The sequence below is a fragment of the Myodes glareolus genome, chromosome 13 (genome assembly GCF_982192425.1).
Source record: "Myodes glareolus chromosome 13, mMyoGla1.1, whole genome shotgun sequence".
NCBI classification, from domain to species: domain Eukaryota; kingdom Metazoa; phylum Chordata; class Mammalia; order Rodentia; family Cricetidae; genus Myodes; species Myodes glareolus.
Genome location: NC_142038.1, coordinates 6392785 through 6454756, shown reverse-complemented (window position 1 = coordinate 6454756; position 61972 = coordinate 6392785). Strand labels below are relative to the sequence as shown.

At 47.2% G+C, this 61972-nt stretch overlaps 1 protein-coding gene and 1 long non-coding RNA gene across 5 annotated transcripts; both read right to left on the bottom strand.

Annotated features, from left to right (window-relative positions):
* Positions 1–5007: 5007 nt before the first annotated feature.
* LOC146891858 (uncharacterized) lies at positions 5008–8982 on the bottom strand. Its single transcript, XR_014996885.2, has 3 exons — positions 8693–8982; positions 8478–8595; positions 5008–6409 (listed from the first exon to the last, which is right to left on the bottom strand). It is a non-coding gene; the product is annotated as an uncharacterized LOC146891858 (long non-coding RNA).
* A 14006-nt stretch (positions 8983–22988) lies between these two features.
* Positions 22989–33353, bottom strand: LOC125390502 (uncharacterized). 4 transcript variants are annotated; one of them, XR_014996879.2, is made up of 5 exons: positions 33109–33353; positions 28485–28666; positions 26121–26270; positions 25335–25501; positions 22989–24229 (listed from the first exon to the last, which is right to left on the bottom strand). XR_014996879.2 is itself a non-coding variant. In XM_085676356.2 (4 exons), the coding sequence occupies exons 2-4, from the start codon at positions 28537–28539 to the stop codon at positions 24038–24040; spliced, it is 414 nt and encodes a 137-aa protein (XP_085532482.1). In that variant the 5' UTR covers positions 28540–28666; positions 33109–33350; the 3' UTR covers positions 22989–24037. The 4 variants fall into 4 exon arrangements, 1 of the variants encoding a protein (XP_085532482.1); XR_014996883.2 differs by lacking the exon at positions 28485–28666; XM_085676356.2 differs by lacking the exon at positions 26121–26270 and having other exon boundaries at positions 33109–33350.
* Between the last annotated feature and the right edge of the window lie 28619 nt (positions 33354–61972).

Genomic DNA, 61972 nt, shown 5'->3' with positions numbered 1-61972 from the left:
TGTGAACTCAAGGTGTGGTAGTACACACCTTTAATACCAATGCCTGGGAGGCAGAGACAGATCTCTGTGAGTTCAAGGTGTGGTAGCACACACCTTTAATCCCAGTGCTGGGGAGGCTGAGACAGTGGGATCTCTGAGTTCAAGGAAAGTCTGGTCTACAGAGTTATTCCAGGACAAAGATATACAGAGAACCAGTCTCAAAAAGTAAAAGTAAAAATAAAAGAAATAGAGGTTAAAGTAAAGCCACACAAAGATGGAAAATACAAAGAGAATCTTGATACTGTATGTTATTATGCTCTCTTTGAATTGTTTGATTGTTGAGGAAGGAGCAACAGCTGCTGAAAGACTTTTGTTTATAAATGCTGCTGAACTAACCCAAGATAGGTATTTTGAAAATACCTTGGCTTCAAAATTGAAGTCAAAAGGTATGCTACTTTGGAGAAGAGATTTTGCTTTTGTTTCCACAGAAAATGAGAGGCTCTGGATTTATTCAGAGTTAAGAAAAATCATCTTTGACCAAGGGAGACCACCTGAGCAATCTCTGGTAGGAACAGATGGCCTGGATGTCTGAATTCTACATCCAGAACAGATCCAAGACTGCTGCCTGAGATGATCAAGACTCACAGGATACTCCAGTCAGGACTTGATTATAACTCTAAATTTTCTTTAGGTCCCCATAAGACTATCAGCGCCCCCAACCAGCAGGAAGTAGCCTGAAATACTACGCCCACATTCCCAAAAAATAGACTATGGGTATTTTCCTTTGTTTTTTTTTTTTAAAGAGAGAAATGGTGTGGGAGAATTGTCTGTATTCTGTCAATCATATTTTAATAAAACGCTAATTAGCCAGGCAGGCAGTATAGGCAGGAAAGCCAGACAGGAAGTAGGGGTGGAGCAAAGAGACTGGGAGTATTCTGGGAAAACAGGAAGCTCCCTCCGCACTCCTGCGCAGACCACCGAAGAGGCAGCATGTAACTTGCCCAGCTGAGAAAGGTACGGAGCCATGTGGCTAATGTAGATAAGGATAATGGGGTAACATAAGTTATAAGAGTTAACAAGAAGCCTGACCTAATGGGCCAATCAGCTTTATAACTTATGGAGTCGTGTGTGTGATTTCTCTTTGGGATTTGCCAGCTGTGGGGTACCAGGCAGGACGGAAACCCCAACAAGCCGGCCCCCTCATGTTACAACTGGAGGCAGGCTTTGAGAGTTTAAAGACTCAAGCCATTGCTAGTTCTGTCTCTCCATTTTTGTGCTTGGGTCAAGATCTGAGCCTTTGCTCTACCTTCACGGACTCTAACCCTCTGGAATCATAAGTCAAATAAACTATTTCTTCTGTAGGGTGCCTCGATCATGGTGTTTTATCACAGCAATAGCCCAGTAACTAACACCTCTCTACTCATTTTCTTTTTTTGTTCAGCCCATGTGATAGTACTGCCCCATATTCAGGTAGCTCTTCTTTGCTCAAGTTAAGACCTTTCTGGAAACATCTTCAAACACATCTTCTAGGTGATGAAATTCAGGTGTGCTGATAAGGAAGACTAATTACCTTAGACAAACCACACAGGTAAAATCTAGATCCTACATATGAAAGAAATTATACTTTCTCTGTCTCCCTTCCCTAACACCCTCTCCCCCATCCTTCTTTAGATATCTTCCCCTTCCCTCCACTCATGGTTCCCCTTCTATATCCTGCCATATATGTATGAATATATGTATATATCTATATTTAACAGAATAGAAAAAAACCACATATTTATCTTCTGAGTCTGGCTTATTTCACTCAACATGATTGTGCTGGATAGTTTTATGTCAAAGTGACCCAAGCTAAAGTTATCTGAAAGGAGGAAACCTAATATAAGAAAATGCTGCCAGGTGGTGGTGGTGGACGCCTTTAATCCCAGTGATTGATGTGGAAGGGCCTAGCCCATTGTGGGTTGTGCCATCCCTAGGCTGGTGGTCCTGGGTTCTATAAGAAAACAGACTGTGTGACTGGCTTTATGTTGAGGTCTTTGATCCATCTGGACTTGAGTTTTGTGCATGGTGATAGATATGGGTCTATTTTCATTCTTCTACATGTTGATATCCAGTTATGGCAGCACCACTTGTTAAATATGCTTTGTTTTTTCCATTTGATTTTTTTGCACTGAACCTTATAGAAGAGAAAGTGGGAACTATACTTAAATACATTGGCAAGGAGACCACTTCCTAAAAATAACCCCAGCCGCACAGACACTAAGAGAAATAGTTAAAAATGGGACCACCTGAAACTGAAAAGCTTCTGTAAAGAAAGGATACAGTAAACAAGACAAAACAACATTCTTATTCTTAAAGAATAAGAAAAGATCTTCACTAACCCCACATCAGACAGAGGTCTGATCTCCAAAATATACAAAGAACTCAAGAAATTGAACACCAAAAGATCACATAATCCAATAAAAAAAATGGAGTACAGACCTAAACAGAGAACTCTCAACAGAGGAATCTAAAATGGCTGAAAGACACTTAAGGAAATGTTCAATATCCTTAGTCATCAGAGAAATGCAAATCAAAACAACTCTAAGATTCTAACAACTGTAAGAATGGCCAAGATCAAAAACACTGATGACAGCTTATGCTGAAGAGTTTGTGGGGAAAAGGGAACACTTCTGCATTGCTGGTGTGGGGAAACAAGGTGGTGCAACCCCTTAGGATGTCAGTGTGGCATTTTCTCAGAAAATTAGGAGACAACCTTCCTCAAGACCCAGTAATACCACTTTTGGGTATATAGCCAAAGGATGCTCAGTTGTGCCACAAGGACATGTGCTCAACTATGTTCATAGCAGCTTTGTTTGTCATAGCCAGAACCTGGAAAAAACCTAAATGCTCCTCGGCTGAAGAATGGATAAGGAAAATGTGGTACATTTACACAATGGAGTACTACACGGCAGAAAAAAATAACAACATCTTGAATTTTGCAGAAAAATGGATGGAGCTAGAAAACATTATTTTGAGTGAGATAACCCAGACACAGAAAGACAATTATCACATGTACTCACTCATAGGTGGTTTTTTAAACATAAAGCAAAGAAAGTCAGCCTAGAAATCACAATCCCAGAGAACTTAGACAACAATAAGGATACTAAGAGAGACTTACATAGATCTAATCTACATGGGAAGTAGAAAGTAGAAAAAGACAAGATCTCCTGAGTAAATTGGGAGCATGGGGACCTTAGGGGAGAGTTGAAGGAGGGAAGGGAGAGGCAGGAAGGGAAGCAGAGAAAAATGTAGAACTCAATAAAAATCAATTTAAAAAAAAGGAAACCATCTTGAGGAGGCTGGGCTAGGGGGCAGGGAGGAGTCCTTTGCTGAACAATTAAATAAAGTGATTCTCATTTTTATCTCTGCTAAGTTTGTTCAGACAAGGTCTATCAAAACAAGGAGGCGGAGTGAGCGGTTTTTGGTCATTTAGACGGTTATAGATATTTGCCATTGTTTGGGGAGTTTATTAAGAGCTGTTATTGGTAATGGTCAAGAAAAAAAAACTGGAGGAAAGGAGGTTAGATTCAGGGATTTATTATTTCTTATTCTGAAAAGAAAAAGGAGGGCTATAGAAATGATAGGAAAAAAGATTGATTATTAAATCTATTCTTAAACAAAAAAAGCAACGACTAGTTTTAAATATTTTACATTGGTATGGATTTTGTATATTGACACCAATTTGAGGTTATTTCGTTATACTGTATGTATGTTTCTACTCTTGTTTAAGATTTTTTTACATTGATATAAATTTAAGGTTATTTTTGTTAGAACTGTACATACATTTCTACTCTTGTAGCACTTTTATGCTATGATAAAAATTATATATATACATACATATATACACACACACACACATCCACATATCCATCTATATATCTACATTAATATGAAAGTCAGTCTAGAAGGGAGGCAGGAATGACAGCTTCCAACCTTTGTGGGATTGAGGTAGGACAAAAATATTTTTATCCCAACAACTGTAGCCAGGCCCTGAAATCTTTTAGACAAGCACTCAACCACAGAACTATGTCCTTAGCCTCCCCCTACCAACCTTTTGCTTCCTGTTCTCTCATTGGTGGGGTGGGGTGGGGTGGGGTGGACCTGGCCACCAGACTTACAGACATGGCTGCAGAGGACTGTAAGGAATGGGAATCAAAAGCTTCTCCCTGCACAGACCTCACTGTGCTGCTGCCTCCTGTCCCCACGGGTGTCACATCCAGTTAGCTGGGCTGCTTTCTAAGGGAGTTTGAATGGTATACGTAGCAAGCACATTGTGCTCAACATATGAGCTCCATTTTGACAGTTTCTTTTCCTTTCCTACTTTAAAACATTTTTAATGATTTATTTATTCTTATTTTATGTGCATTGGTGTTTTGCCTGCATGTATGTCTGTGTGAAGGTGTCGTGTACTCTGGAACTGGCAGTACAGACAGTTCTGTACAGTTGTGACAGTTGTGAGCTAACTTGTGGGTGCTGGGAACTGAACTGGGTCCTCTGGAAGAGCAGCCAGTGCTCTAAACTGCTGAGTCATCTCTCTAGTCCATCTTTCTTTTTCTTTTTTAGATTTTTTTTATTTTCTATATGAGTGTCCTGTCAAAATGTATGTTTGTGGACTAGGTGTGTGCCTGCTGCCCAAGGAGGCCAGAAGAGGGCATCAGATCCCCTAGAAATGAAGTTACTGATGGTTGCAAAAAAAAGGGGGGGATTGCTGAGATCTGAGCCCAGTTCCTCTGCGAAAGCAAAATGTTCTAACTATGGGCCATCTTTCCAGCATCATTTTTGACAAGTTCTTGCTTGAGTAGAGGTAGGGTGTCCATACTATGGATAGTGCATGACATCTTTAATCTGTTTATGAATTACACACAGCTGGGCATCTGCCATCAGCAATTCCTACATCCCTAATTGTAGCCCCACCAATCAGTTAGTGAAAGACCCTAATTTCTAGGGTTCAGGAAGGATCCCCCAGACTCAATAAGCCACGCCAACGGATGCAGACAGCAAGAGGATTCTTTATTGTCAAAGGCGCCAACAGGCGACTCAGTACTCCAGTGAGACTGAGCCCCCCCTTGTATTTTTCCAGCCGGTATTTATAGGATCTCAGGGTTACACACCGGGGAAGCATAGTAACAGCAACGCCATTGGTCAACTCAAGTTAAATTAACATATGGGGTGGATCAACATCAGGACAAAAACAAGTCTACAAAATCAAGTCTACAAAACCAAGTCTACAAAAACAATTCTAAATTAAGCTAGTTTCAGCCAGTTTCTGCCCCCTTGGGTTTTGATACACAAAGGACTGGGTGTTTTTCTCAAGACTGCTTCTGCTGCCCACAGATATCCTGTTTTCATCCTCTAGGCAGGTGCAGCCGGGCTTAAGACTGCTTCTGCCGCCCACAGATAGCCTGTTTTGCCCTGGCCTGTTTGATTAAAACATCTTAAGATGGAGACTAGGTCTGGGGTCTTTCAATCTTAAGATGAAGACTAAGGTTGGGGTCTTTCATTAGGAAATGAGAAGCTTTCAATGTCTGTTACATCAAATTCTACCACACAGAAAAATCCTATCACTGCACAGCACATCACCTTGCCACTCATCTGACTGACGTCACATTAATCTCTCACATAAGGAGGCGGTACCATGGCACTTTGGACACTCTGTAAGTAAGCCTGGAGTTGGAGAGGCAGGCTGTCTTCCATCTGTCCCTTCCCGCTGACAGAAGGCACACTCCCATAGAAGAAAAAAAACTGAGGACCCACATTCTGACAAACTTGAATGTATGTACAAAAATAACAAAACAAAACTCTTGAGATTTGCAGTTGTCTAGAAAATGGGGCACATACGTTCACTGTACCTATAAGAAAATTCAGACCAGGACAACGTCATGCAACCATCCCTCCCTTACCAGCCTCAGAGGAGACACTGCCCTCTTCCTCCTTCTGTCATTCTTCAGCAACAGCCAGGTCTATCACTTTTATCACTTTTATAAAAATGTAAATTGTTTATTTATTGTGTGGGAGAGTGCGTGGCCATGCCACTGTGCTCATGTGGAGGCCAGAAAACAACTTGCAGGAGTCAGTCCTCTCCTCTTAGTGGGTCCCCGGGAAGAGAAACTCAGGGCTTCTTGCTTGACAGTCAGCACCTTACTCACTGAGCCATCTCCCCGGCCCCACGTCTACTCCTCCTAGGGTGGTGACAAGGAGAGAAGTAACACAGCAGCTGCCTTTGCCAGATGCTGCAAAACTGTGCCAAGTTGATTCCGCAATCACCTGGGAGACACAGGTGTCGAGGACAGAAACGCTGTGGTTGCCTTGCAGGGAAAGCAGTCTGCTCTCCAGCCCTTCCTGTTGTTTCAGCCTCAGTGTTGAAGTGGTAAAGGCTGCTGAGGCTCACGTCCTACACGGAGGAGTAGACACAGTGGGAACACAGTTTAAACAACAGGCAGATGAAGGTGTTGGGTGACTCAGTCCCGAGTCAGAAGCTTCAGAGCCCAGCTGCTCACCTGCCCATCAGGCTACGCTGTCCTGACGGTGATGGGTGTTCCCATCTGTCTTTTTTGTTTTCTAAGTGACCTTATCCTGAGTCACAGAGGGAAGTCTATGCTCTAACAGAGGTCTTGATCATAATGACTGAAGTATTTCTTACCTTCCCCAAAGACCTTTTAAGGCACCCAGTGGTGGGGATATCTGTACCTTTCTTGGTTATTGGAAGATCCTGCTGGTCTGAGAGATGTCTCCAGAAGATCAAGGGATGATAAAATCAGTGGTCAGAATTGGGTACATGGGTGCCCCCCAATGCATTGCTACCTGTGTGCTCTCGGCAAGCACCCCCATTTCTGGTGCTGGTCCTAATTCTGGAAAATTCTATCCAAAGCTACATTGCATATATCCTCTTAGCTTCTACAGAACAAACCAACCAATCTCCATCTTTGACTGGGCCCAGGGCACCTTCCCACCTTTATCTAATGCCCCTTTGGGTGCTTTTCCACATTGCAGAAGAGGCAAGCATCCCAAAGGCCTCACATTTGTGTCCCAGGCCCACATATAGTGAACCCTTTAAAGTGTGATTCTCAGGCCTGGATGTAAAACCTGAACTTCTGTGCCGTGTCTCCCAGGGTGTGCAGGATCTGGGGAGCATTGACAGGTGTAGGAGGAGGCTGCTTATTCATCCCGGCTGCCCAGAACCAAAATAACCACACAGAAACTACATAAACACTGCTTGGCCCATTAGCTCTAACTTCTAGTTATTGGCTAACTCTTACATCTTAATTTAACCCATTTCTAGTAATCTGTGTATGGCCACGTGGCTGTGACTTACGGGGTAAAGTTCCTAGCGTCTGCCTCTGGAGGCGGTCCCGTGACTTCTCCTGACTCTGTCCTTTTCCCCAGCATTCAGTTTAGCTTTCCCCACCTAACTCTATTCCCCTCTAGTTCTGGCAAGGGCCCAAAGCATTTATTAACCAATGCTTATCACAGCATAGAGAGGGAAATTCCACATCAGACAGGGCCACTTTCTCCACTTCAAGTAATCTTTGGGATGGACACTGAGAGAGTGTGAACCATGAAGATGGGAGCCACAGTGGGAATGAGGGAGCAACAAGACATGGGAGGCCAAGGACTTCCAGGAGCAGCCAGAGTCAGCAGAGGAAGAAAGAACTCTCCCTGGCTTCTTCGGGAGACAGGAAATCCCTGTGGCCTCTTAACCCCGAGCTTCAGCTTACGGACAGCAGCAACAACAACAAAACAACTTATGTTTCTTTATATGACAGTTGGGGTCTTTTCTAGAACACTTTGCCTGCTCTCCAATGGGGAATCTCTGAGAATGAAAGAGTTTTCCTTGCACAGTTTTTGTGTGTGGTCCCTTGTCACCTGAAGGTCACAGTTGGCACCGATTGCTGACACCGACAGCTGACCTGGTCACAGAGGGTGTGCTGGTTAGAACAGGGACAGCACCCATAGGCTCATAGATTTGGATACTTGGCAGTTGGCAGAATTGCTGGAGAAGCACTGGGGTGTGTGTGTTGGAGGAGCTATGTCACTTGGGGGCTGGCTTTAAAGTTTCAAAAGCCTGTGTTATTTCCAGAGATCATACATGCCACCCCCCTTCCCCGTCTCCCACTAGCAGACAAATGAGAGCTCCGAGCTCTTCCTGCCACCATGCCTTTGCTCTACCATTGTGATTCTAATGCTCTGAAGCTGTAAACTGAAATTAAATTTCTTCTTTTGTAAGTTACCTTGGTCGTGGCATTTTATCACAGCCATAGAAACTTAAAACAAAGAGATGCTTTTTGGCTAGACACAGAGTGGGGTCAAAAGCTAAACCTGAGACCTCAATACCCCTGGGGTCTTAATACAGCAGGAGGTCAAAGATCATCAATATGGCTTATTTACTTTCTCCTTCAATATTTAGTGTGATTTCTGTTGACTTTTCTTTCCAAGGCTTTGGCAGAGAGGGAGAAACTAACCTTTGAGTGTTGTTCTGGATCTGCAGGGCAAATGTGCTGGGTCAACTTACAAAATTGATGCTGACAGTGTTGGCTCCATCTTCAGTGAGGCCAGGACACCATGCCTGTAAGTATGTCCCTGGGGATGGCAGGAAGACAAGACAGTAATGCCAGGCCCACATAATCCACAGAGCAATATAGTCTCACCTCAGCAAGCTCACCCTTGAGCCTCCTACCTGTGGGATAGCTGGCATACTCCAGCGGCCTCCTAAAGTTCTGGAAGAAGTATTCCCTTCCCCATCTACATGGCGGGACCTACCAGTTCACCGCAGAATGAGAAACTGGAAAAGCTGATTGTGTCCCGAGGCCTGCAAGCGCAGGTTTTAAATCCAGGCACGAAGAAACGTCATCTCCTAACACTCCCTCCTAATTGACCCTAGACCTACAGTCCCCTCCCGGAATTTTTCACAAAGCCCTCTAAGGAAAGAGCCCAGCCTCCTCCCCTGCACTGTGGCTTCTGAGAGTAAAGTAACAGGAGGTACAGCTTCACTGGAGGGCATCCAGGAGCCGCACTCCCCTTCCACAACTTCTGAGTCATCGGAATCCCCGCCCTCTCCCCAGCCCTCCCCACTGCCTTCTGTACAGAAGGCATTGCACTGTCAGGGAGGAAGCCAGCTCAGAGGCTAGGGTGGTGCTAGCCAACTACTTTTAGGCTTGAGTTGCTTGTCTTTGCTGCCTGGAATGCTGACCACACTCTGGACCACAGAGTGTTCCTCTCCTAGGTGTACTGCATGCCTTGGACCGGGACTCCGTGGTCTCCTGGCTGTGCCCTCCTTACCCTTCCAAAATTCCTGCGATGCATGAACAGAAATGCCAAGCCAACCACCCAACCACCCTGCAATGTTCACGGTACCCACACAGTCTTTCCCTACAAGCTGTCCCTTGTTTCATGTCCAGCATGAAGGAGGATTAAAGGGGTTTCTGGCTTCTGCTGCTGTGCACTGTGTACTGTGACTGTACTGTGTACTGCTGCAGTGCTGGCTGGTAATGGTATGTTCTGTGGCCTTGAGTCCAAGCCAGGACACCGCTTATTGGACGCATTGTGACCCCAGGACATGCACCACCCTCACAGGCTAAGCTTCAGAGAAGGCCAATTCCTTTCAAGTGTTCTCACTTCCTCTCCAAATGACCCTAAGTGGTCCCTTTGCTCTTTCTGATTCCACTGTCTGCCTCTTTGACATCCGCCCTTTCTTTTCAAATGTACCAGCAATTTTGTTTTTGCTTCCATCTCCCCAGGAAAACCTGGGTACATCTCATCAGGGCTGTCCAGCCCTTTCATCTTCTTGTCTTCCTTTCCACCGGAGGGAGGTCTTTTTAAATAATTAATGTCTGGAGAATCTGATACATGCATGCAGCATGGTTTGATTATATTCACATCGTGTTATGCTTCCTGACTCACCTCAGATCCAGCCTCAGCCTTAACACTCTTTTTTCCTTCCACTGAATTTGCGCTGCCTTGTACTGCTGGGTGTGGGGCTCTTCACCGAGCGCGGTCAACTTAGCATGGGACACACCCTTAAAGAAAACCCTCTCACTTCCTCAGAGGACTTCAGCTGGCTATAGCTGCCAGAAAAGTACTCTTAAGACCTTCCTCCCTAGCTCACTCTAAATGAGCTCCATTTAGTTTTTGTCTGGATGGGGAGAGTGGGCTACTGGAGTTACACAGTCACTGTGTGAGGGTCGGTGTGTGATTTGAGCTGCAATAGTGTTCTCTTTTATGAACTTGAGTGCCCTCATGTTTGGTGCACCGATGTTTTGTATTGGTAGATTTTTTCCTTTAATGAGCATGTAATGTATTTCTCTATCTATTCTGATTAGGTTTGTTTTGAAGACCATTTTGTCGGATATTGAAATGGCTGCACCTGCTAGCTTCTTGACTCCATTTGCTTGGAATATCTTTCTCCATCCTTTTCTCCTGAGGTGATGGCTATCCTTGATGTTAATGCGTGTTGTTGGATGCAGCAGAGGGATGGATCCTGTCTTCTAAACCAATCTGTTAGTCGTCTTTTTCTTGGGGAACTGAGATCACTAGTGAGCAGTGCCCACTGGTTTCTGTTGTTTTGCTGTTGTGGTGTGGGTTTTCTCCCCTCCTTTGATTTACTGGGATTGCTTACTCCTGTGCCTTCTCAGATGTGGTCAATATCTTCAGACTGGAGTCTTCTTTTTAATGTCTTCCGTGGAGCTGGATTTGTAGATAGATGCTGCTTAAATTTGGTTTTGTTGTGGAATACTTTTCTTTTTCCATCTATTGTGTTTGATAATTTTGCTCGGTACAGTGGTCTGGGCGGCATTTGTGGTCTCCTAGAGTTTGTGGAACATCCATCTAGGCCCTTCTGACTTTTATAGTCTTTACTGAGAAGTCAGGGGTTATTCTAATGGGTCTGCCTCTATATGTCATTTGGTCTTTTTTCCCTTCCAATTTTTGTTCATCTTTCTTTGTTCTGCATTTTTAGAGTTTTGAACATTGTATGTCAAGGAGAATTTCTTTTCTGGTCCTGTTTATATGGCCTACTTTATGCTTCTTGTACTCCTTCTTTAGGTTAAAGAAATTGTTTTCTGTGATTTTAATTAATGAAAATATTTCCTCTGCCTTTGACCTGAAGATCTTTTCCTTCCTCTGTTCCTATTATTTGCAGATCTGTTTTTTTCATAGTGTCCTAGATTTCTTGGATGTTTTGTGCTTGGTTCTTTTTTCTTTTTTCTTTCTTTTAGATTTAACACTTTCTCTCTAATTGGGCTGTCCATTTCTTCTACCTTGTTTTCAACATCTGCAGTGCTCTCTTCCATGTCTTGTATGCTGTCAGTGAAGCTTACTTAGCTTCCTGAACTATTGACAGCCAGTTGCCTCTCAGTTTACAGTTCTTTAGTGACTTACCTCTGTTTCCCCATCTTGAACCACTTCCACTATGTCATTCCACTATTTCTTGGTATTTGCAAAGACTTCATTAAGGGATTCATTCATGTCCCCTTTAAGGCCCTTGAATATATTCATAATTGCTTTTTGGAAGTCCTCGCCTTGGGCTTCAGCTCTGACGTGTCTCAGGCCTGCTGCAGTGGGGTTACCGGGTTCTGTGAAGGTACATTGCCTTGGTTCTCCATGTTTGTACTTTTGCATGGGTCTCTAGATAGTTGGGATGAGGGTGAATGTGATTCTAGGTGTTCACATCTGCTCTCATTCTGTTCCTTGGTTTCTGTTGCCCTCTCTGGGTCTTTGGAGAGTGTGTTGGCTGTGACTACCTGGTAGAGAGTGCTTTCTCAGGGGGTGGCTGGCAGTGAGGAATAGAGATAGGCTAAAAAGAAAGGCTGAACAGCTGGGGGGGTTCTTAAGGATCCTGCCCACACCAAGCTGTGGGAAGTTGGACTTGGAGGTGTGGTGGGGAGAGGGAATTGTGCAAGTAGGCTGCAATAAGACAAAGAATAATCTGGAGAAATAAGAATAACAGGGCTGGGAGACCCTGGGTCCCAACCAAGATTTGGAATCTCTGGTAAACAGAGTCAGGGTGGGAGGTGCTTGTTACAGCCTGAGGGTGGGAGAGAAGAGATCATGATGTAGGGCAGGAAGGAAGAGGGAATCTCCTATCTGAGACCCTGAGGTGTGGCCACTGGGGTCCCAGGTAGAAAGTGTACAAAGGAATGGGGGTGGGGTAGAAGGGAGGCCCGAGAGGACCCACTGGAAAGAGGAAAGCTGTGCTCAATGCAAGTTTTGGTGGGTGCTAGGAACTGGAGGAAGGGAAGAAGGAGAGCCACCTGCAAGGTATCCACTACGGGGCTGGGGTGGAAACAACACATATCCTTAGACCAAAATTCTGAAGTCAGGATACCTTTAAAATACGTATGTTGGTTACTTAGCTCCTTGACAGTCAAAAAATTCAAAGAAAACACAATAATATACATAATCCAGACTCTCTGTGCATTCTTTATCTTTATGTGGCTTATTTGTTTTAAATCTATTATTTTTAATATTTATTCTATTATCTTTATTCCTTTAATCTATGACTGTCTTACTCTGTCTCTTTAAAGACTTTGTTTCATTTTTATAAACAATTTACTTCTTTTTATAGCTCTCTGTACTTGTTTTCTTCTCTCGCCCAAGCCTACATACATTTATCCATTTAAAGATCTTTAAAGAACCCATTTAAAGGTCTTTTCCATTTGAATCTGTCTTTATTGCATATCTGTAATTATTTTCTAACCAGAACTGCTTCTTAAAATGCTAAGCTAAGCGCTTTTTATGAACTTAAGTGGCACCATTGCTAGGGCAAATACGCCACAGCCTTCTTGTCCTGCCCAGTCTGACATGGCAGAGCTGTTCACTGCCTCTGAGAGCCATGCTCAGAGCCCCATTTTTAGGTACACAGCCAGTCTATGTTGCCATTAAGCAAGTTGTAGCACACAAATACCATTTAAATGTTCGATAGCTGGACCTCCAGAAAGAGTCAGAGTTAGCGCTGGAAGCACTGCCCAGAAAGCTGGCATTTCAAAAAGGCATGGCTTTTTTTTTCTGCTACTGCTGAATCAAGAAAAACCTCTCTTAAAGGAGTCATGCCTCTGCTTGCTTCCAGCAAACAGAGCCCACCCAAGAAAATGCCGCTACCCAACCATGCTTACCTCTGTTCTTTTGTGTCTAGGATTCCTTTTTAAGCTTTCTCAGGTTTAAGGTGGCTTTTAGTTGGCCATGTGGGTGCCAGTTTGTTGTATGGAGGCCGCTGGTTAGTTTCTTGTCACTTAGCCCCAAAATAATCACACAGAACTGTACTACTTAAACCACGGCTCCCCCCCCACACATTAGTTCTAGCTTCTTATTGGCTAACTCTTTTTTTTTTATGATAAACTGATTGGCCCATTAGCTCAGGCTTTGTATTAACTCTTTTTTTTATTAATTTATAAAAGTTTCCATTTCTGCCCCTCCTCCCAACACCCTCCCACTCCCCCCACTCCCCCTCCCCCTCCCTCTCCAGTCCTAAGAGCAGTCAGGGTTTCCTGCCCTGTGGGAAATTCAAGTTCCTCCCACCTCCCTCCAGGTCCAGGAAGCTGAGCATCCAAACAGACTAGGATCCCAAAAATTGGCTAACTCTTACATCTTAATTTAACCCATCTCAATTAATTTGTGCATCACCACGAGGTCATGGTCTACCAGCAAAGTATCAGCACATCTGTCTCCAGTGGCAACTCCATAGCTTCTCTTTGACTCTTTCTCCTTCCTCCCAACATTCAGTTTAGTCTTCCCTGCCTACCTAAGTTCTGCCCTATCAACAGGCTAAGGCAGTTTCTTTATTAACCAATGGTATTCACAGCATACAGAAGGGATCCCATATCAGAGAGAGAGAAAGAGAGAGAGAGAGAGAGAGAGAGAGAGAGAGAGAGAGAGAGAGAGTCAGAGAGAGCACCACTGTTTCTTTTTGGCAGTCAGAGAACAACTTTCAATGGGGGGAATTCTCTCTTTCCACGATGGAGGTCTCAGGACTCAAACTCGGGTCATCTGGCTTGGCAGTAAGTGGCTTTACCATCTCACTGGCCCTCTCTGCTCTCTCTCTCTCTCTCTCTCTCTCTCTCTCTCTCTCTCTCTCTCACACACACACACACACACACACAAAAACCACACACATGCTATTTTCTCTCTTTCAAGATGTCTGTGTTTTGTGTGTGTGTGTGTTGACAGATTGTTTGTGCTCTAACATATAAAGCTTGCCTGGTGATTAGAGGGTGGAGCTAGTTACTAGTTAACCATAGAGGCCAGGAAGTGGTGGAACACACCTTTGATCCCAGCCCTTGGGAGACACAAGCCTTTAAACCCCGCACTAGGGAGGTAGAGACAGGAAATGATATGGCTAGGTGGAGAGAGGAATATAAGATGGGAAGAGACAGGAGGTCAGCCCTTTTGGTTTGAGATTTTGTGAGGTATGAACTCTAGTGGCTGACTGCTCTGATCTTTCAGCTTTTACCTTGATATCTGATATCTGACTCCAGTTTTTTTTTAATTATTAAGACCAATTAGAATGCTCTCTCTCTCTCTCTTTCTCTCTCTCTGTGTGTGTGTGTGTGTTTGTGTGTGTGTAAGCATGTGGAGGTTGGAGGACAGCTTACGGGAGTCAACTGTCTCCTGCTACGTAGCTTCCAGGGATCCCGCTAGTGGTCAGGCTGATAACAGGCACCTGTACTCACTGTGCCATCCTGCCATCCTGCCCCCAATATTGTTTCTTTAGACAACTGTAGTAGGGGGCTGCGGGCAGGCCTGCTTTTCGCCTCACCCGGCTCTCGCATGGCTAGCTTAGTCCCAGAAATAACAACACACAAATTGTATTCATTTAAGTACTGCCTGGCCCATTATCTCTAGAGAGTTAGTTACTGACTAACTCTCCTATCTTGATATTAACCCACTTCTAATAATCTGTGTAGCACCACGAGGTGGTGGCTTACTGGAAAAGATTCAGCATGTCTGATCTGGTGGCTGGCTCCATGGCATCTGCCTCATAGCCCTCTTCCCAGCATTCTGTTCTGTTTACTCCGCCTACCTAATTTTCTGTCTTATCAAGGGGCCAAGGCAGTCTCTTTATTGACTAATGAAAATAACACAATAGACAGATAACCCTCCTCCATCCGACAACATCCCTTACTGGCCTGCAACTCATCAAGTAAGCCTGACTGTCTATTCAGTGAACCCGAGGATCCTCCTATCTCCATCTCCCCATCACTAGGATTACAAGTGTGAATCGTCACATGGGTTTCGGTCATCAAACTCAGGTTCGCATGCTCTTTAACAATGGGCTCTCTCTCCAGTCCCTCAGGTCACTCTTTTCTACATAATATATTTTAACTTCTTTGCCATGGCGGCAGGGCCAGTGTGTGGACCTGCTCATCGTTGTCCCTTGTCGCAGAAAAGGTTACCAGAACCTTCCCTACAATGCACTTGACTTCTGACCTTTTCTGCTGTTCATCTTTCTCCATCAACAGGAATCCTGGGAAATCTTTCCTGTGCTGTGTGGCTCACGATAGTCCCAGTGTAGACAGAGTGACTTTGACTCCTGTGATTTGTCACCAACAAGCACACTGTGGTCTTGTTCTTCAGTCCATGGGTCCATGATGCCTGTCCTGCCCCATGTCCTCCTACTCCATCACTTGACCCTTGACCTTCAGCATTCGGTCCCACACTCATCCCTGGCCCAGTGAAACCAGACTGGCTCCTCTCATACCACTTTCTGCAGTGTCTCCAGCTGCTACTGGGCATGTCAGCCGAGGCTCCTGAGCCCACATACGTACTGAATAAACTCCAAGAGGATAGGATGTCTCCTGGACTAGGAACCTTTCCTCCCTGGGACCCCACTCAGAAGGAAGGAAGGCACAAGGGTGTGTGTGTGGCCCACTCCACAGACCACCTGAAAACTTGGCCCTCCGCTCTGAATGCATGAGGCAACTTCATGCTTTCTTTGTTCTTGTAAATCTTATTTTTTGTTTGTTTTTGTTTGTCTTTCCAGTTTCCACTGCATGTTCAAATCTTGGATATCATTTCAAGTTCAGGAATTTCCTTTGAGTTCATTCCTTCTCAGCATCATGTTCTGACCTTGGTCAATCTGATGCCTTCCTCCCAGGATCTGACGCTACAATAAAGACTCCTAAATGAAGGGTACACGACACACAAGGCCCATGCCCCTGAACTTACCTGGGAGTATCCCAAGGATCCCATCCACAGGACATACAGCCTCAAGCCCTCGTGAAGGGAGTGACTGGTTTTACCATCCAGAAATCACCCTCTGTAGGGTTGCTGTGTAATGGTTCAAATGCCATCTCCTGCCTTGCTGCACCCCTGGCAACAGGGCAAACACTTTCAGGTCATAGGAAAACGTCTGAGCTCTGAGCACACTTAGTCCAAACTTCAGACTTGGGGTCAGTCAATGTTTGAAGCTAGAGTCACCCTGGGGGCCCCCATCAAAGCCATTGTGACTCCGGACACTTGGGAGTTTGCGGGGGCATGGAAAATTCACCTAGTAACCTTGATAAGGAACTTTCTGACCTGGGACCTGACTCAGGAGGAGCAGGAGACCCAATTCCCCAGTGGGTCAGAGAGGACTGATTGCTGGCAAGGCAAGATGCTATGCTTTCCACCCCCAGGATGTGAGCACCCTAGGGTGCTTCTCAGGTGGACACTGCAATGTTTAGTTAGGGTCCCAGGCATCCTCTCAGGCTCTAGTGAGAACTTCACACAGCCATGAAGCCCCTAGGCTGTGAGTCATAGGGGCTGTTCCAGCCAGTTTCTACATCTCCTTTATTCCCAGCACAGGGTAGGCCTCGAATGGAAAGACCCTGAACAAGTGCTGTCTGCAGCACAAATGATTAGCCCACGGAAGCATCTAGAAGACCAGCAGCATCAGACAGCACTATCCTTCAGGCTCTGCCTTCTTCTGAGATTCAGCATCACGTAGTCTGTGTTCATCTCTCTGTGTCCTCACTCTGGTGGCATCTCAGTCTGCCTAGAGTCCTCAAGAGGTTCCTCCCTGGCTTTGCACAACTCAGTGACTGAGGCTTCCCCGTGTCATTATTTATGGGCTGCTTTCAGCACAGTTTTGTTCCTGGAGAGAGGGCGGTGTCTGAGGGGGCTTTCAGAGGCCTGCAGACTGAGGATTTATGCCTCTCAGGCAGCAGAGGAAGCGGCTAGAAAGCACCTGACAGAGCTGAAAAATTAAGACGTCTGCTTCCTGAATCCACAGGCCGAACGCCCCTCAACCTTGCTGCCTGGCTTCTCCTCACCACGCTCAGTCACACCTAATACAGATGAAGGGCGGTGTGAATCTAAGGCGACTCTGCCAGACTCCCTCACACTAATTCCTGTAAATGATGTAGAACATTCCAGTTCCCCCAGGAAGTTTGCCGTGACTGTCGCCTCCCAGCTACCGCTGTGGATTTCTGTCTAAAAAGTCCACACTTGTCCTGGGATGGATCCTGAGGAGAGCTGATCTTGCTGTGTGCTTCCTGTCAGGTTGGAGCCCATGCTACATTCTTACTTTCCCTTCACAGGATTGAAGAAGGACTTTAGAGGGGTCTCTCAACTCCCCCACCTTTACATTCCCCCTCCCCTGAGCTGGCTCAGCAGAGACTCAAGGCCAACGAAAGTATGGGGTAGAAGCCAGGTGATGGTAGAGCTTTGCAGAGCAAAGGCCTCTAGCTGTGATGAGGTGTTCAGCTGGCTTGTGTCTGCCAAGCCTTCTGAAACACAGGAGTGAATGTGTGGAATGTCCATGCGAGCATGCCAAGAAGAACGGGGGGAGAGGGTGGTACAAGGATTCAACGACCCAGAGGGTAAAGGGGGGTCATCTGTGGCGTTCCTGCTGTACCATGGCCCTGTGCTGGGACTGGAATTCATGGTGTCTTCTGTGTCCCTTAAAGGACTGTTCCTTTCAACACCTGCCTTACCTTGGGTTTCTATGGTTGTGATAAAAATGTCATGACCAACCAGGCAGAGGCGATGTACACCTTTAATCCCAGCATTCCTGAGGCAGAGACAGGCAAATCTCTGCGAGGGCAAGGTCAGTCTGGTCTACACAGTGAGTTCCAGGATGGCCAGGGCTGCACAGTCAAACCCTGTCTAGGATAAAACAAAATAGAAAGACATCGTGACCAAAGTCAGCTTGGGGATGTTAGATCAGGATGGTGGGGGCCACATGGAAACACCTACAGAAGCTCATGAGAGCAGGGAAGGGCAGCGGTCTCTCGGAGGGAGGGGAGACTCTGTCCTTAAGTACTGGGGATTGGGGTTTCATAGGGCACAAGAGAGAAGTTTGGAGGTGAGGATTAGATTTCCTAGGCAGATCTGCTCCCCTATAGTCTCGGGGATTGGTATGTTGATCTTTTAATCAGGGGTTCCTGGGTCCTCACATCCTATAGACCTTATTGGTGTGCCAACTTTCCTCTCGGGACTTTTCAGTCCACCTACGGTTTTGGGGGTTTATTAACCCTTTATTCTGGATACCGAGGATATCAAAAGGAAGAGTGTGCCATGTTCACCTGGCTGTTTCCTGCCGAACTGGGGCAGAGTCCAGTTATTAGGGTCCTCGAGATCTAGGGGGGCCTGTGTTGGACTGACTTCAGGTAGCAGGAGAATTTTGGCTTGAACAGCTGTGGTAGGTGTGATTGCTGACGCGCACTCCCAGAGAAACCTTGAAAAATATTCATTTCACTAGACAGAGGGCTACAGTGAGTGAGATAACAACAGATAAGAGGATATGGTGGGGTGGGGGGATGGGGGGGACCCAGCCAGAGCAGCTATGTGCTAATGTGGACCTGGGGCTGGCAGGAGGAGCTTCAGCAAACTTTAAAAGACAGGGTAAACATCCAGCGTGAGGGTCATAGGGAGGAAAGGTGTGGCTGTGGGGTGGAGCCAGAGTAGGAGGGGACCAAGGTCTACCCATAGGAGGAAGTTTGGCATTTTTTTTTCTGGTCCCTAAGTCTTTGGACCCCATTTCAAATTAGTGTTGTGGGGTATTTGTACACTGTGTGAAGGTGTATTGCTGTGATTGGTGTAGTAAAAAGCTGAACAGCCAATAGCTAGGCAGGAAAAATAGGTGGGACTTGTGGGCAGAGAAAGGGAGAGGAGGAGGAAGCTAGGCAGGTGAGAAGCGCTAGGAGACAAAGGGAGGAAATGGGTGCAAGATGAAAGAAAGGTAATAAGCCACAGGGTAAGATGTAGATTAATAAAAGCAGGTTAATTTAAGTTATTAGAACTAGTGGGAAAGGCTTAAACTAAGGTCGAATTTTCATAATTAATAAATCTCCGTGTCATTATTTGTCAAAAGAAAGTCTGACTACAAACCGGTTTAGATTTGTTGGTACAAAAGCATAGTTGTCCCTGAGGGAGGGTACAAATCTCACAGTTAGCAGGGTCCGGACGTTGAGTCCTCTTTAGTTTTGGAGTTCTGCAAAGTTGGTCCCCAAGGCTGTTAAGCTGACATGAAATTTCTTTAAGGTCTTCTGAGAGCTGGTGAATCAGAGAGGTTAACTGTACAAAGAAGCCTCCGTCCAGATGTTCTAGTTCTGAATTCTAGGGAAAATACCCAGAGCAGCAAGAGAGGGGATGGGTCAGTGACCCATTAGTCCCTTTTCAGAGGCCACCTGACCTGCTGTCAGGAGTGGAACACAGATCTGTCTTAACTGATTCGAGTTGACAGGAGAGGTGAGGTAGAGAGGGCAGCAGAAAGAGTGTGTGTTGGGAGCCACCTGGAGGCACAGGTTGGTCCTGCAGTTTGGAGGTAGCCACGTGGGGCTGAGCACCCTTGCCTGCACATGCTCAGACCAGCAGAATGGCATTAACCAATCAGGACAGCGTTCAAGCTGCTCCACCGTTTAAAAGCAGATGCCTCGGGACCCTACTTCCTCTCTCTAAGCTTTCTCTCGTCCCTGCTCTATCGTCCCTTCCCCCAATTTTCCTCAAGGGAATGCTCCAAATAAAGATGTGACCAGAGAAGGAATTCTCGTTTTTGGTGGCGTTCATTCCTGCTGGACAGGATGGCGCCCCGCAACTGGTGCTCGAAACTCCGGGACGCTGAGGGACCCTGACAACTACGCCGGGGGACCCTGAGAAAGCCCGGGAGAAAAAGCCAAGATCAGACACCAGCACAGAGAGCCTTGAATTTCAGAACTCTGAGAACATGGAGCGGTGAGTGACGTCTGTGAATCCCCAGAAAGGGGAGGAAAAGAAATGTAAAAAGGAATTTCAAAGGATAGGCCTAAATAGAAAAGAAAATACAAAAAAAATCAAAGTTAAGGTATCTGAAAGAAGGTACAAAAAGCAACGGGGAAGAAAAATCCCTTAAGTTCAGTGCAGGTGGAGCTGAGAAAAAGCGAGGTTTACGGTTGGGAGATCCGCGGCTTCCTCCGTGCATACTCGCTGATAGAGACTGGAGGCAACAGTCTCGTAGGGAGGCAAACTTGATCACTGCCTTCCCTATTCTTAAAGAGCCACAGAGCTTTTGGAGGTGATTTTCGCCTAATTTTGTTAAGAGAGCTCAGTCTCTGGCTCTCACGTACAAAAAACTTTAATTTTTGACTGAGAAAGACAAGCTGCTTGATCGTGCTGAGAGTGCTGGCGGCAGCCGGCCCGCCTTTGAGCGGTAATGCCTGATTAGAAACACGGAAGTGGGCCAGGCACGGTGGTGCACACCTTTAATCCCAGCTACTCAGGAGAGAGACGCAAAATTGCACTCTCCAGTGCTAGCTCGTTCGGGAGGCGTGGCCATGCTGGCCGGTTGCTGGCGGGGAGTTTGCTGGGGGCCTACGGAAAGCCAGATCGCCATGGCGACGGGCAGGCTAAAGTCCGTGTGACATCAGAGGCTATATGTCCCGGCCTTCTGGCGGGGCTATGGTTTTTGGAGAACTTTTTCAGCACCTGAGCGGACTCGCCTGACTGAGGCGGAAGCTGCGTGGTGAGCAGCGGCGCCATAGAAGGCAAAGAGGAGCTGAATCGGCTCTGCGGAAAAACTGTGTTTCCATAGCAACATGGGCGAGCGGGGAGGTGAGTTCCCAGAGAACGGGGCTCTGCGCGCAGGCGGACCGGGCAGGAGAAGCCCCCCCACGGGTGGGCGGATGCCCCCCCTCGCCGGAGCCGGCGGTGCGAGTTCATTGCCTGAGGTGAAACGGCGAGCCCGCGCAAGGCCCGGGGCGGAGCCATGCCTTTGGGCCATGCGGAGCGCGCCATTATGGGCTTCAGAGGCGGAGCTGTGGCAGCCGCCGCTGTCCGCTGCTGCCGCCGCCCTCAGCCAAGGTCGCCAAAAATTTAGTCAGATAAAAACATTTGTCGCCAAAAATTCAGTCAGATAAAAACATTTATCCCCTAAACAACGTCCCTTCGTCAGCAGGAAGTAGCCAGATCGATGCTACGCCCATTCTCCCTTAAAGAACTGGTCGTGATTATCATAATAAAGGCATGTTTACCTGGTTACCGTATCCTAGGTAACAAAGAAAGGCGGACCTTTTGCCTGAGGCACCTGGTGAGATAAACAATGCTACCTAGAGGTTTTTCCATCTGAATAGGGGAGCTGGAGAGATGGCTCAGAGGTTAAGAGCACTGACTGCTCTTCCAAAGGTCCTGAGTTCAATTCCCAGTGACAACTGCTTTGGTTTTTAAACAATAGAGGGGGACTACACTACCAGTGACAGCTTCCCCCAGAGAAAGGATTTCTCTTGCATTCTATACACTTAATTTTTAATTCAAAATTTTGCTGGTACAGGCAAACAAGATTTGCTTTTTGAAGCAGAGACCTGCAGATCTCTAAGTTCAAAACCAGCCTACTTCCAGTACTGATTGTGCTGAATTTTTACACTGAGAGTTTTTAATACTCTTAAATGTTTATTTGGGAGGAGAGTTTTGTTTATGTTTTTCTAGGAATGCTGACATACATCTGGATGCCAGCGAGACCGACCAGAGAGATAAAGAAGACGACCCAGTGGATGCTGAGTGTCCTGCTGTGGAAGATTCATGCGGAGACAGCAGAGATGACCTTCTGGGCAGTGCCAAGAGCAGCTGTTTCACAACATCGACTTGAGCAACACCCTGTGCAACCTCTTATCTCTTACTCTACTTTGCCTTTTCCTTCCTTAGGAATGGGTGGGAGCAGAGATATCCTTGGCATGCTGCGTCTAGGTGGGGACCAGATTGGAAAATAGTTTTGCCTTATTGCTCTTAAAGACAATAATTAGGGGGAGATGTTGGGAGCCACCTGGAGGCACAGGTTGGTCCTGCAGTTTGGAGGTAGCCACGTGGGGCTGAGCACCCTTGCCTGCACATGCTCAGACCAGCAGAATGGCATTAACCAATCAGGACAGCGTTCAAGCTGCTCCACCGTTTAAAAGCAGATGCCTCGGGACCCTACTTCCTCTCTCTAAGCTTTCTCTCGTCCCTGCTCTATCGTCCCTTCCCCCAATTTTCCTCAAGGGAATGCTCCAAATAAAGATGTGACCAGAGAAGGAATTCTCGTTTTTGGTGGCGTTCATTCCTGCTGGACAGGATGGCGCCCCGCAAGTGTGCCTCTGAGAGAGGCCAGGATAAACCTTAGCGGCTGGCAAAGATCCCAACATTTGATGACATTTGATAACAGGATGTACCTTGGAGTGTGTTGTGTGAGCTAACAGCTGTGGCATACAAGGGTGAGACAGGAATACTGTGATAACTACTACGAGTGTAGTTTGAAATAAAGAATAGTTGTACCCTTCTTAGGAGGAGAGTCGGCAAGAAAACCATCTGAGGAGCCCCTGATAGACACTGTCATAGGTGTCAGAGAGACTGATGGCTTCTGCCATCGTTGTCCATCACAGGATGTAAGGTCATTGATTGGTGGGAGAGCTTGAGGCATTGTTTTCACTGGCCAGCATAAGTTCAGAATCTGTCACTGGGTCTCCTGTATTACATATAACCTTGTGGGAAAAATTAAGAGAGAGTTTGTCCCACGCTACCGTCTCGCCAGCATGAACGACGCAGCACACTTAGGATCCTTCTGCAGAAAAGCTTTAACGCATCTTGAGAGAGAGAGCATAAGCTTACAAAGCAGAGACCCAGAATGAGGGGAACCCATCCCTTATATAGGAAACAGTCCTCGCTTCGGACGTGTCATTCTTGGATTGGTCTGCTGCCCATCAACCCAGGTGACGCCTCAGGAGTAGGCAGGGACGCAGCAGTGGAAAGTTACCAAGCACATGCGCATTATAGTCCCATTGTCTCTGTCTCCCCAATGCTGGGATTAAAGGCGTGTGCTATAACACCTTGAACTCACAGAGATCTGTCTCTGCCTCCCAGGCATTGGGATTAAAGGTGTGTACTACCACACCCTGAAGTCACAGAGGTCAACTACCTCTGCCCCTTAAAGTAATGGAGAATGTGGTTGCAGCCCTCCACATCTTCCCCTTTTTTACTTCTTTGCAGAAAGGCAACTCCCTCAGAAGGCAAAGATAGAGGTCGCACTTCCCAGAGTGGAAACATTATAATGGGCTTGCACGGAATCTGCCCCTAGGTTCATGACATCTGGAACTTATCCGGCCTGCCCTCTGCCATTTTTCTGGGAAAGGGAATATATGGCAGGAAACCCTTATGCAGGGCGACATATCTCTCAGAGAGGGCCATTCTCTGTGCGATGCTCTTCAGCTCGACAACCTTTAGGGCTAGCTAAGCCAAGCACTCCACCCTGTGCAATGGACCATTGTCCTAGGGGTGCAGGAGCTGGTTGGCATAAACCTTACTGCTTCAGCATAGATAACCACACATCAGTAGAGGCCCCCTGTTCCAGGGCAGCCAGCGCTTGTGCAATAACCATTTTGTCCCTACGGCTTTGGGATTTGAGTCGGCAGACCATCCAGAGGAGAAACACTATTCCACAGCATAGGACTGCTTCAAACATTCCCATCCCCACCCATTCTTTGAAGTAGGAAATGAAGGACACAATCCAGGACTGGACTCCTTCGGCTAAGCTTATAAATCATCTCTAGGAAGGTAGGGAAGCCCCAGAGTCTTATTGGTTGTAAAAAACCGAGGGAACACCGCCAATCTATGACTGACTGGTGTCGGCTTCGGGAAGGCTGAGAGTATCCCCCATCGCTGCTCCATCATAACCGTTGTCATCCATCCGCAAAATGGCAGGAGGAACAGAAGCCAAATCTTCAGGCGAGTCCGCGTGTTGTGGATCACTTTTCACCGCTCGGGTCAGTCTCTCTGGTACCCAGAATGGGTTTTCCTGATCCTGCAGGAACACACAAACAGCTCCCCTGGATCTCAATAGAATGGGATCCGGGCCTTTCCATTCATTAGAAAGCACATCTCTCCATTTAACCAAATCCTTGGGCCGCTGCGGATCCGAACAATGTCGTGTTGCCACATTCTGGCCATTATCATCCAAATTTAAAAAATTTATAGTGAACAGAGCCATGGCAATGGCCATTTTTGGCATCGGGGGCAACTCCTTCATTATTCCCCCTTTTTGTTTAAGTAGATATTCCACGGAGAGATGGATGGTTCTATGTGTCCCAGAACCAATTGCTCATTAACTAGCTGATTCACTGCTTTAATTTTTTTTAGACCCCATACTGGGGTCTCTGTTTTTCATGGTATGGGCCGTGCTGCCCCAGTGGCGCCTAGGAAAAACCCAGGCCCTGTTTGTTGATATTAGGTTTAGGATTAAAAGTCTTTGGCCCAAGGCGTTCCTCATAAGGAAGCGCCGGAGGGGCGGTTGGGGGAGGGCGCGGCTCATAAGGAGGTGGATGGGCTGTTTGGGATGACTTTCTCACGACCCTACCGCTGGAAGACCGTGCCCCATTATGGGGATATCTTCTCCTCTCATATCTAGCCGCTTCTTCTTCTAATTCTGCCTCCTCCTCCGTATCTAGTTCTTTTATCTCTTCTCCTGAGCCAGAACTTTCGTTCTCATGCTCATTTTCATGGTCATTTTAAATTTGCAGAGCTTCGAGCTTCTGCAGAAGATATAAACTATTGTTCTTTCCTTTTTTTGTTGTTGGTATCAGAAAGCTTTTGACCTTGTAGGTCAGTCTTCTTCCCCGTTCTTATTTTCTTAGAACCATCGGGGGGTCTTTTTTTCTTATCTGGGACTGTCCTTTTCTTGTGCGCGCCCAACCTCTCATTGTGCTCAGTTTCTGACATGCTATCCTGAACTTCCTCCCCTTCTGCAACAACCGCCTGGCAGGATTTATCTTCTAAGCAATTCCAAAGTGATCCCAAAAGAACTGCTAAAAGAAGTACCAAGGCCTCTACGAAACCTTTCCAAGGCAGAGACAAGTCAAGCCCAAAATCAAAAAGTCCAGGAATAGTCATACCTCTCTGAGCATACAGACCTGTAGTTCTGAATCCTCCTTGTGTCCAAGGGGTCTCCGGCGGTGCGAGCAGTGGTCAGGGTCCCCCGGCGTCTCGGGTTTCAGCACCAGATGTCCCGCGCTACTGTCTCGCCAGCAAGAATGACGCGGCACACTTAGGATCCTTCTGTAGAAAAGCTTTAATGCGTCTTGAGAGAGAGAGAGAGAGCATAAGCTTACAAAGTGGAGACCCAGAATGAGGGGAACCCATCCCTTATATAGGAAACAGTCCTCGCTTCGGACGTGTCATTCTTGGATTGGTCTGCTGCCCATCAACCCAGATGACGCCTCGGGAGTAGGCAGGGACGCAGCAATGGAAAGTTACCAAGCACATGCGCATTATAGTCCCATTGTCTCTGCCTCCCCAATGCTGGGATTAAAGGTGTGTACTGCCACACCCTGAAGTCACAGAGGTCAACTACCTCTGCCCCTTAAAGTAATGGAGAATATGGTTGTGGCCCTCCACAAGAGTTAATAAGGAAAAATTTTAACATCATGATTAATGTAAGCTTTTTTTTTTGTAAGGTAAAACGCTATTGTAAAACTGACTGGACCATGTACCAGAGGCCATAAGGTAACCATAACCAGCTGTTTGTGACCTCAGAGTCTTACATGAGGATCTAACACTTAGATACTTAGCAAGTCAGTTAAAGTCAGCGTCTATCCCACAATTTGAGAGAAAAATAGGATCCTGTTGGGTCGTTTTCATAGTATTGTCTATCAAAAGTTCAAGAACACCACTTAGGTATCCAGTATAATTTCCCAAACCTGTGAGTTTGATGGCAGGGTATCTGGCAGCCTCCTTTATTTAGGAAACATGGAGGTGAGGGTGCAGAATGCCACATCACACCTGTGGGAAGCTCTCTTCCAGAAAGAGCTGGTGTTCCATAGCTGCTGTCTTAGTTGGGGTTTCTTCTGCTGTGAAGAGACCCCACGACCATAGCAATTCTTATAAGGAAAAGCATTCTGGGCTGGCACACATTTTCAGAGGTTTAGTTCACTCTCATCATGGTGTGACATGGTGGCATGCAGCAGAGATGGTGCTGGAGGAGGAGCTACACCTTGATTCGCAGGCAGCAGGAAGTGGACTGAGACACCAGGCATGGCTTGAGCACATGTGAGACCTCAAAGCCCACCTCCACAGTGACACACTTCCCCCAACAAGACCACACCTCCTAAGTGCCACTTCCTGTGAGCTTATGGGAGACCAATTACATTCAACTACACACTGCTATGGCTGGTAAAAGCAGCTTTGAGATTTGGCCTTAGTATTGAAGAAGATAGGCTCATTCTCCCAGCTGTGGAGAGAGACGGCAATGCTGAAGTAAACCAAGGCCTCATCCTTGTTTGGGGGGATTAAGTTTTTATGACTGTCATTGCAAAAGGAAAACTTAACATAGAGCTCTCTTGGTGTGAGAGAATTGTCTGTATTCTGTCAATCATAATAAAACGCTGATTGGCCAGGCAGGCAGTATAGGCGGGAAAGCCAGACAGGAAGTAAGGGTGGAGCAAAGAGACTGGGAGTATTCTGGAAGCAGAAGCTCCCTCAGCCACTCCTGCGCAGACCATCGAAGAGGCAGCATGTAACTTGCCCAGCTGAGAAAGGTATGGAGCCATGTGGCTAATGTAGATAAGGATAATGGGGTTATCCTTATAACATAAGTTATAAGAGCTAATAAGTAGCCTGACCTAATGGGCCAATCAGTTTATAACTTATAGAGATCTCTGTGTGGTTGATTTTCTCTGGGACTTGCCGGTTGTGGGGTACTGGGTGGGAACAGATACCCCAACTAGCCGGCCCCTCATGTTACACTCTCTAGTCACCGTATTCTTATTCAGAGGGAAACAAGGCAGACACCCGTGGGACAAAGGAGTATGGGGGCGGGTGCATTTCATCTCTGAGAAGGGGCCTGGGGAAACCAGGCAGAAGCAGGCATTGAGACCCAGCAGAGCCCAAGAAGCAGCTCCTTACTGGCAGCAGCCTGTGGAGCACTTGGCGGTTTATCCTGAGACTCTGCTGTGATATGTAAATCTCAAAGCATTAGTGCCTGTGTTAGCATGCATGTGCTGGCATGCATGTGTTAGCATGCATGAGGCTCAGGCTCAGAAAACCTTCAGGTTCTCCTTAGAAGTCTGTAAATGCATCACGTAAAAACAGTGTCAAAAATCAAAACAAAAAAAACCCATTAAAATTACAAATAAAACAAAACAGAAAGAACCACCTTAGACAACTGACGTCACCTTCGTCTAATGTAAAGGGTGTGCTGTTCCCCTGAGGACTCAGTGCATTGGGAACTTTATTAACGTCTCCCTTTCAGAGGAGCCCAATTTCCTAGTAAAGTGAGCCCACCTCCAACCAGGGCATATCTCACACGTCAAATGTAGATCGTTATACCCTTTTATTTAAAGAAAATACTCGCTTTAGTAAGTTAGTATGGATATAGGAGGAGAGGGTACCTGTGGCCTAGGCAGGTAACCCAAAATAGCAAAATAGACAGAGGGAGAAATTTCTTGTTCTCACTTCAAGGAAGACAAGCCCATAGGTAGTTGGTAGAGTAGCTAAACTTACAGGGTAAGGTTGCTTTCAGAGTTGGAGAAGACAAGGGGAGGAAAAACAGATTAGGGTGCTTCAAAAACAGCAAGGGTTTGTTTGTGTCCAGGTGATAGAAACTCCCAAAGGAGTATTACCAGCCAGGTTCCAGGAGGCGGGAAAGGTTGGGCTCCTCTGCCCTCCCTTTTCCTGTCATGGAGTCAGGGGGCCAGGAAAGGGCTTTGAAGGACATTTCAAAACAAGCATGCTTAATTTTAAAGTGGGAGGGTCAAATTCCTCCTCCAGAGCCCGCTTCTCAGTGGGTGTAAAGAGCATAGGACACTAGCTATCCAGCTGATTCTCTGCTTTGGCAGAGAGGGACTTCGTCAGCTGAATTTGCAGCCAACAGAGAGTTTGGGGAACCTGGGTTAGAAGTCTGAGCAATCAAACCTGACATGCAGAAACGGGGGAATCGAGGACTGAAGAGAAAGAGGGGACTGGAAGGCAGGGGACTTCTGATCATTTGCCATTCCGTCTTACGAAGTTGCTTCCAACAGTGATACAAAAGTACTGTCCAATTTGTTTTGGGTCCAGACACTCACCTTGAGGTTTTAAGCCAAGCCAAAAGCGTGTAGGAATGGAGACCTTGGATCCCATTTTGGGAAAGGGAAGACTGAGGCTGGTTTCTGATAATTAACCATCATCTACAAACAGGAATTGGCTGAAAATGAGTGTCTGAGGGCTGCAATGTGTGTCCCAAATTCCAATGACCTGGCAGGCAAAGCTGGAAGCAGAAAGTTCTGGGATCAGGCAGGGTATCATTCTATGGTGCCTAGAAGCTAGCCCCACGCCTTACTTTGGTGTAAGATGCTGGTGCACTGGTCGTGACTGGTGAAAGGCCTATGCTCTGGAGGTCAGCAGACACACCGAGAAGCAGAGGAGGAAACACACCCACACTGGGCACATGTGGCACACCCACACAGCCCCCGAGTAGGGCTTACATGGCTTACAGAGACACAAGTGGCAACAGCTCAGAGGTTTCAGGTCATAACTGCTGGTTGTTACACCTCTATGGGATGATGTCAGAAAAACGGACAGAGGGTTGGGCAAGGGACAGTAGGAGGACACCAAGAGAGAAGGTCTGCGGAGCAGGACCCCAGTCCTCTCCCAGGTTTCAGCACCAAATGTTAAATCAGGATTGCTGGAGGGAGAGAGAGAACTGTGTGCCAGGCGAGGGGAGTAGGGTTTTATAGGCCGGAAAATGGTTCTTTTGTGGTGAAAGATTCCCTACGCAGATCTGTTCCCCTGCAGTAATGGAGTTGTCACGTTGATCTCATCAGGGATCCCTGGATCCTACAGAAGTTCTGATCAGCTTTCCTGCTTCCTGGTCCTGAGTTCCACAGTCCACCTGAGGTTTTCCAGCCATTAACCCTTTAGGGGAAGAAAGGATTTATTTCATCTTATAGCTCACAGGGGTCACTCTGAGTCAGGGCAGGGACCTTGAGGCAGAAGCTGATGCAGAGGCCATGGAGAGACTCAGTTGAGGACAGCTGCCTCCTCCATCCCAGGCCTCAGCGCTGTGTGACTTCAAGCTCAGGCTTCAACTTTTGGAGTAGATTTTATTTACTTGTTTTACACGATAAACAGGTAAAAATGCAAGCCTGACAGCTGGAGTTCAAGTCCTGGAAGTCATGTAAAAGGCCAGGTGTGGCAGTGTACACCTGCCGTTCCAGGAGTCCTGTGGTGCCATCAGTTGAAGCAGGAGAACTGGCCAGAAGCCCAGCAAACCTGGAGTTTGCTTCAGGGACCAGAGAGGTAGAAAGTGAAAAGTGAGCCCTCAAAATTGTCCTCTGACCTCGACTCACAGGCTGCTGCATGCACTCATATACACATACAAGAAAGGAGGAAGGGAAGGAAGGAGAGAGGAGAGCAGGGGAGAGGAGAGGAGGGGAGAAGAGGGAAGGGGCGGGGAGGGGAGGGGAGGGGAGGGGAGGAAGAGAAGGAGGAAGGTCCATTTGTTCTGAAATTGTAGTTTGGAATTACAACCACCAGGTGGCAGTAGTGTCTAAGTCATAGAATCCTAGCACCCAGGAAGCAAAATGCTTGCTTGTTAAATCCTACCACCTTGCTGATTGCCAGGACCAGACGGCTACGCAAACTACAACTTCCTTACACATTCACGAGCAAGCTGTGATTCTGAGCACTACGCCATTTAGTTGGAGTCACGCGGCTCAGCCTAGCAACTCAGGATACAGACCAGAGTGGTTGTTCCCCAGGCTGCTAAAGGACATCTCTAAGTAGTCTGGCTTGGTTCCTGACCCCTCCATGACCCTCCATGAGTTCTAGTCCAGATCCCGGTAAGTGTCAAGCTTATCAACTGGTACCCAGAACATCACCTGTGCTCTGGGAAGTAGGAAAACACCTCCTCCTCCCTTAGAGCTGTATAGGTAAAACCCAGTTGAAGGAAGTGTTTTGTCATTAGAACCAATCGTTTTCTATAAAAAAAAAAATTATTAGGGACTGGAGAGATGGCTCAGAGGTTAAGACCATTGCTATTCTTCCCAGAGGACCTGGGTTCGATTCCCAGTACCCACATGGTGACTCACAGCTGTGATTCCATCTCCAGGGGATTCGATGACCTCTTCCAGCCTCGGCAAGCACAACACACATATTGCACAGACAAGCATGCAGGCAGGCACACATATGCATACAGCAAAAGTAATAAGGGTGTCTTAAATGTTTACAGTTGACTCTGAGAAGTTCATACAGTGCACCCTCTCCTGGCTCCTCCCAGATCCACTCCTCCTACCTCCTTACCCTCTCAACTTCACCCTGTTGTTATTTTTTTAACCCATTAAATGGAAGAAATTCTTAACATCCACCACTTTTCTTGAAGTTCAGGTAACATACATCATATTTGAGTCAAAAGCCTCCCTCCTCACAGTCTCTTCCTTGAATGGCTGGCATAGGGAATTCCTTGCATGGCTGGCATAGGGGAATTTATCGGGTTTATTTCGATCCAGCTGTTTACTTCTCGGGTATTCACTGCCAGTACTCTGCCGCGGTTAAATAAAATCGGGGGTCACTGGAGCGCAGGCGCAGAACACAGCTACTAGACTACAGAGGCTGCGGTCTGGTGCGGACGCTGCCGCTGACGGGGGCTGCCGCTGACGGGGGCTGCCGCTGACGGGGGCTGGTTGTCGGAACAGAACGCTTGTACTGCACAAAAGATGATTTGTGTCCCAGCTGGGAGATGTCATCTTGCCACTCAGGGTGGCACGTGATCTGAAGCCTAAGTTTGCTTCTGGAGTTTTCCATGTGATATTTTTCACACCACAGTTGACTGAATGTAGTATAAACAAGAACGGGCCCAAGGTGAGGAGGGGGCTACTGTATCCTAGAGAGCATCCACAGGGTGGGAGGGGAAGAAAGTCCGCTGTACCCAAGACTGCAGCCCCTTCAACCTTGTCCAACAGGAAGGAGAGGGAGACAGTTCCCTCGTGAAGCTCCCTTCTACTCCGCTGGGGTCTTCACAAACTTGTCTTAACAATGTTCCTGTAACCGCCATCAGGACTCCTACGTCTTTGTCAGAGCAGCTCCGCTTCTGGTCAACTGGTTTGGGCTGTGATAAACTATCACATGATGACTGCATGTGACCCTCCCCCTCTTCTGTTCTATTGTCATGCACAGCCTGTCCTCCATGTGCACCCAGTGGGACTCCATGTGCGCCCACCCCCGTCTTTCCTGTTATTCTTTTGGTTTGGTCCCTTTAAGGGCAAGCCACGCCCACTCCCAGCCACTTCTGACCCCTGGTCTTCATCTTAACCCTCTTCTTCTGTCCCCCCCCCCCCTCTCTCTCGGCGTGTGCACATGTGTCTTCTCTGTGTCTCTTCTATGTCTGTCTCCATGTCTCTCTGTCTCCCTCTTCTTTAAGTAATAAATGTTTACCTTTATGTTTAGCCTTATGTCTATTTATTATGTCCTGTAAGTCTTTTATCCGCCGCACGCCCGCCTGACTCTCCCGGCCGCATGGCAGGACCAGCCTGTCACCCTGGGAATCTTGCAGGGACCCACAGCTGTCCTTGTCAGACTAGCGACTGCTCTGCAAGCCTGCCGGAACACCCCAACATTATTTTTTAACAACAACATTTCCTATACACCCCCTTTCCACCCCCACGTGTAACTTTCTGCTCTTGTTGAACTGCCACAGTCCCCACTTGGCTTCCAGGTACCTATGAGGTTCCTAGGACTCCTCCTGCCTCAAACAGGCTTTATCTGTCCCAAGGTTTCTCTAGAGAGTCCCTCAGAGAAACAGACAGTGGTTGCCCAACAGGAGCATTGCAACAGGGCCGGGAGAGTCCTGGTGAGAATCCTTGGAAAGTACTAGGAGCCCCAGAAGGATGGCCCTGCCCTGCAGCAAGTGGGCAGCGGCTTCCAGAGTGGCTGGTCAAACAGCAGGAACCTGAGGCCTAGTGACAAGGTGACCTATACCTCCAGTCTGTGCCTACAATACAGGATGCAGACTCTGTATCCCAGAAGGGCAGTTCCATAGAGGAACAGGCTCCAGCTTAGTGATGCAGGCAGTACAGGCTTTCCCCAGGCCTTCTGCTGAGCAAATGGTGGTCTGGTTCCACAGTCACTGCCTGTGACCCATGCAGGTTGTTCTGGCCCAGGAAGGGGCACAGAAAGGCCATGACCTGTGAGAAGTAAACTCAGATCTTCTAGCTCCTTCTGCAGCTGACCTCTTCTGACCCTGGCTTCCAGCACCACTTCACCCCCACTGTCTGTCCTCGCAGATTCCTGAGTCATAAACGTCCTTTCTCAGGGACGGCCTCTTCTTGGTCTTTCCTTTGCCATCTTACAAAGAAAGGGAGCCTGCTGCAATCTTGGCAAGTTCAGCTCAGATCTCTCTCTCAGCTCGGGGCAGCCTAGGGAAAGCAGCCCCCTCACTGGGTAGGAGGAGCCTCTATGTAACCTAGGAAGTCCTGGCTGCACATGACCCCAGTGATCCATCTTCCTTCTGGCACCAGCCTTGCTATCCTGTGAGCAGCCCTGGAGGAGTGGAAGAGGAGGGTGCTATGAGGTCAGGCCCTGTGGGGACAGGGACAGGCCCCTTCTTTTCTCTGTATAGCATCTCCTGTTCCCGGAAGCAGGAGGCCAGAGTCAACAAGAAAGATAGCATTTTCTAATGGCCTTCCAGAGACGCAAGGAGGGAGGAAATCTCACCTCAGAGCTGTTGGGTGCCTCAGGGCTGTGTTCCCACCTGCAGGTCTGCAGAAGGGACTCCCTCGGAGCACTGAAGGCCAGCCTCTCACCAGACCTTGCTGGACAAACTCCCTCCAGTGGCCTGGGAGGCCTTGACCTTGTGTTCCAAAGTAGCAAACATTTGTAGAAGCTGTGGAAGTTTCTGTTTTGTTTCGCTTGGGCACAGGCAAAAGCTGTAGAGATAAAAGACAGGAGTGGTGTCTGCCTTACCGTTCTCCACCTTATTTTAATTTTTAAATTTTATTGATTGATTGATCTATTTGTTAGGACTCTCTGAACAAGCTCACCTACTTGTGAGATTGGCTCGCTAATGAGCCCCACAGACTGCCGGTTGCCTGTCCCCACCCCCTTCCCACTTCCAACACTACCTGTTTCTTTATTTGCTTAATTTTTATGTAGGTATTGGGGATTTGAACTCAGGTCCTCTCACTTGCCCAGCAGGCACTTTCCCCTCGGAGCCCTTTCTGCATATCACAGGCTGGAGAAAGAGTAAACCAACTTTGGGATAAAATAGTCTGAAAGTATTGCTTGGGCTGGCAAGACAGCTCTGCAGGCAGAGGCGTTTGATGGCTCAGCCTGACAACCCAAATTCAACCCCATAAGTTGCCCTCTGACCTCCACACACAGACCATGTCATGTGCTCTCCACACACATGCAAGTAAATAATTGCAATGAAACAAAGTCACATTTTGTGTGTTTCATACCCTTCGACGCGTGTGCCTCTGCAGTAAACGTGGCCTAGGCTTGCAGAAGCGGTGCTCATAGACAAGTCGGAAAGTCAGCCCATTATTTGAGTGAGTGCTGGTCCCTTTAACATCTGATAGAGATGCGTGGCCAAGGTCTGGAGACAAAGCTAAAGCATCGTGTTTCGACTCCATGGCCTTATCACAGGAGGGGAGCCAAGCCAGAGCGGGTAGTCAGCCCACCCTCCACAGGCACCCTAGACAACAGTAGTCCTCTGCGGAAGGGACCCCGGCCCTAACTTTCTGCTGTTGCACAGAGTTCCTTAGCCAGGAGTCACACAGTGACTGGGGCAGCAGATGGTTCACATTATACTGCAAATTCTCCCCGTCTCTTGGTTAATGATGGACAGTCAGGTGCCACAGCAAAGAGAGATCAGAAGAATGGATGCAAAGAAATGAGACAGTTACTGGTCTTGGACTCTAAGAGTTGGGATCTGGAGGTGCAGAAGGCACTGCTGGGGGACATGGCACCAAATAAAGAATTCATCAGGAGGGCCCCCAGAGAGACAGTTGTAATTCTGCACTTGGGCGCTAGAGACAGAAGAACCAGTTCAAGACTGGCCTAAGCTGCATAGTGAATCTGAAGCCAGCCTCCGTTATGTGAGATTCAGTCTGGAAATAAAAACAAAACAATAAACATGCAAACAAAAAAAACCTAAGACATGCAAGCAAATAAACACAAACAAACGAGAACCTGCGTTCTGGCAAGGGCGGCCCCACATGCCTGTTGTTCCCGGGTTCTTGCTCCTGAGGCAGCAGGGAAAGAACGCACATTCTGGGCTAGGAGCAGGTCAGAGTACAAGCAAGCCAGGAGGTGCTGAGGCTGGCAGACAGAAAAGATCAAAGGACACAGGGTTAACAACTGTACCACGGATTTAAACTGTCATTTTGCTTAATTCATATAAACATTCAGGGCTCTTTCTCCCGTCCTTGTAACACACACAGCCCAGTAGCCTAAATCATTTATGTTCTGTGTCAGTTCACCAGAGAGGGCAGACATGGTGGCTGGGGGTGGGGTTTGAGGAACAGTGGCGGCCCCTGCTTGTCCCTTCCTGCTCTGCTCTGACCCACCAGAAGAAATAGCCCTCATTTTTTTTTTAGTGGTTTTTCTTTCCTATTTTTTTTGTTAATCTTAAATATTATGTTTTCAAATAAGATACAGAATTCTATTTACCCAAAAATCCATTTTACAGTTCTTTTTAATTTGATAAAATTTAAAAAATATCTTTGATAGGGGACAGAGATATAAGACCCGGCACCAAGCCCAGTGACTTGAGTATGATCCCCAGCACCCATGCATTGGCTAGTTTTTTGTTTTGTTTAATTGTGGTTTCGGGTTTTTTTGTTTTTGTTTTGATTTGGTTTTTCAAGACAGAGTTTCACTGTGTAGTCCTGACTCTCCTGAAACTCACTACGTAGATCAGGCTGGTTTTGAACTCACAGAGATTCGTCGGCCTCTGCCTCCCAAGTGCTAGGATTCAAGGGTTGCGTCACCACCGCCAGGTGCAATGGCTAGTTTCAAGTCAACTTGACACAGCTGGGGTCATTTGAGAGGGGTGTGATCCTTAACTGAGAAAAAGCCTCCAGAAGACAGGCTTTAAGCAGGCAAGCCTGTGGGGCGTTGTCTTAACTAGTCATTGATGGGGGAAGGCCCAGCCCATTAGGAGCGGGCACATCCTAGGCTGGTGGTCCTAGGGTCTTTAAGAAAGCAGGCTGAGCCAGCCAGTAAGCAGCACCCTCCATGGCTTCCGAGTCAGCTCCTGCCTCCAGTTTCCTGCCCTGCCTGAGTTCCTGCCCAGATGAACAGGGTTGTGAAGTGTAAGCCAAACAAACCTTCCCCTGCCCAAGTTGCTTTGATTGCGGTGTTTCATCACAGCAACCCTAACCGAGACAGGAGAACAAACTCCTATGAGCTTGTTCACCCCTGCCCTGGCCTCTACATTGAAACTGTAGCGTGCATATGCCTAGTACTCCATCTCATAAGCACGCACAAAATAAATTTTACACACACACCACCGCAAACATCCAGAACACAATTCCACAAGTAAAACACAGATTATGCTTAAACTCACAAGCTGATTTGGAATGAGTTTGGAGTTTCTTAATTTTACTATTTCAAACAAAACGAAACAAAATCAACTTGCTGCAGGTGTGCCAAACTTCTTTACTTTGAGGAAACTAGGTCCTGCCTTTTGCAGTCACCGGCCAACTCGGATTGAAGTGATCTAACAGTATGGGCCCCTGTTTGTCTTGGCTCAGTAACAGTTGCTATGGAAACAAGTCACTGACCTACTTCCTCCCACCTCCAGGTAAGCGCCAGGTCTCCTCCTTTTTTGGTTCCCTGTATCTCCCCCTCTCCCTGCTCAGGAATTCCTCAGACTGATAGCTGAGTGTCATTTCATGCTAGCTCTGGGGGCTCTCATGGGCACAGCCTGTGTAGGTTCTGCCTGTGAAGTGTCTGATCACCCAAGGGCTCCTCCTCCAGGGGAGGTGCAGGCTTGACCCAGAAGTCATGGGTGAGGATTGTCCATCTGGACTGACCGGCTTTGAGTGTTCCCCAAGGTGGTTTTCCACCCTCAGCTCCTGAAGGTTCACGCAGAAAATTCACAAGCACCGTGCCCTCCTTCCTCAGCCACACCTCATCACCCCACATGCCAAATCCTCTCGTTCCTGGCTGAAACCACAAGTTTCTAGGTAATAGAAACTGTACTGAGCCCATCCTGGGCACCACACAAGGCTCTCCACACCTTGCAAGTCTTGGGTACCAGTAACTAAAGACCCAAAGCCCTGAGCTCATCTCCACAGACTGGCTTCTGTGGAGAAACTGAAAGGAAGCGCCCTGTGATTAACTTACTGACTGGCATTTTCATGACTCGGAGGGCGATGGAAAGCTACAGACTCGCTAAACGTGAAGAAGAAAAAAGTCCTGACTGATGCCCTCTGTAGGGAGCAGCCGGGCAATGGGAAGGAGATAAACCAGGGACTCTACATAGAGTATTAAAAATAAAAAATTGTAATATGGAGAGAAAACCGACCACAGTGATTAACCTTCTTTTAGCTGATAGAAAAAGATCTAGTTTTAAAAACGGAGTGGAAGGGACTGGCTCAGCAGGTAAAGGTGCTTGCCACCAGGTCTGACATGGGACTCACATGGTGGAGAGAAAAAAACCCACTTCCCTTGCATTGACCTCTGACCTCCACACATGTGCTACTGTAGACAGAGACTGCACCTTTGTTTCCTGGCTGCCCAAACCCGAATAATCACACAGAAACTATATTAATTACAATACAGTTTGGCCAATGACTCAGGCATATTCGTAGCTAGCTCTTCATTAACCCATTTCTATTAATCTGTGTATTGCCACGTGGCTGGCAACTTCCTCCTTTGGTGGCTACATGGCATCTCCCTGACTCTGCCTACTCTCTCTATATATATCTCTGTTTGGATTTCCTGCCTGGCTTTACTCTGCTAAGCCACTGGCCAAAGAGCCTTATTCATCAACCAATAAGAGCAACAGATATAAGAAGGACATTCCACATCATGCTATGGCATACATGCACCCATGAGCACATGCATGTACACATGATGTACACACAAAATAAAGTAAGAAGGGGAAGGCCTTGAAGTGATCAAAATGTACTCTGAGTGTCTAGAGAAAGACTCCTCTGCAGTGTCTAAACAAGTAGAATGAACTTTAAGCTTTCACTGAAATTCTAAATAGTTAAGCGAACATGATACAAAAGCGATTGCTTAGAAACAGGGAAAATGAAGCTGCGTGGACACATGCCATACACGCCTGCTTTCTCTTGTGTCCTCACATTAGGCGACATAGCCCACCTTATCATCTTAGACCCTGACTGGCCTGGGCTCTGCCATTGAGCATGGTGGGAGTAACAGTGCCTATTGCTGGGTCCCCTCCACACAGTGAGACCATCTGTGGTGTTCTCTCTTCATGAATGTTAGGGTGAAGGACACAGTAGCAAATACAGCTAGCTACATGTATGTGAGTAGACTCCTTTCAGAACTGATGACCCTTCCCAGTCTGGTTCATTGTTGGGCCTCATGAGACCTGGGTGTGAGGCCCAGTGTTATTTCCTGAGCCTGACTTGAGTTGCTGAGAGGCCTAGGGTAACTTCCTGAGCCTAGCTAGAGTTTGGAAACCTGTCTCTGGCTACCCGACCTAGGCCCGCCTCTGCCCAGCCACCGCTAGCATGGCAGAATATTATTGGCCCTTGTTCCTCACTCTGTTTCAACTCATCCCAAGCTTCTCCACCTCCATCACAACCCTATCTATGTCCCTGCTTGATACCATTAAAGGAGATCCGGCTTTGACAGACTCCCGACTCAGACTCAGTGGGTGTGTTTCTCCCTCATGGCCAAGGTGGGAGGGTAGCTGGGTTGTTCCACACTCACCATCCTGTTCAGCCCCAGAGAGAGTCCGATGGTTCCGGCTCTGGCCCAGCTCTTTCTGTCAGAGAACTCAGCAGTCCATGAACTCATGAACCCAGTTCACAGCTGTCATTTAAAGACACCGGGTGTTAACACGGTCTGTTGTATGGCTACAGCTTCCTCTTCTCGTTTTACCAACTCCCCATCCTCAGGATGGACAGGCTCTAAATGTCCATGGTAATTATTAGCATATCATTATTATTATTATTATCATTTAAAAGTTTTTAAGACTTTTTATTTTACTTTATATGAATGGTTTGCCTACATGCATGTATGTATACCATGTGTATGCCTGCTGGGTTCCCTGGGGTTTTAGATGTTTGGGAGCCACCGTGTGAGTGCTAGGTACTGAACCTGGATCCTCTGAATGAGCAACAAGTACTCTTAACCACTGAGTCTCTCCTCCAGCCCAGCAGCCATTATCTAAAATGAGTGGCTTACCTTTGTTTTTATGTATCCACATTTTCCAGTTTTGCTGAACGGATATGTAGAAACGGGAGGGAGGGAGGTGCAGGCATGTTCCAGTAATGGAGGCAGGAAGAAGGGGAGGGCCAGGGTAACTCACAAACGCCCTGGAACAGTTCTGAGGAATGGGGTGATGAGAGCGGAGGAAATCACCAGCTGGGAAAGGTGCCCTGAGCTATTACTCTGGTGGCCTGGATAACTGGCCGGTCATCTATAAAGCCTTTGGCTCACCCAGAGTGATGAGAATGAAGACAGATGTGATGGTTAATATTTATAAAGCACTTTAATATCCTGCAGGAAACACTGTATTATAAGATGCTGCTCCCATGCCGGGCTTGCCCTTACTTCCATCTTCAGTGTGGCTAAGGGTTTTGGAAAGACCATAGCTGACTTTGAATGGGGTGTGTGAGCTGCTTTCTTAGGTAAGAAAAATTTGGTTCTATTGTTTTGACTTTGGGTTTTTTTTAAAGTCTTTTATTACTTTCTTGGTATGTATGTGTGTTTGCAGTCATGCATGCCATAAGCATATGTGCATACCTGTGCACTCGCACACCACAACATGCATGCAGAGGCTTGAGAGCAACTTGCAAGAAGTCAGCTCTTGCCTCTCCTTCCTCAGTGTGGATTCCAAAGATCATCAGTGGGTTGTCAGTCTTGGTGGCAAACACCCTTACCAGCTGAGCCATCTCACGGGCCCCTGACTTAGAATCTTACAACTAAAACAAAAAGGTTTTTGTTTGTTTGTTTTTAAAGCTTTCTCAATTTTGATGCCAGTTTTGCATAAACTGTTCCTGTCGGGTCTTACAAACACAGCACAGCAGAGGTCATGGTCAGGGTTCAAGATGTGCCACCAGGTGAGATGGACTTACACGCAGGGAACGTGTGCATCATGGAAGGCAAAGGGAGCTGAGCCGTGAGCCGTGCCTTTGTCTGGTTTCTTCTCTCCCAGTTGGGAGTGACAGCCACCAACCCTCTAGAGCCTGGAAGAGTGTGTTGTGTCTGGGCATGGGACTTGCTGAAGCCTTTGCTAAGCTGGTCACCAAGAGAGTCCCAGTGAGGAGGAACTCCCCGAGGTGAAGCATAGCTGGCCTTCCCTTCTCCGTGGGTGTCCACCAAGCCTTTCCTGTCCACCGTCCACAAGAATTGATGAGGGGAACCCCACAAGACACTACTGTAATCTGTGTGTTTTAACTCTGGGAGGAGGAAGGGTTTTCTCCCTCCTTGGGCTTACACAAATGTTAGCGCATTGCTACTGCAGAACTTCTCATCTCAGCACACAAAGCCATCAGATCCAAGCTTGGTCCTGATTTCTAGAGGGAAAGTGGCGACCAGCTCTGTGGCTCCTCCATGGTGCCCTCCGGTTGACATTTATTTTGTTGCATCCCCAGTTTGTTTCCTCTTTGGCATAAGGTGACTGACTTTTCCGGATATTTCACAGGCCTCACTTTGGCGATTACTTCTGGCTGTCCAGTTTTGCTGTGCGAGCGTGAGTGCGTGGGTGTGTGCGTGTGCGGGGTGTGTGTGTAGGGAGAGACAGAGAGTGAGTCTGGGCTTACATATAGACATCAGCAGATAACCCACAGGAGCTGGTTCTACCACATGGATTTTGAGGATCAAACGCAAGTCAGGCTGTTTGGCAACAAGCGCCCTTACCCACTAGGCCATCTCACCGGACCCTACCTTATTTTTTTAAGGCAGGGTCTCTCACTGAACCTGAAGTTCACTGATTGGCCAGCGTGGATAGCCAGTCTCCAGGATTTGTCCTCCCGTCTATTCCCACTTTCCCGGCGCGCGCAGGCGCACTTGGACTGCAGACTTGTGGCAATGCCTATGGGGATCTCCCCACGTATGTACGGTAAGCGCTTTGCCCAATGGACCATCTCTCAAACCCTTCATAGTTTGTCATTTTATGGACTCTATTTGTCGTGTGAGACGTAGGACACGGGGCCTATGCTCCCCAGGGGAGAATTCTTGCTCTGAGAAGAAAGTTCCCAGATAACTAACTCCTCAAAAACTGCGCTTTAGGGCTGGAGGGACGGCGCATTGGGTAGAGAGAGGTACCTGCTTGCTACCAAGTCTGAAAATCTGACCCTGATCCCCAGAATTCACACAGTAGAAGGACATAACAGTTCCTGGGCTTCAGCGTGTTCTGTGGGAAACACAAGCCCCACCCCTCACCCCCAGCAAAAGCGAGTCCAGGGACTGGTGGCCTCAAAGTGCTTCCTCACAAGGCAGTTGGTGTGGAAATGGCTTGATTGACAGACTCAGCCATTCACTCGATGTGCCCTGTTCTTTGTGCTGATGTCACCAGTGTGTGCAAAGCAGTCTTTTGAAGGAGTCAGACTCGCTGTGTGAATGAGGTAGACCATGTTGACAAGGCTCCCGGGTGACCTCTGATCCCAGAGCTTTAACCATTGAGGAAGCAGTTCCTGGGGTCAGACACCTGAATCCCATGATCATAGATGGATTTTTCTTTGGGTCACCAGCTCACACACACACACTCACACACACACACACACACACACACACACACACACACACACACCAGAGACTTTCGATAAATTGTGAAAATTCAACCTATAGCTTAGACTTGCCCCACTAGCTCTTATAAATTAAATTGGCCCATTTATCTTAATCTACATTTTGGCCTCATGGCTTTTTACCTCTCCTCCACCTTCCACCTCCTGTCTCCTCTTTGCATCCTCTGGTGTCTCTTTCATGCCTAGCTTCATCTCCTCTTCCTCCCTCTTTACTCGGAAGTCCCTCCTAACCTCTTCCTGCCTAGCTATTGGCCATTCAGCTCTTTGTTAAACCAATCAGAAGGCACCTTGTCAAAGACACATCTTCACAGTGATTATCCCACAACAGAAGATGAAGTTGGAAGCAAGTGTGCAAATCATTTCTCGAGGGTAGGTAGTTGAAGTATCTGGTTGGTCAGGCGTTTAAGCTTGTTATGAGCAGCCCTCTGGACTCAGGAAGCCAATGACACACCCCTTCTCTGGATCTTGTGACTTGTTCAATGGCCCCAGTGCTTATGTGTGGCGTGCATCAAATGAAAGGACAGCTGACAAAATTCCAGGGCCCTGATGATTGGCAGCTGGTGAGGAGGCAGTCCACAGTCTTGCTAGAGTTTCTTGATACGCTGTGAAGTGAGACCAAAGGAAGCAATGAGAGGCTGTGGCAAGCAGATCCATCCTCCTGTGGTGGGAGCATGCCAATTGCAGAGACAATATCCAGTCCCTGATATACATACACTCTTTGGTGCCTCTTCTGCCTGCTCTGCCCATTAGAGGTGGCATTGGCTCACTTGGCAGCTGTGAGCAAACCCCAGAGTCCACCGTACAGTGTGTATAGCCAAGGATGGGGCGGCAGCTCTCATGTTTGAGTTCTTCCTGTGTTGCCAGGCCCTGCACAGTGACAGCTGCTCCCAGGGCCCTGTCGATGTTTAGAGGAGGCAACATCCCTGCTCTGCTGGGAACCCATTCATGGGAGAAACACCTTCTATAGGTCCACTAGGCTGGGAAGGGTTGCCGCCCACGTGTGCTGTGCGCTGCTAAAGTCCTCTCCAAGGGGACATGTTGGTGTTTAAGGAAACAGAATTCAGAGCATTGCCTTTCATTATTTAAAAGGGGGAGTATCTATCTATCTGTGTGTGTGTGTGTGTGTGTGTGTATGGGGCAGTGCATGCATGAAGGTCAGAGGTCAACTTGATGGCATTGCTTCTCTGCTTCCACCTGGTTTCAGGAATCAAACTCAGATTTCCTGGCTTGTTTAGCAAGGGCCCTTACCCACGGAGTCCTCTTGGGTAAGTCCTCCGTTCTTTTACTTTTCTATTTTCTCATTCGACCTTCTAGATAGCAGGTGTAGTTCCACACTCTGACAGCAGGTGGCGCTGCAGCAAGTGGACAATTTTATCAGGTTTTGCAGACAGGGTCTGGCTCAGGCTTCACCTCAGCCTACAGGCTTCATCACCGCAGTTTAGGAGGAGAGAGTTCCCACCCGCCAGCTTTCACTGTGTGAAAAAGACTCGAGATGAACGACAACCCTCCCAAATAAATCCCATTTTACAGGTGGCGTTTTCTGTGTTCTGAAAGTAACTTTTGGAAGACTATCGGATGAACGGATGGCCTCTAGCAGAAAGTGAAAATTTATGTTTGGACTTAGCTGTTTATGACCAAACAGGATGCTTCACATCTTAGTTCCCTGCCTTTTCCAGCATTGTCCTGGGATGCCGGTTCAAGTTCAGTGGAGACTTAGCTGAGGTAGTATCACGTGGCTGGACACCCTTGAGGGAGAACACGCTTATCAGCGATGTAACAAAGTGAGGCCCAGATCCTGTCTGTGAAGTGTGCTCTTGGCAGTGCACTCTTGGGATGTTCTTCAGCTCTGCTAGGACAATAACAGCAGCAGTCAGTGCTTTGATGGAGTCCCTGTGACCACAGTGGTGAATATGAAAATGACATACTTCTGTGAGCCTTTCATGGTGGACTCTCTAGCCAGAGGAGAAGAGGCTGAGCAGCGATCACATCTGAATCTGGACATCCTACAGACCATAGTACGAGACACCTGACAGCCTGTACCATGGTGGGGCGAATCTCTATGTGGAAAATCTTGAGACAGGAGCTGGGGAGGGCTGAGGATCGGGAGTGATAATTACACATCCTTGCACCAAGCCAGGGAAAGGGCTGAGCGGTTCCACAGCTGTCTCCGTTCTGGTAGCACTGGCCTGGCTGCCAGCTATCGACTTACAGATGCTCAGAGCCTGCAGGAGGCTCAGGAAGTAGGGTGACTCTAGACATTTTGTTTTTGAGACAGGCTCTCAATAGGTAGCCCCAGCTGTACTAGAACTTGCTATGTAGACCAGGCTGGCTGCAAACTCACAGAGATCTACCTGCCTCTGCCTCCCGGATGCTGAGATGAACGGTTTGTGCCACCATGCCTGGTTTGACTTCAAGACTCATCAAGACTTACCTGATGTTGTACCAAGATTAACTTTGGATCCATCTATCTGCCTGGAGATGGATCACAGGAAATTAACACGGGGGGGGGGGAGTTAACAAGACTCTGCAAAGTAACAAAATTCAATTCTCTGCTCCCAGATGAAGATGATAAATCTTGAGGAAGAGATGGAGGGAGAAAAGAGGCTTATTAACAAGCTGGAAAACGGCTGTAGGTGCAAAGAAAAGTCATTCTAAACTGGCGATCGCTTTGCAATCCAGATACATCAGAGCCTCTCAGGAGAGACCGCTCCCAATGGCTGGGTGGAGCAGAAACCAGACTGAGTTTTGTTCGTATCCAGGCACAGCTTGGATCCTGCTCTCAACCTCCCCAGATGATGCGGGTCATGCCTGGAAAGGCTGTGAGGTGAACAGACTTGGGGAAGCTCTTCACTTACCCACAATGCCCGCTGTTGTGCTTCCAGGGCAAGAAGCCAAAGGACCCATGCCTGGGATCAGAGAATTTCCTGTGAGACACCTCACCGTCACACGCCACCGATAAAGAAAAGGGGGTGACTGTGCCCCAGGGGCAGGGCCTGGATACTAACAAAAGCCTTTGGTGAAAAGAGCTGAGTGTTCTAGTTTGTCGTTCTGTTGCTGTGATTAAAACATCGACCAAAGACAACTTGGGGAGGACAAGGCTTATTTGGCCTACGCTTCTAGGTTCCCACCCATCGTTGGGGGGCACCAAGGTAGGAACTCACACAGCAGCAGAGGCAGGAACCATGGAGGAATGCCGCTCACTGGCTTGCTTTCCTACACAACCCAGGGCCGCCTGTGTAGGCGTGCCAGCATCCACAGTGGGCTGGACCCTCCCCCATCAGTCATTAATCAACCAGCGCCTCACAGACTCGTCTTTGGGCCAACCTGACAGAGGCATTTCCTCAGCTGAAGGTCTTCTTCCCAGGTGACTGACGCTTGTACAGGCTGGCAAAAACAACCAACCAGCATGCAAAGCCCACAGCCACTCCTGTCGGCCCTCTTCCCGATGCGCGTGCGCGTACCCCAGAATTACTGTCACTGCTTTAACTCTCTGAACGTGTGCCCCAAGACTTTGAGTCGAGCCTGCCATCTTGCCTTTCTTAAGCTGTGCTTTTGGACTGAGCCTGCTCAGGAACGTCCTCCTAAATGAGCATGCTCAGCAACGTGCCTGCTGCTGACGGTCTGCGCCAGATGAATATTCATCAGGTTCCCTTTGTTCAGGGAATTGCTTTGACACAATTCACCTGTTGCTGATATTACATCCTTTTCTCTCTTATTTCTTGACTGTGCTTTTGTGTGGGTGTTCACACGTGTGCACACACATGTTCCCTCTTCTTGGACTTCGCCTTCTGCAACCTCCTTGGTTGGTTCTGCATGCCTACGCCCACCCTGGAACCCACTAGGCCGTGTTATGATGCTGACATAGCCTTCGCCATCAGGTTGTCTGGTAGTGACTCTGAGCAGCCTGGGATCTACAGGCAGTTCCAGGGGACCGTCCAGTGACGGCCAGCTGAGAGCCAGTTAGACGACGCTAATTAAGCATGAGCAACACAGATACGTCACAGCAATCATTTACCTTCCTGAATCTCTATGCACTCCTTATTAGCCCTTTCTGGGAGCTTCTGAAACTCCTGACCTTGGAGCAGTTACCTCTCTTCAACTGTGAAGAGCGGAAATGACATCTGCTGCAAGGGCTGTGCAACTTCTGGGAAAGATGACTCACACCTGTTTAAGAGTCTGCCCAAATCCCTGCATCCTTCCAGCCTGACAACCCACCCTGGGATGACATGCAGGAGAAAGGAGGTGAGGGGTAGGAGAGAGCTGGCATCCACAGCTTCAGTTTGGGGCCTCAGGGCCTGACAGAATTGCTCAGTTTTAAGGGACTTGACCTAGAACAAGTTTGTGATGGCCTATATTCTGAAATGCCTGTGTATTCTGGGCATTTGGGACAATGAAGCCGTAGCTGCCACACCCACAGCCTAGGCTAATAGATGACTTTGAAATATGCTGCCCTGTAACACGGCCTTACGCTGACAATGGGCTGCTGACGTCAGTCCCGGGCAAGTGACATTTGCCGGCCAAAAGGCTCAGAGGCTGTGTTAGAGCTTGCCCTGCTGTACGTAGAATGGGAGCTGGGTCAAACTGACCTGCTGTGGGTCTGGATCCATCATAGAAAGGAAGAAACAAAACGTGCTGCTAAGGGGTTGTCCGTCACGGGGCGCTGGGCGGTTCCCGTGGCTCCAGGGAAGGGGCCTACTCTTTTTGGACAGAAGTCCCCGAGCTTTCGATCTCCTCTCCCCGAGGTGCACAGAGTGGCTGCCTGCAAGTCCACTGTGCTTTCCTGAGACAGACTCAAGGACGACCCTACTAGGGACAGGGTACATCCCGAGGTCATAGTGGGTCTGGAACAGAGTGTTCCGAACAGGCAGGGACGGAGCGCGGTCTGACCTGAGAACAAGATGCCATTTTAAAGCTCTTAAATATGCCTAGAGATGGTCTCACTGCTTTAGGTGTTCGGGCATTTTCTGACCTCCATGCACCATGCACCGTGTTTAACGCTTGACATCTCCAAAGCTAAGCAAAGGCTACCAACCTGAAGGACCAGGTTTCAAAACAAAACACTAAGAGAGAAAAAGTCACGGTTAGATGGCTCCGCAGGTTAAAGCCAGTCTCCAAGCATGATCACCTGATTGGTCCCAAGATCACATGGTGGAAGGAGAGAAATAATTCCCACAAGCTGTTGTCTGACCTACACACGTACACGCGTGCACGCACACGTGTGCGCGCAACACACACACACGTGCATACACTCACACAAACACAAAATAAATAAGTAAATAAATACAATTCAAAAATGAAAAGAGAAGAGTGGGGAGCCTAAGCTGTGAGTGTGGAGGGGCTGTGGGCGGGTCAGAGGCACTGGGCCTGTTACCCTACCAGGTAGACAGGGACCGTGACATAAGCTGGAGTCTCCATCATCCCAACCCTGTCGTTGACAGGTTCCCTAGTGCACACAGGGACTTCACAGAGAGAGCAGGTGCCTTTTGTAAATTGCTTTCAATGATGTATCAGAAGGAACGGCAGATTTTGGCAATCACAACAAATTCTTCCTCTTGATTGGCTAGGCACTTAGAATAGACACTTGTGACCAACAGCCAAGCACACTGGGTTCTCAGCTCCTTCCCAGGTCTCTGTGGGGCTTGGATGGGAATAAAGGGATCACACAGCCCAGTGCAGGGAGTCACAGGCAGCAGACTTTGAAGGACCCACAGGTTAGAGTGCACTCTCTCTGAGCTTTGCTTAGCCATTGGGAAGAATAGATGTTCTCTGAAGTGCGTCCAACCTGGGAATGTTGTGCTCAACCTTGGGCTTGGGGTTGAATGCAGCCCCCCCAGAGTTCCTGTGTGGAATACAGTCCAGTACCTCCTATGTCAAGGTGACTATTGGGGGCATGAGGTTGGGGCTCCTACACAGACACCATTGGCCTCTGTAAGGGGTGGTGTTCACTGTGCTGGGCCCATGCAGAATTTACTCAGAGCCTCTACATTGCCTCTTAGGTGTTCAATTTCTCTTACTTCTTTCTACTTAGTTTGTTTTTTAAGAACAAAAGGCTTTCACCCTTTGTTAATTTTATAGTGTGTTTGTGTGTGCACGCACATACATGTGTGCACACATACTACAGTACATGTGTGGAGTTCACAGAACAATTCACAGGAGGTTTTCTCTCCCCCACCCCAGTGTTAACAAGTAGGCCTCTGTGTGTTTCTTTGGGACTGAACAGCTGCGGGACGGGTGGGACAGAAACTTCTGTCAACAAATGGCGTCAGTGTGGACAACTGTATCTACATAAAATGTGAGAGATCCTGAGGAGCAATTCTAGACATAAAAGAACAGAGTTAAGCACCACTTCTTGATAGCAGTATTTTCTCAGGTGGGCTTTGTTTGCTAGAGGCAAGTGCGTCTCATTTAAGAGAGGCTTCCCGACTCAGCTTTAGCTGCAAAAACCTTGCAGCTCTTTTAAGAGGCCCCACCACCGAACACTTAAATAGTGTTTATGAATAGCTGACAGCATGCTTCTTGGTAGTAGCAGGGACCTTGAAACTCCATAGAGTTGTGGCAGTAAACATGGCTCCTGCCGGTACCTCTGCCATGAAGCTAGACTCTCAGAAAGCTAAAAAATGGGTTGGATGTAGCCATAAGTCATGACTTTAATACTAGCCATATCATTTAACAAATTAAAGACTCATGTGGTCATAAAAGGAGAGTCATACAGTAAAGATAGATTCAGAAGACAAAACACTCTAAATAGTTTACAGTGTGTTTAAAAATATATATAGGCTTGGAAGAGAAAAGAAAAAAGATAAAGGATAAAGTCCTTAAAAAAGATAGAGAATAGTTGGGTGTGGTGCACACCTTTAATTCCAGCACTTGGGAAGCAGAGGCAGGGGGATCTCTGTGAGTTCAAAAACAGCCTGGTCTACAGAGTGAGTTTCAGGACAGCCAAAGATACACAGAGAAACCCTGTCTCAAAAACCCAAAAATTAGAAATAAAAATAAAAGAAATAGAGTTTTTAAAAAGCCACATAAAGATGGAAAATACACAGTATCTGGATACTGTATGTTATTGAGTTGTCTTTAAATTGTTTGATGGCTGAAGAAGGAGCAACAGCTGGTAAATGACATCTGAGTATAAATGCTGCTGTAATAATCCAGCATATATATTTTGAAAATACCTTGACTTCAAAATTTAAGTCAAAAGATATGTTACTTTTGAGAACAGGTTTTACTTTTGTTTCCACAGGACATGTGAGGCTGTGGATTCATTCTGGGTTAAGAAAAATAAGTTTTGTTTAAGGAAGATCCCCTGAAAAATCTCCAATGGGAACAGATGGTCCAGATGATCCAACATTTCAGTGCACCTCAGTTGGAGTTTTCTCTGAGTTCTACATCCAGAACAGCCTCAAGACTGCTGGCTGAGATGATCACGCCTCACAGAATATTCCAGTCAGGACTTGGTCATAATCCTAAATTTTCTTTAGGTCCCCATAAGATTATCAGTGACCCCAGTCAGCAGGAAGTAGCCTAGAAAACTACACCCACATTCAAAAAAAATGTACTATGGATGTTTGCCTTTGTTTAGAGTGTTGGTTACAAGTTGTTATGGATAATGGACAGGAGAAAAGCTTAACAGAGGAGATGGGATTCAGGGTTCTTGTTCTGAAAAGAAAAAAGGGGAAGTGCTGTAAAGATTTGTCACTTGTATTGGTTTAATAAGATGCTGATTGGCCAGTAGCTAGGCAGGAAGTATAGGTGGAGTGACCAGAATAGGAAAATTCTGGGAAGAGGAAAGGCTCAGTCTGCAGTTGTAACCCAGATGCAAAGAAAGCAAGATGAAAATGCCTCACTGATAAGAGGTACCAAGCCATGTGGCTAACACAGACAAGAATTATGGGTTAATGTAAGATGTAAAAGTTAGTTAATAAGAAGCCTGAGTCAATAGGTCAACCATTTTATAATTCATGCAGGTTTCTGTGTGTTTCTTTGGGACTGAACAGCTGTGGGATTGGACAGGACAGAAACCTCTGTCAACACCATGTGGTTGTGGGGATTGAACTCAGGGCATCGGGTTTAGTGGCAGTCACCTTTGCCGTCTTAGCCATTTTGCAGGCTCATCTTCCTTAGCTCTTGTAAACAGACGACAGAGCAGGTGAAAATGAGGCTCGAGAGAAGGCAGCTGTGAGGCCATCCCTGAGGGGGCCCTTTTCTGTTCATTCAGACTGTGATAATTGCTGTCAACAGAGCGCTGTCCTCCTAAGTGCTAGTGCTGGGGCTGTGCCTAGCCTCCACTCAAGCTCTGAAAGAGAATGCTGTTTGTCTGTAGATAGCATGAGTGAGGACTCACAGATTCCAAGAAGGAGAGTCCAGTTTTATCTAGCTCAGAACCAGAGCTGGAGAAAACTACCAAGCCCAGCACCAGTGCCCACAGGGGAGGGGGCCAATAGTGCGGATCTTACATAGGGTATGAGCCAGCACCTGGCATCTCTTCTATGTAACTAAGCAGGGACAGCTGCAAGAGGGGAAACTAGACTGGAGTTAGTGTCCTTGATGTATTGCATTTGTAGAGACAGTTATTGGCTTCCCAGGAAGTTCATGGGAGCAGAAAAAAAGGTAGAAAAATAGTTGTATAAGCATCTCACTGCCCAGATTTCCCCACTGTTAACATTTTGTCATATTTCCTTTGAGTTTTTATTACTGTTTGTAAAGCTTAGTTGAAACCATACGTGTATATCATTTCAGAAATTTTTTTAAATCAACTTATCAAAGAAATTCCTTCACAAACTAAACAATTTTGTAAACAAAAATTGGAAACATAGTTTTTGATGTCCTCACAAAAATGAACTATATGGTTGGACCACACTTTAAGTTATCTCCCCTCTTAAATTGTGATCGTAATAATATTGGTCTTAGTTGCCACACCCACCGCTACGGCTGTTTCTGGTCATGTGTTAGTAACATATGAATACCTGGGTTTGATTCTCCAGGGACTCCATGGGTTAGACCAGGCAGGGTTAGATCATGAGAGCAGAATGAATGAGGCCCAGTACAAAAATCATGAATTCCTTTCAGACACAATGAGATTTTGTACGTGTGTTGGTTTTGTTTTAGAACTAGGGTCTAAGCTTCTTCATTTTTTATTTTGAGCCTTGGTTGACCTAGAACTCATTATGTAGACCAGGCTGGCCTCAGGCTCACAGAGATCTGCCTACCTCTGCCTCCTGAGTGCTGGGATCCAAGGCGTGAGCCATCTCGCCCCTCACTTGTTTGGCTCTTGAGAGCGAACTTTGTGGATTATAACATTGCTTCAAAACATCAAAGGCTGAGTAGTAGAGAGTATTGTTTTATCAGTATTAGAGATAAGGGAAGCAGAACACAATAGGAACTAATTTTTCTGATCCCAGTGCCAGTACCAGGCACTTAAGAGTCACCTGCTTAGGGTTTACAAGTCATGGTCCTCCATTGATCCTCATCCTCATCTTGTGTGTGTTGGGTCTGCCTGGGGGAGCTGGGAGCTCAGAGTCTAGCAGGTAGGGATTTATCTCTTCCCTCTGGGCTGTTCCCAACATCAGGACACTCGGAAGGATAGAGACTTTTTGTCTAACTTTATACAGTGACAGCAGGCATGTCTTCTGCATGGTGGAGACACCAGGACCTGGTGATGATTCTGACATGGAGACGCCACAACGGCGTCAGCTCGGCTTTTCTCCTGTCCATGCAGCCCTCCAGCCGGGGATAGTGTCTGAGATGAGGGAGAGGAAAGGCAGAGGTAACATTCTCAAGGGAACTACCTAGTGACTGCAGAAAGCAGGGACAGGATCCAGAACCAGGAACTGGTTATTTAAAGTCCCTTGAGAAATCAAACTAAACATTACAGAGTTCCTACATGAAATCTTAGGCTGATAATCAAATCATCATGATCAACCTACCCCTAAAGAGAACATACACGACCTTGGTGACTTGATTCTTAAGTGCACAGTAGATTAGGATTAGCAAATTTGGAGGTGGAATCACCTGTTGCTAACCAAGACGTACGTGGAAACACCACCTTGACTCTGCAAGCAGACAGCTCCAGTCAACTTTACAGGGGTGAACCTGTTGTGAGGTCAAAGGGAAATCCAAATGTGCCAGACACTTCTGGACCACCATGGGATGAATTCTCCTCTCTAGAACCATGTGACAGACAGGCTAAAGATGCTGGTCTCAGTCTATCAGGAGAGCCATGGCTTTGAGCTGTATTCTGGAAGAAAACACCCACATTCTATTATATCCAAGGCAGAGATGAACTTATGAAGAGAAATCCACAGCACCCCAAAACCTGGGAATAAAAAAACAGGTTTCAAACCAACCCCCTTTAATCTATCCAGCACCCTCCAGGTCCCACCAGCACCCTTGGGAGAAAGTGGACCTCCTTCCTGGGGTTCTTCTCAGAGGCAAGTGCTCTGGTGGCGTAGGCTGATAACACTTGCTGGGGCCCTGAGAACATTAGTCAGCAGTACTTTCTATTGTTATTCACTATTGAATGGTCATTTCACACCTCCTGGAAGAACCCTCATGCTAAACTTCCTAGGCGACACCTGGCCTGAGCTCCCTGTCTGCCTGGTAGGCAGTTGCTGGCTGGGAGAGGATTGTCTGTTATGGCTTGGGTTCCATGTCTCCAGGGATCACCAGCTCTTTAAAAAAATTATTATTATTATTGACAATTTCATACATGCGTATTGTATTTGCATCATTTCCACCCCACACTTTTCCCTCCAACTCCAATGTCCCTTGCTCACTAACTCTCAATTTAATGACTTCCCCCTTCATTATTATTGTTACATATACAGTTATTATGTGTGAAGACAACCTGATAAGTGCACTTACAATTGAAGCATCTGTTCATCTGTTTCTCTGGGGCAGGAGGAGGAAGAATTTCCCACTGGAATCAGGAACAGGACTCTGGGTGGTCCAGGGCCAGGGGCATCTCCTGTCTATTCTGCTCAGAGAACGGAGGCTGGGAGGGTGAGTGGCAGGCCAAGCCAGAGCGTAGAAAACCAGCAGCCATTTCATCCTGGGGGAATCGCACCCAACGATCTGGAGCTGAGGGTCTGCAGATGGAGTAACATGAGGTATGGAGGCACTGCAGGGAGCCTGCATGGGTGAGACCAAGGGCAGGCAGCTTGTGGGGAACTTTGGCCCAACACAGGTTGTGGGGTACCAAGGGGAGCTGGAGAGGCCCTGCTCTGCTCAGAGGAGAGACAAGTGTGGAATCAGAGACTGCAAGGACAGGGCCCAATGGTAGAGCAGTGGGCCAGCCTGGTAGAGTGAGAGAAGATCAGCTTCTGGCAGAGTGAGGCAGGGGGATCGTGCATGGAGGGACCCAAGGCTCAAACAGGGGTGATAGCAAGGAGACCCACAGAGGGACAAGATTCTGTGGCTAGCATGAGGCATGGGGGATCCACATCTCCTGCCTGGAGTCCCCACTGCAAACTTGGACAGGTCAGTTCCCAGAAGCTCGCCAGGAATTCACACACGGCAGGTGGATCCTTTTGCTCCCTCTTCCTCTGCTTGGAAGGGGCTGGGTTCATTCTGGGAGCCTTGTAGAGCAGGCTCTCATCTCATTCCACAGCAGGGCACTTTCTGATTTAGGTAAATAGGCCAGATGCCTTGTGAAGAGGGGCTTAGATAGTGCTTGCCTCTCTGTGATCCCAAGACAGCACCAGGACAGTCCTCAGTCTACCACATGGTTATACCCCAGTAGATCACACAGACTTTCGGTGTCCTGACTGCCACAGCACCCTTTGACCCTTGGGGAATCTGCTTTACCTTGTCTTGGTATATATAGTAACTATCAACCTGTAAAGTCACATGGTCACCTGTAATGAGTTTGGATGCTCCTAGGATTCCCTTTTGACTTTAGGAGAGCCTGGTGGGTCCTTTGCACCCTTCCTTTGCTTCACCAAGGGTCTGGCTAGCTATCATTTCTTCAGATCAGGAACCTAAAAGACAGCTTCAAGCCCTCACTCACATACATAGGACAGCCCTTATTTGCAAGTGGGTCTCTACAGTTGTCACTAAGCCTAGTCCTTTGACTAGTATTCTGATAAGAAGGTTTGGAAACAGACATGCAGGGGAGTACCTTGTGATAACATGGGTGGGTAGAAGAGAGTGTCGTCCATAAAGTAAGGCAGGCAGAGGATCACGGAACCAGCAGAGAGTGGAGGAGATGGAGGGGACCCTGCCCACTTGCCCTCAGAGGGAGCAGGGCCCTGCCCCTGCCTTCAGTTCACTGGGAACCTCCCCATGCAAGAGTGTGGTCTTGTCATCCCATGCTGTCCAGTGAGATTATTACAAGCAACCCCAGGATACCATGTTCTTCCACCTTAGCATGTCAAGAAAGTAAAATCGGGCATGTCTGCATAGATGTGTTACCAATGCTTTGTCAATAGCTTCAGAAATAAAATCTGTGCCTCCTTCTAGAAATACTTAAGAAGGAAACTGGCTACTTCCCATGATTCAGCGGATAGTCCTGTTGTCTCTTTTAGCTAAGAAAGCTGCCTGTGTGTCTCCCTGGGGGAAGGGTGTAGCAGATGAGAGGTAATAACTGGCTTAGTGACTTGGAGAGGAACGGGATGATACAAGTCAACCCCAGAGCAACCCAGAGCCTCAGACCCAGGAAGACTGAACCCCACATCCCCATCTGTGACTTGGCCATGTCACTGTCCTTGAGTGCCTGTCCTTATCTATCCAACAGAGATCCTGACAGCAGCTTTCCAGTCTCCTGGGGCTGTTTTAACGTGGAACTGTTATGAACTATGTGGTTGTCTGTGGGCTGGAAAAGACAGCTCAAATGACCATCGCTTGCCACAGTTGACACCAAGGAACGGCCCAGCATAAGCTGAGAGGCCTCTTCTTGCCTGCCTTGCAGGGTTCATTTGCAGTGATTCTAAAGGCGTCTCTATGTTAAAATGCTCCAGGCATGGGCACATCCTCCACTGTATATCCACTGTGTTGGCACTGAATTGCAAATTTCCCCAAAAAATAAGAACTCCAGATCAAGGCTAGGGATGGTTCATCTGATATCTTATATGGTTAATTTTACCCACTGGTAGGAGGGTGATTTTCTTTCAACTTCTATTACTTGGACATATTTCAAAACCCTTGGTGATGTGTGTTGCCCTGATGGATTAAACAGTTTTATATGGTAGCGGAGAGTCTGCAATGCGACTGGGAAACAACCCATGCAAACATGGCAAGATTTCCGATCCCTTCCCAGCATGGATGGAAAGGGAGTGTGGACTCAAACCAGGGCTGGCTCCTTAGCACTTCTGGAATGGTCTAGGAATCCAGGAGGTGATTAGCAAGGTCGGTGGGAAACATTCCTCTGGCCATAGCAGCTTTTTCTCAAGTTTTCTTCTCTCTCTCTCTCTCTCTCTCTCTCTCTCTCTCTCTCTCTCTCTTTCTCTCTCTCTCTCCCCCCCCCCTCTCTCATGTATGTGTTAGTATGCACATGTGCATGTACCCACAGAGGTCAGAAGAAAGTGTCAGATCCTTGGGAGCTGGCGGTACAGGTGGTTGGGAGCCACCTGAGATGGGTGCAGGTCTTTGGGAAGAGCAGCAAGGGCTTGAATCACAAAGCCATATACCAAGCATTTCTAAAATATTTCTGCCTGCTGGGTGGTGGTGGCACACACCTTGCAGGCTCCATTCCCAGCATTCACATGTGGCCTACAATTACCCATAACTCCAATGTACTATTTTTCTGACCTCCATACACACCAGGCATAAATGTGGTGCATGTATACACACACACACACACACACACACACACACACACACACACACACAGGCAATGTGCTTGCTCATACACATCAATAGATTTAAAACAAAAACTTTAGGTGATGTAGATGTAACCATGTATAAAACTGCATAGCAATTCAATGTTAAGCAGTGACTATAAATTACCTTCAGGGTTTAGCTGTAAAGAGCCTTGATCACAAGGACCTGACTTTGATCATTAGAATCCATAGGATGGAGGCGTTTGGGGGAAATGAGAGCCAAAAGCTTTATACGCTAGTAATCCCAGCACTGAGGAAGCCAAGGCAGGCAACATCTGATATTGATCTCTTGTGTCCACTCAGCACACACACACGCACACATACACACACACGCACACACACGTATGCTTTCCCCATGTGAACATATGAGTTATGTATACACACACAACAACACACCTAGTAAAGGTTTTATTATCTGTATGGAATTAGTCAATGCTCCTCTTAATTTGTAGAAAGTAATTAAACATTTCCTTAGTTGCCTCATTATTGTTTCCAGTAGTTCATTTACAGTCTGTTTAAATAGGTCCTTATGTTATTCTATTTTACACAGTACACAAACCCAATGTGTTTAAATAGTCCTCATGTTACCCTATGTTACATAGTACACACTCCCGATGTGTTTAAATAGTCCTTACGTTACTCTACCGCTCTTCCCAAGATAAATTGGCTCCTCTTTTTCTTTTCAATAGTTTTATGCTCCCCCTCCCATGAGACCTTTCTCTGACCTTTTATTTTTAAACGTATATTCATAGGAAGTCACAAACACAGAAGTCCTGTTCATCGTTCATTCAGTCTCTCCCACTGGTGACAGCTCACTGGGACTGTGACCCAATACCACGGCTGATGTCAGTGCCGTGTGTGGACTGCCCTAATGGTTTCACCTGGAATGACTATATATAACCACATCTATGATCATCGGGCGGGACTGACCGTCACCCTCCATCCCACCCATCCTGTTGACCCCACCCCAACTCCGCCTTTGTCTGAACACCCCAGCACCCTGCTCTCATTTCAGCTACCCAGCATCCTACCCTAACCTGAATCCCCCAGTGCCCCACCATCCCTCTCCCTGATAGCCATACCTGATTCACTTGGAGAGTTGTGGTATAAAGGGAATCACATCTAGTTTTCTGAGATTTTCTTTTCTTTCTGTCAGGGTAATGTCCTTGCATGTGGCCAGGTCATGTTTTTAATGTACTTTCACATCCTCTGTCCCTCAACTGCTACATTTAGAGCATTTCTATATAATGTGATCATGGTTGTCCTAGGGCTTGAATTCAGCATTTTATCGTATTGCTTCATCTTCCTTTTTCTTCCCACTTTTCCATGGGTTTCTTGTCATTTTTTAATAAATCCTTTTGAATTATTTTTATTTTTTATGTGTATGAGTGTTTTGCCTGCATGCGTGTCTGTGTATCTCTTGCAGGCTCAGGTGCCTGCAGATCCCCTAGAACTAGAGTTACAGATGTGTTATTGTGAGCCATCATGTGGGCACTGGGAATGGAACCTGGGTCTTCTGGAAGAGCATCCCACGCTCTTAACTGCTAAGCATCCCCTCAGCCCCAGGTTCCTTCTCTTTTGCATAATGTCGATTTGCTGTATCTGTCTGTTTTTTTTTTTTAGGACATCTCCCTGTTTAAACTGCTTTACACCTGGTATCTTATTATAGGTGTTATATTATAACTTATCACCTTTGCTACTTGAGTGAAGAATGGAAATTACAGCTCCCTTAACTCTATCCTGGCTCCTGAGTCATCTTAAGGACCTGTCACGGTTGGTATCTTACGTGTCTCAGGTTAGCCATTTTCCCCTGTGCTGATGAAACAGTGTCCTGGAGGAACAATTTATTTGGCTCATGGTTGTGGTTCATGGTCAGTTGGTTCCAGTTGCTTTGGGCCTGTAGTGAGGGCAGCAGAAGCATGTGGCAGAGAAAGTGCTTGCCTTGCGATCCCCCGAAAGCAGAGAGCAAGAGATGGGAAGGATCCAGGACTAGTATCAATCAAAGGCACACCATTGCTGACCCATTTGCTCTGCTCAGACCCCACTTCTCAATCATGCTGTCAAATTAGGAATCTATCAACCCACTAATGAGGTCACAGCCCTCAGGATAAAAATCATTTTTCAATGACTGCTTCCACTAGCTGGGGACCAAGCCTTCAGCAAATGAGCCTTTGGAGGGACACCTCATATCCAAACCATAATATCTATAATGTCCATCGCATCCAAAGCTTCAAGTGTTGAAGGCTTGGTCTCCAGAAGGTATGCAGCCTTCAGAAGCAGTGGAGAAAGCTTAGGAGGTATGGCCTAGCTGGGGAAAGCAGGTCCCTAGAGCCATACATTTGTAGAGTTTCTTTCCCTGACCCCCCTTTCTTTTATTGCTTCATGGCTGCCACAAGGTTCTTCGTTACATGTACCTGAAGAACTCACTATGTAGCTAAGAATGACCTTGAACCTTTGATCTTTCTGCCTCTCCCTCTTGAGTGCCAGGATTCCAGGCATGCACCTGATCACACCTAGTGTGCAGCGGTGAAACAGCTCTGTGCAGGGTGTGTGAGCTCCACCGACTGAGCTGCGCTCCACCGACTGAGCTGCCTCTCCAGGCCCGGCTGAAGAAGGAAGTCACAAAATAATCCCACACCAGTTCAGAATTAGAAATAATAAAGGGTTATTTACTTAAGGGCAACTTACAGTTCACTGTCCTAGATAATAGTCCTCTGCACAAACAGGAACAGAGTCTAGCTGCTGGAAGCAAGAGCCAGAAGCAAGAGAGGGAGGGCAATTTTACAGCTGCACTTACAGAATAAGATTCCATGCCCAAGTGGACTGGTATCCTAAATGTTATTGGCTGAAGGAGCAGAATGTGCTCCCACAGAACATGGCCTCTTATTTCATACTAGGAATACTTAAGTGGACCAGCACTGAAAGCATCCAGACCTTGATCCAACTTTGTACCCAGTTTCCGTGGGCTTCCTTTGTCATCCCTGTCTTTGAAATGAGAGGGCCACATTGATAACTCTTGATTTATTCAGTTTTCCCCATTGTCTTGATTTGTTTTCTTGGCAGGTTTTAAAATCAATACTTCTTAAATCCTAAATATTTGTACAAGATAGAGTTCATTCAGTGTCCTCATAAGTGCCCATCTTTAGTTTCAACAACAACTAAGAACTCTGGGGTTATGGTCATACCCTGTCTTCCCACTCGAGCACAGTGGAAGGCCCAATACCCTATGAGTGTTCTCTGGGTGGGACCTGTGTGTGCTGTCCCTGACTGAAGCCTGAAGGTCATCGGTTTCCCAATGGTCCTGAAACTCAATTGACACTCTTCTTCCTAGCTAGTTTTTCCTTTTTAAATAAGTATTTATTAATTATACATAATAATGAGTTTCATGATGGCATTTTCATATATGTGTATAATGTATTTAGGTCTTACACACACACACACACACACACACACACACACACACACACACACACACACTCTTATCCCCCTCCCCACTCTGGCTGATCCCCTTCATCTTCCCAGACAATCCCACTATCTCTGTGTGTGTGTGTGTGTGTGTGTGTGTGTGTGTGTGTGTGTGTGTGTGTGTGAGAGAGAGAGAGAGAGAGAGAGAGAGAGAGAGAGAGAGAGAGACTCAATGGGTTGCTTTCAGGAGCTTGTGTGGGGGTAAGAAAGTATTTTGAAGAGCATAGGCAACTTGCCAGTAGCTATACTACTGAAGAAAACGTCTTTCTTTCTTCCAGCAACAGGTAACTGTCAACAGCTCAAGGAAGGGAGGTTCCTGTTTTCTTTGCCTTCTCCTGCTGTTTGACAGGTCTGTTACATTTGGGCATTTGCGTCTTTTAAACCAGGCTGGCCTCGAACTCAGAGATCCACCTGCTTCTGCCTCCTGAGTGCTGGAGTTAAAGGTGTGCGCCACCACCACCCAACTTCTTTCACAGAGATTTTTTTTATCTTACTTCAGTTCTGGTTTACATAAATTCTATGAGCTTTTTAATTATTCTGAATGCATGCATCCTGTTACTGTTTTACAAGTGCAACATTTGCTCATCTGTCCACGGATTTTAAACTCTGCAAAGGTGTGTTCTTTGCTTGTCCTGGGAGCCATTTGAACTGTGTGGACGACCGAGTCACTGCCACCGAGACTGGCTATGCGGTCTTCCATGCACTAACTGAGATAGCCCATCAGTCTGGCTTTCCTCCCATTCCCCTTATTATTGAGAATGATACCTTTAAAACCGTCTTCTAGAGGTTTTTTTAGGAGTGGGGTAAATGTGTTGAGTAGAGCATGTGTTTACTTTCCCAAAGAACTTGGCATTTTTTCTCCTTCCCTTCTTTAGTTGTGTGTGCACATACATATGTGCACAGGTGCTCATGAAGGCCTGAGGCGTCTTCCTCTATCACTGCCTGTCTTGTTTTAGAGACAAGTCTCTCACTGACTCTGGATCTCACTACTTCAGCAAGATGAGGTGGCCTGTGAGACCCCATGATCCAATTGTCCCTGTCTCCCCAGGGCTGGGATGGCAGGTACGTGGTGGCAGCCCTAGCCACTCACATGGGTACTGAGGGTGAGACCTCAGGTCCTCACTCCTGTGACTTTACTGCCTGACCTGTCCATCCATAAGAGGCATATTTTTATGAGCTGTCTACCCCTAAGAGATGTGTTTTTAAATGTCCTATGTGTATTCCCTTAAGGAGCAGGTTGCTTATTCCCAGCTCCCAGTTGCTCTAATATTGTGAAGAAGGAGAGCCTGGTGACCCACGTGCTCTCTGGTGGCCTGGGGTCAGTCTCACTGTCAGACTGTGTGGTCTTCCACACAACGTCCAGGCAGCTGCTCCTGGGAGCTGAGATGTGTTGACCAAAAAAGGTTTCCTTCACCTCTTCTCGGTGATGTCTATAAATAGACTCCACCGAGATGGTGCCCTCATCTTAATCTCTCCTGTCTTGCTCTGTCCGGTTAATGGCTCTGCTTTCTGGACGTTTGTTTGATTCAGTGGCAAGGGGTTACTTGCCAGGTCTTGGCTAGTCCTGTCATGACCAGCCAAGAACATGTGGGGCTTCCTGGCTCTCAAAGGAAGGACCGGACTCTTCTCATTACAGTGAAAACGCTTTTTATGATCGTTGGATTATTCAGGCCTGCTCAGAAAGCTGTTGCAGGGTGGGCAGGAGGAAGGATGAAGTCTCTGTAATAAATGGTGTTTTGTTGAGCAAAGCTTTAACATTTCTTTCCAGGGAACACTGTCTGCTTTACACATCCTTCTAGATGGCTCTGACCTCCCAGCCTCCCTGGGAAAGGACTGAGTGCAGACGGCCCGGGTTCCGTTTCCTGTACTACTTCAAGGCTCCTAGAGTCCACTGAATACAGTGGTCACTTCCTGCCCCAGTTAGGCTCCTCCTCTGTAGGAACTGGATTACAGTTGCCCCATTTCGCATGCTCAGAAGTTCACAGCCTGCTCCCTCCCCCCCCCCAGCACATTAATGGCTGCAGTGAAGGGAAAGATCCATACTGGTACAGTGTATGGCCTGAACTTAGTGTTCTAACCCCAGCACAGTGACAATAACCAGCAGCCAACTTCAAGCAAAGAGCCCTGGGGACACAGGAGAAATATCAGAAGGGAGGGGGGCACCTAATCTTCTGAATCAAAGGGAAAAAGGACTTGAAAGCAGTTTGAAAAAACTGAACACACACTCACACATACAAATTTGTTGCTGTCACAAACACATGCACGTGTGCATGCACACTTGCACACATACACATACACTCATGCATGCTCTCACAAACATGAATGCAAACTTGTTGCTGTGTGGCATTCCTTGTTAAGTATGCTCACTCTGGGCTCAGTACCAGCATTGTTAGCATGCCATTTGTGTGACCAATGCAGCAAGAACATGTTTCTCAGTAAGCAGGGGAGAAGCTGGAAGGAGGGGTGTGGCCCATTCCATCCCCATCCCTCGCCAGTGTCTGCACAAAAAAACTCCTGTCCTTATAGAAGCAGGAACAGGCTTGAGCCAGTTTCTACCCTCGGACACTTGACAGAGTGCTTGACACGACAGGAAACATGGTGTAAGTTCAACATACAATAGACATTGCCAAACAGCAGCCCTAAGAATCAGTCCATCTCCCCACTAATAATTGTATCAACAGCAGTGTGCAGTCACATTTTAAAATAAATATCTCACTTTTATGTCCAACATATAATCAGTTACTCGAGAAATAGATTGTAAGTGAGCAGAGGAGGAAGGAAAGCAGCCTGTTGTTCCCAGCGGAGTGTAAGGAGACCAGCGTGGAGAGGAGACCAGCGTGGAGAGGAGACCAGCGTGGAGAGGAGACCAGCGTGGAGAGGGAGTCACAGGCAGTGCTGTCTAACCCCTACTTATCTGCATAGATATCATTGTTTGAATAAAGACAAGACCTTTCTTGCATCCAGAAGTGTTTTAGCTTTCTTTCTGACACATAGACGTGTGTGTCCCCTCAATAAGGAACTATTGAGTGTTTAACTTATTCCCAACTGTCTTTAGCTGGTGTGCTCATTTAATGCCAGGATTTTCCCAGCCAGAGCTGGACTGAACCCAGGTCCTCCCTAGGGCACCAGCTGTACAGTGCTGGTGAGCAAGGTCATACTCAGGATACGTCTATCCACCCATCAATATTGACGCCTCACGTGGGACTTCAGCTCCGACATCCCTCCCCAAGCCACACTGCACTAAAGTAGTCAATCAACACGGCCCATGCTTTCCAGAGGGGCTGTGAAGTCGAAGTGACTCCGTATGCATAAAGTCACCCAGAACAGGAGGGGTCTGTCCTTACCCGA

What these genes read in the sequence shown, in the direction of transcription:
- LOC125390502 (XM_085676356.2), bottom strand. Translation starts at nt 28,539, where the DNA reads ATGGGATCCAAGGTCTCCATTCCTACACGCTTTTGGCTTGGCTTAAAA. An exon ending in GCTTGGCTTAAAACCTCAAG is followed by an intron (nt 25,502 to 28,484) that starts GTGAGTGTCTGG and finishes CTCTCTCTCAAG; the next exon opens with ACGCATTAAAGCTTTTCTAC. An exon ending in AGGAGGATTCAGAACTACAG is followed by an intron (nt 24,230 to 25,334) that starts GTCTGTATGCTC and finishes GTGTTCCTGCAG; the next exon opens with GATCAGGAAAACCCATTCTG.